At 24.6% G+C, this 72,089-nt stretch overlaps 3 protein-coding genes and 2 long non-coding RNA genes across 6 annotated transcripts in view; 2 read left to right on the top strand and 3 right to left on the bottom strand.

Annotated features, from left to right (window-relative positions):
* LOC145829601 (uncharacterized) overlaps positions 1 to 10,277 on the top strand; it is an 18,679-nt gene extending 8,402 nt beyond the window's left edge. Inside the window, exons 3-12 of one of the 2 annotated variants that reach the window (XM_082937442.1) lie at positions 731 to 828; positions 1,237 to 1,359; positions 1,903 to 2,114; positions 2,263 to 2,340; positions 4,174 to 4,233; positions 5,676 to 5,953; positions 7,241 to 7,355; positions 8,408 to 8,477; positions 8,727 to 9,238; positions 10,080 to 10,277. In XM_082937442.1, the coding sequence (XP_082793568.1) occupies positions 731 to 828; positions 1,237 to 1,359; positions 1,903 to 2,114; positions 2,263 to 2,340; positions 4,174 to 4,233; positions 5,676 to 5,953; positions 7,241 to 7,355; positions 8,408 to 8,477; positions 8,727 to 9,238; positions 10,080 to 10,096 (1,563 nt within the window). In that variant the 3' untranslated portion in view covers positions 10,097 to 10,277. Of the gene's footprint in view, positions 1 to 730; positions 829 to 1,236; positions 1,360 to 1,902; positions 2,115 to 2,262; positions 2,341 to 4,173; positions 4,234 to 5,675; positions 5,954 to 7,240; positions 7,356 to 8,407; positions 8,478 to 8,723; positions 9,239 to 10,079 lie in introns of both variants that reach the window. The other variant, XM_082937441.1, reaches the window with a different exon arrangement.
* A 16,645-nt stretch (positions 10,278 to 26,922) lies between these two features.
* On the bottom strand, positions 26,923 to 32,453 carry LOC145829727 (uncharacterized). Its single transcript, XR_014369569.1, has 3 exons — positions 32,396 to 32,453; positions 32,201 to 32,333; positions 26,923 to 27,918 (listed from the first exon to the last, which is right to left on the bottom strand). It is a non-coding gene; the product is annotated as an uncharacterized LOC145829727 (long non-coding RNA).
* Positions 32,454 to 33,183: 730 nt separating this feature from the next.
* On the bottom strand, positions 33,184 to 35,108 carry LOC145829536 (uncharacterized). The gene has a single exon (XM_082937367.1). It carries the CDS (start codon positions 35,098 to 35,100, stop codon positions 33,793 to 33,795), a length of 1,308 nt encoding a protein of 435 aa, XP_082793493.1. The 5' UTR covers positions 35,101 to 35,108; the 3' UTR covers positions 33,184 to 33,792.
* Positions 35,109 to 54,558: 19,450 nt separating this feature from the next.
* Positions 54,559 to 56,408, top strand: LOC145829854 (uncharacterized). Its single transcript, XR_014369586.1, has 5 exons — positions 54,559 to 54,659; positions 54,828 to 54,954; positions 55,126 to 55,169; positions 55,478 to 55,678; positions 56,131 to 56,408. It is a non-coding gene; the product is annotated as an uncharacterized LOC145829854 (long non-coding RNA).
* Positions 56,409 to 62,267: 5,859 nt separating this feature from the next.
* Positions 62,268 to 64,859, bottom strand: LOC145849628 (cornifelin homolog B-like). Its single transcript, XM_082954616.1, has 3 exons — positions 64,694 to 64,859; positions 63,094 to 63,233; positions 62,268 to 62,777 (listed from the first exon to the last, which is right to left on the bottom strand). Exons 1-3 carry the CDS (start codon positions 64,821 to 64,823, stop codon positions 62,664 to 62,666), a joined length of 384 nt encoding a protein of 127 aa, XP_082810742.1. The 5' UTR covers positions 64,824 to 64,859; the 3' UTR covers positions 62,268 to 62,663.
* Between the last annotated feature and the right edge of the window lie 7,230 nt (positions 64,860 to 72,089).

Genomic DNA, 72,089 nt, shown 5'->3' with positions numbered 1-72,089 from the left:
AGTTGCAGCTGATTTTTGGTAGCTCTGCTTGAACTTAACAATTAAATGCATTATTGGGTTTAACGGTTTTGAGGAATTTACACAAAAAAAAAACTAAAAAAACCTGGAAAAAAATTTCAAAAAACCTTTGTAAACACTGTCCTATGTTTTTGCTAAATTTATTTTAATATTTCTCTATGCAAAATGAATGTTAATGTTAGAAGTTTTAATAAATGTTTGTCTTTTACTTTTCCTCACCAAGCCTTAATTTTTTATAAAGATCAGGTTTTCTCAAAATGTGTATATGTACAATAAATTTGTTTACTTCGCACAGGATAATTGATGAGCACTGAATATAATTTTTAATCAATTAATATTTTATATTATCTCGTTTTCATAGGCTTTTATGTAAAAGATCTACTATGTAATATTTGATTGCAGTCGTGTTTTGTTAATTACCAAGAGAACACAATTTATGATTTAGTTATTTTTTGTGATGTATTGTGCACATCTTTTCCAAATTATTAACTACTGATGTAGATATATCTATTTTTGTTTTATTTATGTAAGCATAAAATTAAATTTTATCAAAGAATAAAGATAATAAAGTACTGTAGAACTATTATAACAAGTGAAATAGAAAACTTATCTTTTTTTGAAATAAGTTTTATCAAATAAACAATTATCAGAAACTATTCATTAGTTTTTTACCGAAAAATACAAAATCATTATATAAAATAAAAACTAAAAGGTTTATGGAGCATATAGGAAGAAAACAAACAAATTAGCTTCTGAAAATCTAAAAATACAAAACATTGTCAAAAATAAAGTCAATCAAGAAGTAGAAAGGTATGATTAATGTCTTACTTTTTTTTGTTTTTCAACAAACTTTTTAAAAACTATTAGCTTGTTTAATAATTTGAATTATTTTCAATTAGCTAGAGAGTTTAGCATTTTAGTTATCTACGAGGGTTGGCAGCCTGTATAATTAGTCGTTTATGGGACATTCTATTAAACAAAAGATTAAAATAATAAAAAACTATTTTTCTACGGAAAGTTTGTAATAATTTTTTTTAAACTTAGGTTGCCGGTTCCTGTGTAGTTTATTGATTTTTAAAGTATTTTTAAAACTATGTTTAAAAAACTACATAATTTTTATTTTTGAAATTTTCATGTAAAAGCGTAAAAAAGTCATAAATTTCATTGTCTGTTGTTGTTTTGTAGAAACAGAGCTTCTTTTAGGCCTTATAATTTCAGACCATCACAGACGGTTGAAATGTACTCATACGAAGATCAAATATTTTATCAGTCTAATTGGGAAGATGGCGACCAACTGTACCCTCCTCCAAGGAAAATGGCTAAAATTAGAAGACCTTTAAAGTACAAACAAACTGATTTTTAGTTTTAAGAATACTATTATTAAAAAGTATAATTAGCCGTTGATTAGTTAAAAATCAACAAAGTTATTACCAAGCAAAATTGTTTTGATTTATATAACTTTGATAGATAAATATAGTTGTTTTCTGTGTATTTTATGTATTGTTTATACACACTTGTTTTTGTGCATTTAAAAATGTTGATTTTTTTTTGACTTTTATATGACATCTTTTTTAATGAAAATTCTCCTACAAGTTAAATTAGTAAATAAATTTTTCTTAAATTATTGAAAGTTTTTGTATGACCAGCTAAAATAATAATATCCAAAAAAAAGGGATTAGTGTTTATTTCAATGATATGTTTTAATTCAAGTACAATAACTAGCATTCTTTAAATTAAAGGTGTTTTTAAGTTTTGTATGTTTTAGTGTTTCTTATATTAAAACTTCTATTTAAAGTAGTCATCTTAATACTTAAAATTTTCATTCAAACATAAATTTGAATTCTTTCGATTATTAAAAACTAAAATAGAATAAAAATACTTTAGTAGGAATCCGTTTGATGTAGGTCAACCATCTGTGTTTCAAACTGAAAGTTATTCTAACTACCACCCACAAAGTTCCGTGCTTCCAACTCACATGTCAAACTATCACCCTTCAGCTTCCCTACCTTGTCAATCACAACCTCTAGAATTTCAACCGCAGCAGACCAGCTTTGATTTCAACCTACATAGTGTACCGACAGTTTCCAGCAGTGCAAGTTCGATTTTTAAAAATAACTATAAATTAAAGCATATCAATCTTGAGTTGTTGTTTTAGATATCCATAATTAATTACAAAACGTTAGATTATAGTTATACCTGTATTAAATCATAGTTTTCAAATTATGAAATAACTTATTTTTTTAGCGCACATAGAAGGGGTTAAACATAGCTTTACATTTGGAAATTCTTCAGAAGACCCTTTTGGCAGCTCTAACAAAGAGGGTTAGAGAGTTTATTTTCTTAAAATAGAAATATTTTAAAAGCTTTGTAGTTTTATAGTCAGTTTAGCAGAAATTCATAGTTTGTTTTTTATCTTCAAGCACTAATTGTTGATTATTACTGTAGTATTGTGGTAAAACGTATGTTAAGTATAGGAGTCAGCACTTTACTTGAGTATTAAACAACTACTTATTTCGATAAAAGTAAAAAGGTAAACTTTGTTAAAATTCCACGTTTTAAAACTGAAAAAAAGTTCTGTAAAAAGTAAAATGACCTGACATTGATTTTTATAAAAATTTATTTGACCTACTTAGTTTAAAAAAAAATACAAAAAGCTGTTATTTGACAAATTTTGTTAGTTTAAAAAATCTAAATTTTCCGTTTTTGGTTATTAGAATTTATTATTAGAGTTATAAACTCTAAAGATTGAGACAAACAATGTTTTTTTTTGGAAAATAAAGTAAACTTTATTTGAAGACATATCTACTACTTCTAGTTTTTATTTAACAATTAAACTTTATTTTTAGAGCTGTTGTCATCCGGATTTTGAGCACATTTTGTTCAAAAATAGTTTTATGGTCATTTTTTCTATAAAATTTCACATAATTTTATACGATTTGGTATAAGCTATAGTCTGCTGATTAAATAAATTAAGTTATCTCTTCTATATAGTTAGAATCAAAAGTATATGATTTACAAATATGAGCAAGTATAAAATTGCTAACTTACTAGGATAAAAAACTAAAGCTGAAAAATGTTGGTTATTGCTGCACTTCAAACTTCTTCAATATTGTTAAATCTTACTACACCAAGGCAACTGTCCAATATGTTTGTAGTGTTTCTAATACCAGCACTTTTTTTATGCACTTTCAGCTGTAAACGCTTCAATGTAGTTAAAAAAAAACTACTAAGTTTCTTAATAATAAAGTTGATGTTGAAAAAGCAAAGCGTGTAGTCAATTTAAATGAAACTGTAAGCTAAGCCTGTACCAAAACTTACTGGCTGTACTAATTTCTTTGTCGGTCGGTCAGGGTTTGTAAAATACTTACATATTTTTAGTGCTATGGTTAGTAACGGAGTCAGTGAGATTGAAGGACTAGTGATAATACAGTAATTTTTTTTTGTTCTGTTATAATCTTAAAAATTACTCAAATTCTAGGGGTTTAATTTTTAGTTATACTTAAGAAACACTTTTTTAAATAAATGATTATTTAGAATTATTACTTTACACACAATGTAACATGGAATATTTGTAGCTGGAATGAAGGATGTATTACTTATATCCTTAAGTAGACCATTGAAATAATTAAGTGACTGAAGACATACTTCTATGTTTTATTTTATTTTCTCAGTGTTTAAGTTACATTTTTTTAAATTAATTCGAGCTTTGTTGCTTGATTTTTAGTTTGAGAAACACTTGAAAAAGGAAACCTATTGATGATTTTGTTTTTTAAGTACATATATCATTAAAATGTCTTAAGTTATTCAGTCGTAACTTGTAAGATAAAAAATCTTTACGAGTTGATAAATGTTGTTCTAAAATTACTAATTTTTACAAACTTACCTAATATAGTTTTGGTAAATTGAAATTTTGTTAATTATCATTTAATTACGTTTAAGTTCAAGTTAGTTTTAGTCGCTTTAGTTGTAACGATTGAGTAATGGTGTCAAACATTAATTGGTAAGTAAATTTATTCTTAAAATTTGTAAATTAAAAGTAGGTTTTTGTAATTTTTTTAGTGTTTTAACTTATCCATATTTAAAAGTTTTTTTTTACTTACTTAAAGTTTAGGAGAACTTTTCTAAAATTTATTCTATGTTATTTTATCTATACAGAAAAGATATTAAACAGTTGCGACTTAAAAAAGGATGGAATTGAAGACTCAATAGATAAGAGTAAGAAATGTTAAATTTTTGTAATAAATAACCTTAAATTTTGTGTTAGTTCATTTTAAATGTTTAAAAAAGGTTTCAATGAAATAATATTTCAATTCAAACTAAGATTATATTTAGATAAATAAAAAATCCACCGGTTAGTTTAAGAAAATTTGTTCAAATGGTTGTGTAAAATTCCATTTAATTATACTTATATTTTTGTTATATGATTTAAAAACTTTCTTTGAAATAGAATAAAATTTTGAAAAAGTAAAACTTGACTTATAAACCACAAAAGTGTTGCTAATAAAGTAGTTTTTTGTTGTGAAACAGACTTGTAAGACTTATCGTATATATCACTTTAATAAAAAAGCAACATTTAAGATTATAATATGAACCTTATATTTTATGGACTTTGTTAGTAGTAGATGAAATTAAATGCTAGTAGTTGGGAAATTATCACAAAAGATGATGATAATTAAGGCCATGGGGGGGGGTCCGACATTTTTTTACAAAAATTAACTTTGGCTTTTATATGAAAGCTTTAAATACAAACTGCAAGCCTGTTTTTATAGAATCCAAAAATATCATTTAACTTTTGAGATATTTTATGTTTTGTAAAAAGTTTCCGATACAAATGTATTGACCGCAAATTTTTTGGGGTCAATTTTCTCGGAAATTAAAAAATCACTAAAAATCTATCTTCTCCTTAATTTTTCAAGCAATCTTCTTTAAATTTTCAGGAAATGTTCCTTATATTAAAAAGAAAAAACGTTACTTTAGAATTTTAATAATGTATAAAAATAAAAATTTTATCACAAAAAAAAAAAAAAAAGTGTTATTTTTTCCAAAAAATAATATTTTTACAATTTTTTTTTCTAAATTCCATAATATCGTTTTTTTGTTATTGTATACAGATTAGACTGTGAAAGTTTGAAGACGATTGCTTGAAAAATGTAGGAGGAGATATATTTTAAATAAAATAGATTTTTTTGGCTGTTTTAGTTTTCCCTTTCCATAGGGAACCTATTATGCGGCCCGACTTTGACTAGTGTTATCTCAAAAAATAATTTGAGTTTTTTAAAACGATAAAAAGCATCTTCAAGCTTAGAAAAAAATTTTTTAAATAAGATCAGCTTGTAAAAAACTTGGTTTAACCGCCCACCTATGGCCTTAAATATTAAATATAATGTTTTGTGTTAATAATACAAAAGGCAGTAGTTTCAAAATTCAAAAATTGTGTACATAAAACTGTTAAAGAAAAACTCTGTAAAACCAAATAGTTAAGTAATTTTTTTATATAATTCTACTGATAACATGGTCGAGTTATATTTTCCACTACACTAGATACTACTACATCATAGAAATAAGTAATCAAGGGAAAGTTTAAAGTTATTTTCTTCAAAAAACAAGTTTTTTTATTTTTTTGTTATATTGGTTTCATACTAAGAATTATACTTTAGGTGCAACGACTACTAAGTCCAAAATGACACTATTGAATTTTGAAGCAAACCCTTTTGAAAATTCACATGATCTACAACCACCTTTAGTTGTCACTGGCCAGCAACTTGTTAGTCACGATCTGCATGATAACAATATCCTTGGCAACCAAGCTAATGACAATCAAAAGAACGTTTTCATGGGTAATCATTTCAGCAATGAGATAGGATCAAGCTTTGATTTCGACTTTGACAATCCTCTTTATATTGATGAGGATCATGACTCTCTCGCTAATAATCTCGTAAGTCTTTTTATTATACTCTAGTTATCAAGTTTTTAATAACCTTTTATTTAGCTTATATAGTAAATAAATAACTTTGTACTTAAAGGTTATTTTTAACTTGATAAGTTTTACTTTAAAAAAAACTATGTTTTATTAAATTAGACTATAGTTTAATAAATATTTTGCATTTTACTATGAGTTTTATTATCTTTAAACATTACCTCTTTTCTTTAGACTTCATTTAAAGTTTGTTAGTGACTAAAAATTAGTCAAACAAGTAAAGTGCAAACTTTATGCTGTTCTACCTTATGAAGGTTTAATTAGTTTGATACATAGTTTATTAAATAATATCTCAGCATCAAGTTGTTGTTTTGTAGTTCTTATTTAGTTTTAATTGGTATATTGTGCCAAATTGATTATCATTGATAGAAATAGAAGTCAAAGACATTTTATTTTGATTATTTAATTAATCCCAGCTTTCTGTAAGAATTGGTACTTAAGAAAATTACTTAAACTATGTCGAAATTCATGAAAATTTTAAAGCCTGTTTAAAAAACAGTTGTATAATTTATTAAAATATCTGACACATTTTTAGCACCTTAAGGTTAACACTGATCAGATAATTTTTAGATGTAGTAAGATTATATAACATTTTTATAATGAAAAGTTTTTATTTCGGTTAGATGACTCACCTGTTAATAATGTACTATACGAAACAAACCTATATATATAAGCTATAAGTTTTACACGATTCAATGATAATAACTTTTTATCTGTTAATCAATAATTTATCATTTTAACTAAAGCATAGAACCTTATATTTTTATTAAAAAATAGAATTATAACATTTAAAAAGTATCAAAAAATAAATAGTCTACTAAATTTAAGTTGTTCATTTTATTATAAAGTATACTAACTATAATGATTTTAGTTCTATATTTTGAAGGCGTTTTATTGAAACTAGGTATAACAATCTGTTTAAAAATACAAAAATTTTAAATAAAAGTCGACGTTCAAAAGCTCCTAATGCTATTTTCCCCACTTGTGTTCTTACTTTTCGAACATATAATCAAATTTTTTATCTTTTTATAAAATGAAACTGATATAGTGATATATTAAGTTACATCTTTTTTAATTTTTTTTTAATTTGAAGATAAGATAATATGGCAAAAAAAAAGGTTTTTAACACCTTTTACAAGTTGATAACTTTTATTAGAAATTTTAATAACTGTAATTCTTTTTGTTGCATGTATCAGAGCTGACTTTTTAAATTCAAAGTGTAGGCTAACTCTTTGCCATTTTTAGGATTTAAACGAAGATAAGTTAATGATTGGTACAGCTCAAGATGCTGAAATGCTTAGTTTTTCCGAACTTCCTCAACAAAAACCTGACTTATTTCATAGCAACAGTTTGATTAAAGGTAAAATAATCGTCAGCTAGTCATATAATAAAAAAAAATTAGCTTAATTTTTGGTTAAAAAAAGTTTTAAAGTGTAGTTTAATAATTTTAACTGAAAAAAAAAATTATGTACATATTACTCTAAAAATATAGTTAATCAAATTTCAGTATAGTGTTTTAAATTTTTTTGTCTCAAATTTGTTTGATTAAAAAAAAGCAATTTTTATTAGTAATTGTACAAATTCATTTGTCTGATTCAAAATTTTTACTTGCAATATTGTTATTATTTTTTAGTTATTCATATTATATTGTTTGTTGTGCAATGTTGGACTCAGGCATCAAAACCTGAGAAACTTAAACAGCACAAGAAGAAAAAGAGTAAAATAAAGTAAACTCATATTCAACAGTTTATTTTAAAAAAATTAACATAAACAAAAATTTAACAAAATTTAGTTTATCAAGAGCTAAATTAAAAAGTTTAAACTTGATTGTTTAAAATATAAAGCAAAAACTTAGTACAAAAGTTTTCAACTTCATAGTAAAAACATATTTATAAGAAAGTAAAACTATATTGGTGATTTTTTAAAGTCATCGTTTATACAGGGTTGCCACAAAACCTGGAATCCTGAAAAAAACTAGAAATTTGAACATAAATCACTCAAAAACCTGGAAAAACCTAGAATTTTAAACAATTTTTTCATGTTTGGTAGTATAATTTTGAAACGAAAATAATATTATGTAGATAATTTTTTTTGTCATAATCAAAAATTTTTTTATCAAAAAAACACTTTCAAAATAGATTTACAGTATCTTTTCAATGTTGTTATATCATTTAGCACAGTTTTTTACCTTAGACTTAACTTAAAACTAAAAATAGACCGAAAAAATACTTTCAAAAACCTGGAAGAAATTTTTCAAAAACCAGTGGCAACCCTGTTTATATAGACATATTAGTACGAAACTAATAAAAGTAAATACTTTTAACATTAATACTTAAACTCAGTTAAAGTAGCTAGACTAAATCAACATTTTACAAAATAACGTATATTTGCAATTAATTTTTTTTTGAACAGGAATTAGCCCTATAACGCCAGAAGATGAATCTTTGAAGGACTCAGTAAACATATTTTCCAACTTTTCAAGGTTTATTAAAATTATTCAAAATCTACGCTTCTGGATAATAAAAGCTTTATGTCAGAGTATTAAACCTACAATAACTATTTTTTACATAATTTATTTTTAATAGCTTTCGTTAAATACCAAATATTTTTTATTTTTCAGTTTGAATATAAATCTCAGCTTCTAATTAATAAAAGGAAAAAAGACATTTTCATACTCTTTCGGCCATAAAGTAGTTGTAATTATTTCCCAAACAAATATAAATTTTAGCAGCAATCAAACTTCGGATACAGAACTTCTTCCCTTTGACACTTCTTTAATCCCTTTCAGTGCTTCCTTTCTGCATGAAACAAGACAAACCAACGCTCTATCGCCTTTCAATACCAACACAAAAAGACCTTCTAGCAGCCAGGGATTTGCACAAAGTAGCCATTTTAAATGCTCTAAAATCGAAAAGCGCCCATCGTCAAGCTTAAAAATAGAAGATAGTTTGAATAGCCTCAATTACAGCAGTAGTAGTAGAGATGGAACTTCCCTAAAATCAAATGTTGTAAAAGTAGAAGAACCAGCTGATAGCTCTAATATCAATTTTAGCTTTAAATCTCTATGTGATAAAACTGTTGTAGATAACAAAGAGAAAACTGGTAGCAAACCAGGGTCAGATTTGAAAAATGAAAACAAAAATAATACTTTCACGTTTACTTCATTAAATAATAAAAGCAATACTGATTGTACAAAAAATTCTGACAATTTAAAATTGAGTTCCTTGGACAAAAATATTTCAGGTACTTTAATTTTTAATTTAGTTTAGTTTTATTTGTTTAATTAAATTTTTCAAACATTTTAAAATATGAACTGTTTCTAAGTTAAAATTAAAAAGCTTAAATATAATATTATATATAATTTTACAAATTACTCTGAAGTAGTTGTACAATTTTTTTAAATTTTAATTTCAATCTAGTTTTAATATAGGTACAAATTGTAAAAAAATAAATGATACTTTATTTAAATATAAAATAGACTACTTATGTGACTTTAACATTTAACTAATTTATTTCCAATTTTAAATAAAATATTTATTTAAAACTTTGAAGTATAGTTATTTTTAATATTTTATAGTTTTTTAGATATAGTTTAGTTTTAATATTTTTAGAGAAAAAGGTTTATTATCGTTTTGATAAACTTTTTATATACAAACTCGAAAACTTAAGACTGTTTAATTTATATCTAAAGTAATATAATTTAAATCACTTTGTTTAATTTTATTAATTTAATATTTAACGTTTTTTTTTAAAATCTTTACTTCAAAAAAAGTTTTACATAATAAAGTATGAAAAAACTAGTTTTTCAAAAGGGTATTACATAATGAACTACGTTATTTAACAAAAATGTTTTAGTTTGGACCACATAACTGTTTTGAATAATTTTAGTTAAACATCTAAAGTATAACACTCCAAAAAGTTATTCTATAAGCTTTTTTTAAATTGTTCTCCTAAAAATTTTTAGACTAAGTTGCATATTTTAGTACGGTTTTTTATATTGTTAGTTGGCAGTTGTTTGATGTATGCAATTATCTGTCTATTTGAAGTATTTAGTTTCAACGCTTTTTGTACTTTTGTTTAACAGGTGAAAAGCCATCATAACAAAATTGTTTCAGCAATTTAATTCTTCAAGATAATGTTGACTCAGTTTTGTAATTGTATAGAAAATTGCCATATTTTTTGTTAATCATTCCTTAGTTTTAGTTATCAGGTACAATTTTTTATTTGTGTACAATATATTTTGTTAGCTGCTTCCTCTGAATGCAATTTTTGTTGTTTTTGTTGCTCCTTAGTAAACTGTTTATTCTGTATGTGATGTAAAATATGATCTATCTATTTGGTTTATTTTGTTTATCGTTTACTTTAATTTTTTATGTAAGCTTAATTTATTTTGTGTTGTTTTTATTTCAACACTAAATTTTATATTAGAAAATAAACTATTGTAAATTTGGCGAAATAACTATAGCTCAGTGTTATTCTAAGTTGTTTTCAAACTTGAAAAATGGTTTGATTAGTTTTGTTTTTTAAAATAGGAAATAAATTGCGTTTATCATTTAGCTTTGTGCTGAACAAAACACTACAAAAAGTAATCATTAAGTAAAGATTAACTAAGTCACTCAGAATGATTTGAACATAGTTTTTTTTCTAACAACTCAAATTTTAAAAAGTATGTGATAAATGTTTACATCATTTAAAATAATGAAACTTAATTTGTACTTAGTTTAGTTATAATGACTGTATTTATTTTACGACAATTAAGTTTTACGACAATTAATTATTTTCAATTTTATTTAAATTAATTAGATCTCACCAAAACGCGTGACCTCACCCATGGACCCTACCTTAAACAGTTTTACCAAAAGTATTATCCAGTGTGTTGATAAAATCTGTATGTATGAAGCATTTCTACAAATTCGGCCAACACTTTAAAACCTACCTAAAATACAATTACTAACATATTTTTGTTGAATTTTCATTAATAATTTACATGATAAACTGTGGGTGAGAAAATTTTTAAATCAGCGAGTCAGATTTGCTGGAAAAATTATTTTGCAAGCAGGTTAAGTTAAATCTTCGGGTAAATTTTAAAAATTTTACTCCAAAAACTGCAATAAATCTTTAAGTAAAAGAGTAGTGCAATAGTGGGCATTAATTTGTTTTAAAAATCAAAATAAGATAAGAAATTAACTTTTTTTTTAAAGTTTTAGTTTTTTCATAAGTTTCAAGCGAAAAATTTACGTTGCCACCCCTGTGATAAATACATTACAGTTAGTGATACTTCGCTTAACAGTTTAAACTCCGCTAATGTAAAAGTTTTAAGTAAACTTACCTACTTATAACTATTTATACTCTGTTAAATTAATGAAAAAAAAAATTACTTACAAACCCTGTAACCGCATCCATTTAAAACTATCAAATTTTAATTATTTTTGACAATTCTAGGTTTAATATGTCTTATATAAATATATTTGCATACAGTCAGCCTACAATTAGCTATACAAAAATATGTTTTGTTAATAGTCTCTCTAGCTAGTTACTCAAGATAGTTTTGATTAAAGTTTTCTTATAAAAACTCAATAATTAAAGTTAATTATTTGCTAATACAGATCCTAGCGAAGCAAGTTCACTGAAATATATGATTTTATATTATTACTTTATAAATGCTATTCATTTTAACAGAATGTTAAATAGACAAATGCATACATTTATATTCATATTTAACATGTAGATTTAATTTAGTTTAGAACTACTGAGTTAAACAAAATTTCCCTTGAAGTTTTGTAATTTTTTTAATAAGAGTCTGTTGTTTGTATAAAATAAAAGCTTGTATATTTTAAAGTTGAAAAATGACTTTTAAGTTAACATTTAGCTTAAAATGTTTAATTAAGTTTTAATAAGCTTAAGAGGTTTAAACCATAGATTTTATGTTTAAAGTGAACTAACTTTATGAAAATTGTTAGTTAGAAAATTAAGATTTTTTGACATATATTCAGGAAACTAATAAGTTAAAGGTAAAACTTGCAAAAACTGTGTTCTTAATTATTTAACTCGTTATGCAAGGAAACAGATTCAGCAAAGTTTAAAACATATCTGTGAAGTTTAGCTAAAAGTTCGTTTTGTATTAAGGATCCCAAAGTTAATTTTATTCGTTTCTTTTGCAAGTATTCAGCTGAGATAGATTAGATTAAAATTTTCAATTACATACTAGTGATCTACCGGATCTTTGCAAAGATCCAATCCTAATTTCAAAAGTAGATCTGTATCTCGGTTTTAGAAATAGATTATGATCCAATTTAATGAAAAGGTCGGTGAACTCTTTAGTAAAAACAAAACGTGCTTATTTCTTGAAACAATCACACTAAGTTTGTAATAAAACAGTTCTTCGAAAATACACAAGCTCACCACCAAACTAATAAAAATCTTCAGTGTTGGATACTTTTACAAATTATACTGGTGTTGAAGGTTTGAAAACATTTATTATTCTTATAACACTACTATGGGAGTTAGAAAAATGTTTAATGAACAACCCAAAGGTAAATTTAAAAACTGCTCTACGTTTGATTTTTCTGTACTGCTTTAATTTAATTGAACTTCCTAAATAAATAGGTCTTTGTAGACTTCTTTGATGTTCGACAATAAGGTTTGGTAACTTTTCTAGTTGTTGTGCCATATTTACAGCCTTTTGTACATAACGGATGGATTATTTAACATGGCTTTCAAGGGCCGCTTTACTTTTATAAAGTTTTCTAAATAATATTCTTTAAGTTATCTTTAAACCAAATTGATTAAATTAGAACCACAGTTTGATATAGATTCAACTTATACCACAGTTATTAATGTTTGTTTAAAATTTTTCAAATTCTTTGTTTAGTACATATTTTTGTCATTAAGTTTAGTTGCGGGCTAGAACCTACACGCAGGTCTTATGTTGTCTACCTTCAAACGATCAAGAAGTTGGTTGAAATACTAATTGATAAACGAAAAACTGTTACCTAACTTCATTCATTTATGAGCTAAGATATGGTTATAAGTTAATATTTTGAGGTTTAAAACCAATAAAGTTGAGTTTTTTATAGCAAACATTTTTAATTAGGTATTAAGTTGATTTTCCTTACACAGTAGTGCTTAAAGAATTCTTCTTTCAATAAAATTTGTATTTATCTTATATTTATTTTTTTAATATGAACTTTTTTAATTGCGTTACTCACCAAAATATATTTTTAATATTTTCGACCCGCAAAAGAATTTTCTGTCAAATCTGGCTCGTCGCCTAAAATAAAAACTGTTAATTCCTTGTTATAGTTTACAAATAAATAAAATCCTTTATTGTTTTTTTTTCAGTTATCTGGATTTTAAATTGAAAAACAAAAGGTTCTTGCGGATCCTAATTTTAAAAAGTCTGGATTCAATAGACTTAAATGACATACAAATTATGTATTCAAAGTTTCTATTGCATGCACAAAAAATACTTGGTTCCTTTTATAAACTAAAAACTTTTTGTTTATAGCTTGTATTAGGTTATGATGACATATAAAGTCTGTAATTAAAAGTTTATTTAAAAGCTTCAAAAAGTTATTAGCTATTCTGATTAAATTAAAATTTTACTCAGAATAGCTAATATGGTATAATATTAACCATTTAACTTTTTTGGATGTTAAGGTTTAGAATATTTTTTATTAAACTCTACAGCATAATTGTTTTTTTTTAATATTTAACTATGAAAGTAAAATGCACAATCTTTTTTTAAGCTTGTAAATCAAAGTTCGTAATTGATAAAGCTATTTGCTAAACCGATATATATTTTTAAGCATTGTTTTTATTAGATTAATTGTTAGTCTGAGCGAATCTTTTGAGAACAAGTTATTTATTAACTTTTTTTATTATTTTAGTTTAAGAATATGTACACACATGAAAAAAAATTCAAAGCTTGTGATAGATGCATAGCATCGAAAACAAACAAATGTTTGATACTTCACAGCGGCATCACTCTTTGAATATATTTCACAAATATATTTATTATTATAGTTTATTAGACGACAAAATAGACGCTCAAAATATTTGGTCCTAGGACCTGGTGCACAAAGAACCTTTCGGTTATCGGTATATAGTTGTTAAAAACATCATAGCATATTAAAGCACTGAAAAACACAATAAATGGGTAATTTACTATTCTGTATTACAAAAATGTTTTTTACTTTTTGTTTTGCAGAAAGTTGTCATTAAAGACATTATTCTTCAAAAGCATAAGCTTTTCTACCGGAAATTAAGAAATGATCGTTTTATAAAGAACTATTACATCGTAGACTAAACTTACATAAAAACTTTCTAGACATAAGATTCCAAAAAATTCAATACACTACTTATTTTATAATCTTTTGCTTACTTAGTACAATTTGAAATAAAGATGCATATTCTTTTTTGCTTGGATACAAACTTAAACAAAAGTTTACAAAAAGAAACGTTAATACACGGGCTGCACTGTTTTTCTGCGGGCTTAAGTAATTTAAAGTATTTGTTTTAATCAGTAAAAAATACTGCTTTAAATTAAAAATATGATAACAGTTTTAACAATAAAACACTTGTTGTTACTAATAATTAAATAAGAGCTCAATAATCCATAGGGTTGTTTTTTGAAAACTACACCATGGACCGCATATTTTTGCTTTTCAGGCCGCAGTTTCCGTTATCCCTGCATTCTAGACACAATATATGCTTTATCTTTTTTAATGTTCAGTTATTTTAGTGTAAACTTTAGTAAGCAGCCAGATTTCAAACAGCTAGTTCTCTTTTTTTAAAACTAGCATCATTTTTTATCAACCAAAAGAGTGATTTATTAAGTGAGCTGGAAGTCTTAAGATATACTTCATTACTTCTTGTTTAACAATTAGTAGAAAATAAATTAAATTGGGATAATTAAAGTAAAAATAAGTTTTTAATCTGAATAACCAACTTGAAACCAACCTGCTGATTAATTTTAAGTTTTAAAAAAACTAACGTAATTGTTATCAATTAAAAACTTATAGTATTTTATCAAAATAATAGAAGACTTTATTAAACTGAGATTGTTTGAATAACTATATGAAATAAAGCTATGTGAATTTAGTCCTTAATCAAAAATGCGCAATCATGTACATACATATATTTTTAAGTAAATATTTTCCATAATTGAAAAATAAAGAAACTGAACTCAATTTTCAATGAAACATAGGCCTATTATTAAAAGTCAAGCTTAGGGTATTTGAAAAATTTTAGTTTTTTTTTTTGCATTTTAAAAGTATTAAACGTAATACTTTGAAAAAAAAGCATTATCTAACTAAAACTTTAGTTAGACTGTTTGGTTCTGAAGCAGTTAAATAAACAAGACTACTAACGTTACTTAGATAAAAGTAGTTTAAAATTCACTCTGCAGAAATAAACATTCTACTAAAAATGATTCTTGATTAACGATTTTTAAAACTTTTTCTATAATTTTGAAAATTAAAAATTAAGTAGCTAAGGTTATAAAACTAAATATTTATTAAATTAAACCCCTTGGTTGGGCCTCTTTTGTAAAAAGCCCACCAAGTTTTTATTCTAAAAATTAAAAAAAGTGGAATTTTGTTTAAAAAAAACATAAAAATAATTACTGACGCAAAAGAAAAAAAAAAACCTTACTAACTAGTGATAAACAAACAATTTTTTTTACAACACCGAATTTTACTTAAAAACATTAATCTGCTAAACACAATCACTTATTGATTATAAACCAAACAATAATAGTAAATCAACTCATTATACTTAAACGAAACAATTAGAAATAGTATATGCCTTGCTTTTTAAAACACAAAGATTTTAAATGGAAAAGGTTGTTTTTAAAGTTCGCAAAGTAAATAACTTTAGTATATTAGTAGCATTCAACCAAAACTAAAAACAATTAAAAAAATGTTTAAATACTTATTTTATATAAAAGAAAATATCTATGGTGATGAGGATATGTTATTAAAATGTTTTCTTTAATACACTAACTTATATACAAATTTAAAACATACTCGTTTAAGAGTATAAATTATCTAAATTTTTAGTTTGTTTTATAAATTGTGTGACGAACCGAAATGTTTTTTCGTGCACCAGGTCCTAAAAGCAAAATTTTTTATTTATTTTTCAGGTAACAACAATTTTATAGTTGAAAATAAAAATCTTAATTTAGCTTTTAAAAAAGTTATACAACAACTTTCTACATAAGAAGTATTATAAGTTACAGTTAGTGCTTTAGTAGTAACACCCAAACAGTTATACAATGCAGAGTTTGCTTGTAAAATAGTTAATAATTCACCGTTTTTAGATTAATCATGTATAAAAAGTGTCCTATTTTATTCAGGTCAACACAACTCTGTGAAAAATTTTACATACTTTGATTATAACTTTCAATTTAGTTGTTTATGCATATGTTTACAAGGCACAAAACAGGATTCATATATTAAAAAAGGTACATTACGACTTTGTTTTAAATAGATTTTAATATGTATGTTTGAATTGTATAGCTTATTAACTTGTATTCAAACCTTTTTTATACAACTTTTACTAAGTTAAAATTATTGTGATAAAACGATAGAGAAATGTTAAATTATTATCAATGTTTTACATACAAAGCATAAATTTTGTCCTTAATACATGTAAAAAACAACAACAGACGTAAATTGAAACCTGGGTTTTAATAAAAAGTTACTCTTACGAACAGTACTATTTATTTGAGTAGCTTAACTTTATCAAAATTATTTTTTTTTCAGTTCGGGAATGAGTTTTACAAATTTATTTGTTTTAGTTTTAATAAAAACAGTTTACAACTCACAGTTCAAACGTCCTTGCGATATTTTAAATTTAAGCAGGATCTTAGTCAGATTAAAACAAATCATCGGTATTTAAAATAATTAAGTTATTATGTTTTGAAAAAAAAATTACATTTTATGAACTGTACAAATAAATATTGTAAAGTATACCAATTAAAAAAACATTTTTCGAGAAAATAATTTTAGAAATATGAGATTTAATAAAACACTTATGGTTGTTAACTTTGTTTTTAACACATTTGAACATCGACACCAATCTAGTATACAAAAAGTGCTTAGGAAAATTATAACAATTATACAGTCAATTAATATGAAAGTTGATTAAGTATAAGAAAAACACAAAACGAAAAAGTTAAGCTATTAGTTTTTATATTTGCTTAATTGTCTATGAATAAAGAACGCTTTTAAGACTCAAAAAACATTTAAGAAACAGAATAAATGTTATCGGTTATATTGTTATATAATTTTTTTCTTCATTGTAACCAGTCGTTTTTTTGTTTATTTGTCAAAAATAAACGTATTATTTTTATGTGACTTATGTTTTAGATTAACTAGTGTTATATCACACCAACAATTTAGAATGATAAAAAAATTTGTAACAAAATACTTTTTATAAACTTTTAAAACTATTTTACGATAGTTCTTATAACAGAGTTTTATTTTTATAGGTTTATAAAACATAAAAAATAACCGAATTTCATAAATATCGTTCAAGGAACTTGTTTATAAAAAAACAACAGTTAAGTCTCTTACTTTTAGCAGATAATATTTTTTTAAAGTTTGTATTTTATGACAAATTATGTTTTTTTACTCAATGATTGTAAGTATTAAAGAATTTAAAGTTCAAGTTATATGATATCGTTTATATAAAATAATATTAATTTTATTTAGTGTTTTATCAAGTTTAAAATAGTGTACAACTTATTTTATTTACAGAAATATCTCTCATAATTTAAAAGTTTCAAAGTTCATTGTAATGCGGCCTGCGAAAGTAAACATTACTAGTCCGCCAATTTTTACAAAACTTAATTGGAATCCGGCTCGCAAAAGGTAAAAATGCGGCCTTCAGGTATCTAAATATTGCCGGCTAAATAAAATTTTGAAGCTCATACTAGATATTCAGAGTTTATAAATAAAGTGCGAAAAAAAATATATGTCTTAGGTTTAACATACGGGAGGTTTAAAACTTACACTAGACATAATAAAAAAAAGTCACATAGAATTAGTGTTTTGTCGAAATTAATTGAATAGTTTAGTAATTTTTAATAAATATGAAATTGAAACGTTCCGATCTGCCAAAAACTAAACTTTCCATATCTTGCCCGCCGACTAAAATCGTTGCCCACCCTTATATTAGATAGGTAGTTTATAGAGGGTAGGTGTCAAATACGGGTGCACGACTATTCAAATTCGGACAATTCAAATTCTTAAAAAAAAATTGAAACAGCCACAAATAAAAAAATGATGCATATTTGTCAAATATAAAAAATACATACGTAGGTCATATTGATATCTACAAGCCATTTAATATCTGCAAAACATTAATTTTTTTTTAAATATGGCTGAAATAAAGTAAAAAACATAGTTATTTTTAGTAGTTTTAAAATATCTAAAAAAATATTTTAGATTTTGAAAAAAATAAAAAAGTGGCTTGTAGATATTAATAAGATTTACATATGTATTTTTTTTCAAATATAAATTAGCTATTGGGATATAGTTTTTTAAATATTTTTTAATAATTTGAGTTGTCCGAATTTGAATTGTCATGTAACCGTCAAATATGCACGAAGGGACACTTTTGCAAGAAAGGACATTTTTGCATAATGACACTTTTGTACGGCGTCAATTTTTGCATAAAGAATTTTTGTACGGCGTCAATTTTTCACGAGGGGCCACTTTTGCACAAAGGGTCAGTTGGGCACGAAGACACTTTTGCACGGATTGAAAATTTTTTTTTTTTAATTTTTTCATTAGTTTTAATTTTAATTTATTTTTAATATCACTGTTACCCCTAACACTACCCTCGGTCAGTAACTTTTTTTTGTTCTTCTTTGTTATTTATTTATTAATTTTTTGTTTTGTTTGTTTTTTACTTTTTTTTAGCTGTTTATTCTTTTTTATTTTTACTATCACTGTTATCCCTAATCCTTACCTTAGTCCTTATTTTTCCTATTTTTTGGTTTTTTTATTAGTTTATCTTTTTGTGTTTTTTTTGTCGTTTTTTTTAATAATTTTTATTATTTTTATTTATTTTTTTACTCTCGTGCAAAAATGACCCTCCGTGCAAGAGTGACTTCGTGCATATTTGACCCGTTCTCGTTTATAGAACACATATAAATGTTTAAAGATGTGGTCTATGACCTGGTGCACGAAAATTCGGACCTTACGGTCATTGAGCCATACTTTAAATATTTACACTATTCTTTTGAGCTTTATTTTAAAACTCATATTAAATACTTCACTGTTTGCTGTTAAAACTTAACTTCTAGGGAACTATAAGGCTTATAAAACTCTGCTATGTTAACTTTTTAACCTTTTTTTAAATAGAATAGATTGTAACAGTTGAAAACAATGCGTTTATAACAAATAAATACTATATTTTACCCTTTTTAAACAGTAAATTCATACAGTAATAAACAACAATCTTTACATTAAACTATAACTTATAATGAGCTAATTAATGTTAAGAGACATAAAAAAAAACTTAAAATTTTTATTGACTATTTTCAAAACATAAGGAAATAAATTTTTCTAACTTTAGATTTTGTCATTAGTTTCAGCTTATGAATTATCTATTTAACTTAATGAACTAATAATTTTACAAGAAAAGAGATATTTAAATGGTAAATATTATCATGTCTAAAAATGTAAACTCAATCATATTATCTTAATTTTATTAGAAAAAATAAACAGAATTATACGGTTAAAAATGATGCGTTTTCGAAGTTTTTATTTTTTTAAGCTATTTATTTTTACAATTGAAAATAAACATTAAATCCTAGAAGTATAACCATTAAAAAATAAAAAAAACACAAAAATAACTTAAAATGTATATTAATTTCTTTGTAAGAAATCTACTTACTTTTTGTTTGCATTTTATCAGTAATATTAGTTATTGAGTTAACAAACAATTTTTTTGATAACTGTTATATCTAAAACTTAGTAAACTCAATTAAACAAAAAAAACTATATTATAAAAACTACAATCTTGACTAGACAAACCCAAAACTATATTATTTTTGTTACGAACGACAAAATGCATTTAGTCGTAGGACCTGGTGCACGAGGAACCTTTTGTTTATTGGTTCGCACACCACAGATACCTTTTAACGTCTTATCTAGAACATGATTGTCCAGGACAAACAATAGATAAAGTTTATTGTTAGATTTGAAGTACTTATAACAAGCTTTTAAAATATATGAATACAGTATCTTTATAAAACATGTTTAGTTTTAATTTATTCAGTTGGTCTTTTAATAAAATATCGTTCCGGTCAACCTGGAACTTTTTAAGATGACTGAGGATTTTTAAACTGATAGGTAGCTCTGTCAAAAACTTACTAACTTGAAAAACTAGTTATTTATCACTAAACTTTTGATTTTATTTGTTTTTAAAGTTTTTGTCAGATGGGTATGTACTTTATCTTTAAATTCAAAACTTAGTTTGATGTTTACTGAAAAAAAAACTTACTTTTAATTTAAACATATAAGCACCCAACTCATATTTGAACAAAATTATAAATATTTAAATACTATTTTTATTGAAAAGCAACTTACAGTTTCTTATTTTCTACAACAAATAAATCTAAGTGCTCTTGTAATGAGAAAATTGACTTCAGTAATTTTAGTTCATTTTTGTTTATTCCAACACAACAAGCTATAACTTATAAAGTCATGAAGAGTAATAAAAAATTGAGTATAAAGATTTTTATTTAAAGAGCAGCTTGATTAAATTAGATTTCAGTATAATAATAAAATTCATAACTATAGTTTTAAAGTTTTGTATTACATGCTGGTAAGTTTTAACTTATTTTCATGATCATTATCCTTACATTTTTATTTTTCAAAGGTTAATGTATAATTTTTTTAACAAAATTTGTTAATTTTAAAAACTATAAAAAATTTCAACAATGCTTTAAAATCACTTTGTTATACAAATCATTGTGACTTATAGTTTTAAATTTAATGTTTAAAAATGCTAAAGAAACATGATTATTTTGTTTCTAATATAGATGAAATCATTACCGCCGAATTAATTTAATAACAAAAAAAGTAAAAGTCACTACAATAAACAAAAGTACTTAAAGTAAAACTTAAAATAGTCTATTGCAAAATGTATATCTCAATGATAAAAAACTTACAACTAGGTAGGCGTCACTTTTGAAAATAAAAATCTTTTCTGGAAAAAAAATGAAGTTCTTATTTATATAGTAAACAACTTTAGTGCAACTTTATATTTTAACTTTTGTTTTAATTTTTTTTGTATTTTTTTATAAATTTTTTACATGATCGTATACAACTGTTTTATTAAAATATCTCGTACTTAATTGTTTTATCCGTAACTTACAACATGTTTATACTTAAATATACTGATGCTAACAAAAATATTATTTGTGTTAGTCTTTATTTTTACAGAAAAATTTTAAATCATTTGCTTTTGAAATAACTTCCACTTTCTTAGAAAACTCAAGAGAGGTTCAAGTTTTCATAACGAGAAATGTTTTGTATATAAACTTAAAAATACAAGTAGCTAACATTTTGTTGATAGCAACCAAGTGTAAAATTTTTTTATTTTTTAAATCGGTTGTTTAACTCTTGTGATTGCATGTATCTTATCTTTTGAATTATCCAGTATAGGCCGTAACATGACTGCCTAACAAGTCACATGATTATATTCGAACTAGTTTGTGTTAAAAATACTTCATAAAGAAAGATTACATAAAATAAGAGTAATCTCTATTGTCATAAATAGCTTTAAAGTTACGACTTAAGTAATTTAATCAAATCATAAATCTAAAATTCAATGTATAAAAAGAAAGTTAATGACACTATTAGACTAAATTCACAAGATATTTTAAGTTTATATTTAAACTTAGTATGTACTAATAGATTAAAGTTTACATGTACTTATTAAAAAAATATGACCACAAATATCAACAGTTCTAATTTCTTCAATCATTATGACTTTAAACAAGCATTGCGATATTTTTTTCTTAAGAATAAAGTTTTTCGCTTGTGTATATTAAAGATATATTTTATGTAGAAAATACTGGTAATGACGGTAAGCTAGGTTTTAAAAAACTTCAAAAGAATAATTATAGTTGCCAGTTTTTGTACTAAAATTTCTGTTCTTTTAACAACTGATTTTTTCATATAGTTGAAAACATATAATAAAAATTTTAACGCAGAAGTGATTGTTACCGTAGTAGGTTTGCCTTTTCTACGTTTCTAAATGAGCAATAAAAATAGTTAAAGTTGATAAAAAACTAAAATCAGACTGCTAAAAACATATTTCTAAACAGACTGCTAATTCCCGGGCGTTTTGTTTAGAATACTTATTTGTAAAAACGTATTATTGTTTTTGCAAATGGTTACTCTTAAATAAGTTTTTAGTCATGTTAAAAAAAAACAAGACGAAAACTGAAGTAAGCATGAAATTATTTTTTTAAATACATATAGTACATTTTTCTACAACAGCCTAGAATTGAATTTATTTCGCAGCAGTTTTTTATTTTAAAAAGTGTATTATTTAAAATAAACTATTATCATCCCAGAGTCATAAAACATTTTCTGAAAATAAGCAATTGTTTTTTTTACTTTACCGAAAAATTAAATTTAAGTTTAACTAATATGTGATTTATACTAAAGTTTTCAAACTGTTAAACAACATTAATAGTAAAACTTATACTAAACTATTTATCAAAGCTCATACATGTTTTTTTAAAAACTAAAATGCTTAAAACACAAGTTTTAATGCGAAAGTTAAACATAAAAATACACAAAAATTTAATTATTATGTTGTTACTTGACTAAATAATCACAAAACAGTCTTATATATAAAACTTATTTGGTTTCATCTAGAACTTATTTTAATAATAAACTTGTACTTTTCATTGTCACAGTGTTGAAATTATATACAGAGCTACCAAAGGTTTTAGAGAAAAAAAATCAGGTTTTTTTTTTTTTTTTGAAACTACAAGTCTTTTTTGTCCATTTTTTGTACAATATAAATTTATGGTAAAAACTGTCTGACCAAAAAAGTAGAAAGATACTGCTACGTTAAACGTGTTTTATACGAAATAGAATTTAAAATGACACAAAAAATGTTTGTGATAGATTTTTGCATTTAATCAAAATTTCAACAGTTTTTATTTAGTTAAATTTAAATTTTTCGTGTTTTTTAATATTATTAAGGTTCTTGTATAAGTCTATTAGTGCACGACAAATTCTAACAGTCCTGAAATGTAGTTAATCTTTTTTATAAATAAAAATAAAATTTTACCATCATAATCTTTATAAATAGATATCTATCAAAGTTGTTTTTTTAAATTTAACTGTTTTTTGAATTAAGGCTACAAAATAATTTTTAAAACTTACTAAAGTTAGTAATTAATAGTTTTCTATTTTTATAGATGTTGCTTTACAATCTTGATTTTACTAATTACACCTACATGATATTTTTTTTTTTCAAATACTTATTAATTTTTGAAATGTGGCTTCCTAGTATTTTTTCGAACATAAACTATCAAAATTTGAATTGTTTTATTACCTTAATTTTTTATCTACATATTAGCTTAAAATAAAAAACTGGCAGAATATGACTGAATTTGAAAAATATTTAACATTGTTAAAAACAAAAATATTTTCAAAGGCCCAACATTTATTTTAAGTGCTGTTAATGGTTATATACACGGAATTAAAAATCATAGCAAACATGTTATAGACATAGAGTGGTACGACTTAAAACCACAGCAAAAAAAAAACTCAACGTTATTTAAATTAAACTCGAGATTTACAAAATAAAACCAGCCCAAGTTTTGCATAAAATTAAAACCTGAGTTAATTTTCATACAGTCTAAGTCTTTCTAATGCCAAACATTCCGCCTAGTTTAAATTTGAAAAAAACCGAAGACAGATTCAGGGTAGTTTGTTTATTTATGTTTTTGAAAAACTCAGGCTTGTTTAAAGTTTTTTCACAAATTTAAAGCTAGCTTAGATTTTTTTTTCAGACTCATGATTTTAATATAGACTTTTTTAACTATGTTTCTTTTCATTTAATATATGAAGTTTTGTTCGATGTTTTTATAACCAACATTATGGTTTCAAGTTTCTAGCTGTGCCTAATGTCTATAAAATTTTCTAACAAACTTAAGCTGACTTAAGGTTAGCTTTAATAAAGGCGGCCTTGAGTAAGTCATTTAATTTATAAGTATAGCAATTTTTGGTATTTAAACCCATTGTAAATAAATACCTATAAACGAAGAAAAGAGTTAACAATTACCAGTGTTGCCTTTGTTGAGTCGCCTCAGCTCGAATTGCCTCTGCTCTGCTTAGTGTTTATTTTTTGTTTACAATAGCTTGTGGAATGGTACTTAAGCCTGTACTGTTTTAGGGAATTTTCAACTTAATTACTTACCGCAAGATATTGATTTTGTGGTAATTCTTGAAGAAACTTAGCTTTTTTGATTTCATTTGTGGCAGGCAGCTAAGAGTTTGCGGCAGTGTAGTAAGCAAAATGATCATTATCTAAACTGGAGTTTTATAAGAGATTTTGTTTTAAAAAATACATAATGCGTTTTAGATACTTAATTTTTTCTTACAAAATTTTAAGATAGTGCAATTGCGGCAGTGCAACACCCCACACGACGCCCCTGGTAGTTACTCTTCCAAACAGATAAGCCAACCGGAATGACTAAAACTAGCCTATTTTGAAAATTAAAAAAGTAATTCAAGACAAAAACTGGTAGTTTTCACTTTCAATCAAGCTAAAAAGTACTTAACAAAAGGATAAATTATATAGAAAAGTAAGGGTCAGGTCGTAAGGTTTTGGATATGTTTCATTCATAACATTATGCAATTAAGGTAAAGTAAAATTACATTAGTATAATAATAGCATCTCAACCCCTATCCCTAACCAATTTTACCCATTTTTTAAATTTATACCTTAGTTGCTAACCCACCTGACCCAAACATATAAAAAACAAATCGAAAATAAAAAATACTAATTAAAATTTATAACAAAAGTATGTAAAATATTAGCCGATCAAGAAGCGTTTTAGATTTGCAGCTGACAGGGAAAAAAACATAAGATTTTAAGATGTCTTTAAGTCATAAAAACTATCCTGAGTTTTTCAAAAAAAAATTCAAACGAAACGGAATTTTTCTTAAAATTTAAACTAGTAGCAACCCTGTAGGGTTACAATGTAGTGTACAGCAACACTAAAAACCATAACTAAATTTATACTTAACTTATACTAAATGCTGATAAACAATAATACTTAAGGCTACTTTATATAAAACTAGGCATGACATGAATGAACATATTGTAATAAGAAAAATTGCAAACACTAACAAATATATAAAAAAACATCATACTTTGAAACAGTGGTATTTAAGATGTGCACCAGTGCACACGAATTTTATTTTGGAATGCACGAAATTTATTTTGTGGTGCATGAATTTTAACTTTAAAAATTACCCTAAATTTTGAAACTTACATAAGATATTCTGGAGTTGATGGTAGGTTTTCAGTGGTAGGTTTAAAACTTATATTACTTATTGTAAAAAATAAGGAAATTTAGGGGCTATAAGCCGAGAAATCCTGTTGGAGGGTGAAAGAAAGTTTGGGAAACCCTGTACTAGGTATTACAGGAAACTTGAACTAGATATTAGCACGTTGGGGTATACAGAATTTTAATTTTGAATTTTAGGGTGCACAGATTTTGATTAGCTTGAAGACCACTGCTTTAGAAAATACTTTAAATTTGTTAAAAACTTTTACACAAGATTTAATCGAATAGGAATATACTTTAAGAATGTATAAAACAAAATAAGATTTAAGTACTAAAAAAAAAAAACTTATAAAATGTACGATTACTAAAAAAAATTATATAACACAAGAAAACAATATAAATGTCTTTTCTGGAATATCATGTTTACTGCAGCAGGCTGTGGCTAGAATGCATCACCCTCCAACTGTTGAGAGTTAATATATATATATATATATTAGTTAGAAGGTAGATCGATTTTTGTACTGAATATTTGTAATGTACAATATTACGTCATACTGTTTTTTGTTTTTTTGCATAACTTTTGTATCTTTGTTTAGTACAGTGCTTTGTATTTTGAATTTAACTGGCTGATGATCAAAGCTTTATGAAAAATTAAAGCTTTGTGAAACATATGTTCCAGAATTTTTAAAATCGCCATTTGAATAAATTATTTAAAAGCCCTTCAAGTGGGCTCAGTTGAAAGTGTTTACGTTTAAACATTAACCTTATTTTATATATATATATATATACATATGGCTGTAATATAGGAATGTAAACTTGCATCAGTACACTCGTGACTGCTCTTTATTTTCTCCTTATATAAACTTGCATCAGTAAAACACGTAGCCTTGCGAGCTTTCTCATAAACGCTGAGATGAACAAGAAATTTAATTAAAAACTTTCTCAAAACTTAAATTTAACCAGTTATCAAGTGCAGTTTGATGTGATGTTACTGTCTTATACCGAGTTTTGTCAAAAAATATACATGATAGATTATCAAATTAACTGACTAAGTATACAACAAATATAGCTTATGACTTAAAATATTCAAATGTAAACTGAAAACCTTATATAATACATATAGAAGGTGTTTTATGAACAAGTGTATGGAGTTTTACATCAAAAATCGTTATTTTTAGTCAAAACTAATTTAATTCGAAAGTTTTAAAACATATTAAGTTCAAACGTAACTTATTTAAAATTGTAAACATAAACAAGAACATTTGTAGTCAGAAATTGTTTTTTTGATAGTAAAAAAACAAGTTGTGAGAAAAATTAAAAAACATTTTATTATTATTTATGTCAACAAATTTACATGGTTTCTAAAACTAAATTGCTAACAAAAAGATAATTTTAGGAGAGTACTTATAGTATGATCTGGTTTATTACATAGATTTTCATGTTTTTATGTCAGTAAAAAATTGAACAAATAAACTACATCATGAAAATTCAATAGATCAGTCAATGTTAATTTAAAATACGTACTTTATTATTTAATTTGTTAGATTTTTATACAAACTTAAAAGATGCACAGTAAATAAGAATCAGAAACTGGTTTAACAAATTAACTGTGAGAAAAATGCGACTGATTTGAGACTACAACGTAACATACGGGACTTTCAAAAGTTACTCGTTTGGTGTCAATAGAGAGCATTAGAGCCTACTGAAGCGTAAAATTTTATCCTTGAAAATAATTAATAAAATCTTTAATAAACTTAAAACTTATTGATTTTAATTAAAAAATAATTTTTACTTTTATACATTAAGATCAGTCAGCTATGAATTATAATAATCGTTATTATTAAAAAACATCTATACTTCAAATAATTTGAATATTATTAAACAAATCATCATGCGCATAAAATTTTTAACAGTTAACACAACACTTTTAGCGCTAAAGAGCTCTGAATGCTGCTTTATACGTCATTGATTTTGTATTTATTTGGTAGAAATCTTTTAATAAATGGTTTGAGATAATGGTACATAGATTTATTAAAAAAAAACTCAATTATTTATTAATCATACTATTTAATAAAATTTAAACGCTATTAATCATGAACTTTTATAAAGGTATAAAACACTAATTTTGCTGATGCAAAAAATCAATTATTTTTTTATTTGCTTTTGGATATTAAACATGATTATAAACTTATAAACATCTATCAAAAAATAAAAAGAATATCAAAGCTTTTTAAATAGCAGTTTTAAATTACTGAAGTAAAATGAACTAAATAAAACATTTCTTGCCACAAAACTGGAACTAACTATTGAGTTATTGGTACGAAAATATTATTGGCTCGTCTCAAGCATTTTCTATACAGCAAACCTGTTTATAAAAATCAAAATTAATTGACTGATGGGCTGTGTAAAAACTATATTTTTTTAAACCAGTTTTTGATGTAATTTGAGTCTTTCAACAAAAGCTTAAACTTGAACTTGACTATTTAAGCAAAAATTATAAAAATGTATTTTTAATCATAAGAAACTAAGTAACTTGTAAAAAAGCTTAAACAAGTAAATAATTTGATGGGAAAAAATAAGAATATTTTAATACTTTAATAAATATACATAATTAAAGCACTGTAAGGTATACGTTATGCTTTATAACAAAACCTACCTAATTAAAATCAATATAAAATATTTTAGACAAATGAAAAAAAAATTGATACATATAACAGGGCTGCCACTCGTTTTTTCAAATTTTTTTCCAGGTTTTCCAAATTTCTACCCGGTTTTTAAAAGTACACATTTTTGGGTCTATTTTTAGTTTTAAGTTAATTTCTATTTAAGAAACTGTGTTAAATAGTATTAAAATATTGAAAAGATACTGTTAAGTTACTTTAAATGTGTTTTTTAATAAAAATTTTTTTGATGATGACAAAAAATCTTAATTATATGATAGATTTTTTGTGTCAAATCAAAATTTTACAACTGAAAAAGTTAAAATTATTAAAAATTCCAGGTTTTTCCAGTTTTTTTTTTCAAAATTTCTCAAATTCCAGGTTTTTCCAGGTTATTTTAGCCTAAAATGTCAAATTCAAGGTTTTTCCAGGTTTCCAGGTAACGTGGCAACCCTGACATAACCAAGACAAAAATGGTCATTGCACTGTGCATAAAAATGAGCTCATACTTTAGTCTGAAGACTCTAGATCTAACACTGTTGTAGACAAAACCATATACAATAATAAAACCTTTAGTTGGTTGTAATCTTAATTTTTTAAATGATAAGTGTATTGCTTAAAAAAAACAAGCAGCTAACAGTAGTAATTTTATTAAAAAAAAAGGTATAATAAATAATTTATGTTTAAGAGTAAAATAATTAGAATTAAATATAGTATATTATAAAACGGTAAATTTTAATAAATTACTTGTATTTTTACCTTAAATGACAATTATCAAAAGTTTATATTGATATAGATGATGGGATGGATACAAAAGAAAAGTATAACAAAGGATATGTATATTTCTAAGTATCAAATTAAAGAAAAACTTTTTTTGTACTTTACAAGTTTACAAACTATTTTTTGTTCTTAACAATCTTAAACGATTAAAAAAAAATTAAGCCAGATAAAAATCAATGTAGTATAATAATGAGATAAATATGAAGAATTGGCTGCACAGTGCGCAGTAGAAACTAAGTTTTTATTTAGTAAACTTATTTAGTAAAAACTATCTGTGCATCTCAGTATCTTAAAATGAATTGAAATTGATATACAGAAACATTTTAACAGGAGTTGCAAAATGATTCGTTTTTTTTAAAGTAATGACAAAAAAGTTGGACATAAAAATATATAAATTAGTAGAGATTTAGCTTATTTTAAACCTGTAAAGAGCAAGACAACATCGAAATTTATTGAAGTTATTTATTAGAGTTTTGCTTCAGCACATAAGTTATTCAAAACAAAAAATATATATCTTGTTTTTGTTTATTAACTAGAAAAGTATAAATTCAACAGTCAACAAAGAGTTTTTGAAAATTAATGTAAATATTGGCAATTGAAAAAGAAATACTATTTTTAAAATACTTTTCAAAATTTATTTTTCCAGAAAGCCTTAAGTTACAGAAAAGGAATATTAATAAATCATACTAAACAAAACTTATCAGATTTTAAGTAAAAGGATACCAAAATGTTTTTTAATGACATTTGTGATTTAAAAAAATGATTTGTACTATATAAAAAATATGTTTAAGTTAAATTTTGCTTATCTTTGTGTTAATAGTTTGTAAAATCAGAAAATAAAATAAGTATACACTGTTACTAAAACTGCTAAAGCACCCAAATGACTGCTTTTAAGTAAAATATATTGTTTATAAATACATCAAATGTGTGTTCTAGAGAATTATTTTTTCTTTTTTTTTTGGTAAAACAAGGAAAAAATAATCGGTTTATTTTCTATTTCCCATATTAAAGTCTTTCAAAGAGAAAAATTACTTATCAACACAATATAAACTTTAGTATTTAAAATCAAAAAATAATAACTCTAAGAGATAAATATCATGTTGCACAAAAAAGCAAAGTCTGATAACTTTACTCTAACATGAATTTTTTTTCAATATCATTTTCTTGATAGTTTTTTAATATAAAGGTGATTTGACAATTTTTTCTCGAACTAGCTTGAAGACTTCATCTCAATAATACTTATAATCAAATTTATCAGTTTACCAATTCAAAGCTGACCCTGGCCCATTGTGAAAGTTTTGACGACAAGATAAATAATTAGATATTAATAAAACTAGAGCTAAAAATGTTATTAGTAGAATTGAAACCTATTTGCCTACTCTAGTAACACAAAACAATCAATCTACAGTAGACATTATATTACTTTATTAAGTACAGGTATGCCCAGCGTCCTAAAAACTAAGAGGCCGAAGGTATTTCAGAAGTTTTTTACGATGTTACTCAAGGTTTTCTTAATTCATTCCTAGATTACTGATTTTTTTAATTATTTCAGAACTTCTAGTTTTTTTGTCCCTTTCTGGGTAAATCTAAGATAAAGGGGTAGTTTAAGTCATTTTAAAATAATTTTTGAAAAATTTAAGTTTATTATTTTTGTATAAGAAAATATTTACTTGACATTAGTGTATGCACACTTTTTTTAGTTACTTACTGAGCACATGCTCAGTATTTTTTGGTTGTAATACTTTTACTTTTCAATTTCTTAAAAATTTGCTTTAACAGAATTCTCTAAAATTTTACATAACATTTCCTAAAAACTTGTGGTATTTATCTCAAAATAAGTAATATTTTATTTCTATTTATTCATCGCTTTCGTTTCCTCCTCCTATAAGGAATTTATTGCACTCTTTAACTTTAAATACCTCAAAACTAGTTAAAAGTATAAAATTTTATGAAATATAATTTGTAGCTTAATTTAATTTTTTCAAATTCACACTCCAATGGCCTTAATATACTACATCACACAGTATAAAACTTAATTACTGACAACAGAGTTGTCAAAGGTGATTTAAATCTTTTTGCAAGCTTCAGAATTTCTTTCACGTTTTTTAGTAACAAGTTTTTTGGTCTATTTTTAGAACAAAGTTAAGTTAAAGATAAAATTGTCATAAATAGTAAAACAACTTTGATAAGATACTGTAAAGCTACTTTAAATGTGGTTTTCAATATATAAAACTGTAAATGATACAATAAAAATAATCTTTTTGATAGATTTTTTGTGTCAAATTAAAATTTCATCACTTTAAATTTGTAGTTTTAAATCATAGATTTGTTAGTGATTTGTGTTCAAAATTTTTTGAATTCCATGTGTTTTTTTCCCTAAATTGTCAAAATTAAGGTTTTTTTTCAGGATTCCAAGTATTTTTTTTTTGCAATCCTGTAATATTTTTAAACTAAGCCAACACAGCAAATTCTGTGTTTTTTAGGATTTAAAATATATATCAAAACCTTTCTTGTAAGTTAAAGTTTTTCTAGATTAGTGGGAAACCTGAAAATAGTGTTAAAACCTAGCTGCAATATAACATGACTTTTATATATTTATTTTGTAAACAATTCCTGTTGAGTATTTATCAACAAATTAGTATACTGCATCAGAAACTTTATATGTTGGTATTTTTATTTTCTTTAATAACACATAATACTTTTTAAACTTGATCTTATTAGATTTTTCAAATAATTTTCATGTACTTTATCCACCACAGATTTTCACAGCAATATAAAAATAAATAGTATTAAAATTTAGCTTTTAGAAAACTTTAACAGTTAAAGCAAAAACACTAAAGCAGTTAAAAAACTTTGAAAATATTTCAAGATGATAAAGTGTTGATAATGTCAAGATTTTTTTTTCAAAAATATACCCCTTCTGCTAACAAAAAGTTTTAAGTACGAAGTATAAGAAACTTTTTATAGGACAATATAATTTTATTTAACTTTAAAGATATATAAACAGTTTTGTATACAAACTTAAACCCCATAATTTTTTGTTGAGTAATTTTTTTGAAAGGTATAAATTCATTGGAAGACTTTTACACTTTTGTATTCTGAAATTTTGTTTTCAATTTTTTTTTTCTCTATAACCTAGTTTATATTAAGTATACAGTTCTAATACATTTAAAAATATATTACTGAGTTTATATACATGAAACGTACCTTTGCTAAACTCATATTACAGGTATAATTTTCATGTGGTAATTTTGATATTGGAAGGCAAATTAGAGATATTATTACGCAGATGATATGCAGTTCAGCTCTTCACAACTTCTTAATAAACATCACTAGAAACCTAATAAAAACTTTAATTATTTCTTAATATAAACATTTCATAAATTAAACTTAAAAACAAACCTTTAACTTATACTGGAGTAAATGAAATTTTTTTCGTTATAAATTAGTTTAGAGTCCTGCAATAAACAAAAGTAATGAAAACAACCACACTAGTAATAAAAGGTACAATGATTTTACTTAAAAATTCGTTTTTAAACATTGAAAAGAAAACCTGTTGTGTTTTTTTAATAACAAAAATTAAAACAGATTTACTAATATTTAGAAGAGTATAATTGTCTATAATAACTTTGTAACTTAGATAGACGTTTTAACATTTTTAATACATATTTTAAAGATTATAATTAAAACCTTTAATCTACAGTTAGTTTTGAGTAAAACGAGTTTTATTTAATATTGTTTTACAAACAAAAACATAACTTTCGTTTTGCTACTTTGATAATATAAAATTTACAAATAAAACTAGTGATAAACAAATTACTACTTTCGAATTTTCCTTTTTTCAATTAGTTGAAACATTTCAGTTTATTACCAAAACTAAGTATACAAAATATAAAACTGTTTTCAAAATTTAAATTTGTAAAGTCATGCAAAAAAAAAATTAAAAAGTTAATAAGCTATATCAAAACCCTAATTAAATAATTAACTTTTTTAAATTGTCTTTTTTTTATAAATAACTAAATACCTGTTTTTCATTATAATTATTGTAAATATTTTTCAAATAGTTAATATTTAACAATAACTTGTTTATTTTATAAATATTTAAAACCATTTATTTTTACAACTACTATACAGGACAAAACTTTCATAAAAAATAAACTGTAGTACCCAAAACAATTAAAAGCTTCTATTTCTTTTACTTTTAAGAAATAATTTCGAAGTTATATAGACTTGACAAAAAACATTTAGTATTTACTAGTTCAGATTTGCACTAAACAAACTACTACATTTTATAAAAAATAAATGTACTTAAAAAACTCGAGTTAAAGCACTCAGAAAATAATAAATTACCTAGTACAATGAAATAAGAGTATTAAATTTTCAAAATAATTAAACTAAATTAATGTGGTGCCTTTTATTTGTGAAAATTTAGTATAAACAGCTTATTTAAATGTAATCTTTTTAAACTATTTAAATTTGATTTGTTTTGCTACTTTAATTAAAACAAATGTTCATCAACTTAAGTTATAAAACTACTTTATGGTACTAGCACTACTGAATCATATAAACAACTTTTTATCAATTAACAGGGGAAAATAAACATAAATGAAAATTGTTTTAAGTACTTAGAAAATTGTTTGTATTGTAGCAGCTCCAAGTTATAACATTTAGCTGTTTAAATGGCATCAAACAGATATGTCCCTATGTACTTGAAAAACCAATAAACATATTGTGTAAAAAGTAAAATATTATGGCACTTTACTTTCAAGGTCAAATTTTTACACAAAAACGAGGACAAATCAACGAAGCTTGTTAAAATAGGGATACTTTTCCTGATATTCAGTAATTACACCTTTACTTATTAATCCACAGTCTTCTAAAAGTCCCTTCTTTTTTGGATCCCCTTTGATATCTGCCTGAATTAGTAAAGCAAGTTCATTTTGTCTATTTTTAGGTGGAGTTTTGTTTTTTGATTGCAAGCATATTGGGTTTAGAAGAGGTCTCTTTTCAACTATCTCGCTTTTCACACTTATAGTTTCAGTACTATCAGTTTCTTCTTCTTCTTCCTCTTCTACATCATCATCATCTTCTAACAAACTGATGACTTCATCTGTTCTAGCAGAGGAGTTTCTTTGAGCAGGCCTTACTTCTCTTCTCTCTCTTTCCTCTTTCTTTTTTGTTTCCAGTTCCACCCTTGCTTTTTTCACTTCTTGAAGTTGGGGCGTAGATGATAAGGCACTTCGTTTTTTACTGTCCTCCTTCTTTTGAGTATTAGGGAGTACTGGAAGTGGCTGCTTAGCTAGAGAGCTTCTTATGTTTGCAGAAGTAGAAAATGGAATTTTTTGAATTGGAAATCTTGGTTGAATAGGTTGTTTGACTGAAGCAGTAACTGCTGGTCCAATAGGAATGGCGAACCGTTGTTGGTTACTAGCACCTCGAACACTTAAAAATCTACTCCTGTCATTCATTGGCACTTGGTGAACTTTTGTGGTTTGAGGTATAATAAGAGGACTATAGCTTGGCCTTATGCTTGGACTTCTAACAGGTTGCATGTTTTGCTTATTAGCCTCTTGTTGATTACTTAAATACAAATTATCTAATATCTTTGTATACACAGCTTCAACAACAACCTCAAGAGACTTTTTTACCTGCCAATCCATTGTGAATTGTGTAGAGTTGTTTGACTCTACTGAGCTTGGTGGATCTTGTTTTGATGAACTCATTAGAAGCTCTTCAATAGCATCACTGACAGATTTGTATCTACCATCCTTAGCATACTTGTGCAGCTTAAGAATAGCATTTTTTAAAACTTGTGTGTCATCTTTTACTGTTGGACGGGCCAACATTTGATATGTCACACTTGAAGTCAAAAACCTGTATTTGTACTTTAAATTTTTATCCATAAGAAGAAGATTATGAATTGCTGCAGTTAGGGTTGGATAGTTGATGCAAAATGATTGGAATTTTTCAATAACTTCCTTGGGTGCATAACCAAAGTTGTAAAGAGTCACAGAAGCTTTAGAACTGTCATTGTCAATAGTAGTTGTAACTGTTGGGGTTGAAGGTAACTCCTCTTGTGAGGAAGAATTTTTCTTTGTTGGTGACATGTATTATTTAAAAAGTATTCTGTTTTATTGAAAGCATAATTAGGTATCTTTTTAATTTAACATATTCAAAAATTCCAACTAAATAGTAACTAGGTTACAAAAACAAATATTTAGGGTTTTAAAATAATAATTAGTTCAAATATAACTTATCTGCTAATTATTAAAAAACGCCTTATAGTTACTAAAGCTGTATTAAAACTTTAAAGAATTAGGTTTATAGAAAATATACAACAAACTTTAAAACAACATTTTATAAATTATAGTTAATCTACACATATATTGTGCTATCATGAAACACAAATAACTATATTTAGAAGGTTGACAATTTCAATTATTAAAAATTGACTATAATTTAGTTTTTCTTATTACTTGTATCTAAAACTCTAGAATCAAGAGAAGTATATATACTGCAGTGCTTACAAAAGTTGACTTTTACCTTGAATAAACTTTACATTTAGCAAATATTAAAAACACTCTGAATCTTTTTTGATGTTTTGAGGTAGATAGAGGCCAAATTAATTTTTCTGAAAACAACTTAAGTGTAAACTGTATGGGACCTTAAAGTTTGACCTTCAAGTTTTTGGCTGAAAATTATTTCTGAATTTAGCATTTATCACAACAACACATTCTGCTGTGTTAGAACCAATTTTAAGAAAGTTTTGCAAATTTTGTTGTTTCTTTTAGTAACATTTTATTATTTTTCACTAGTTTCAAGTTTTTATTTTGAAGAAAATAAAAGTGCTTCCATTTAATTTTCTTCAAATTGTCATAAACTCCGCAGGGTGTGTTTTTATGATAATGTTTTTATCATTCAAAAGCTTTAGGGTAAAAATTTTGTTTTCAGAAAAAAATAATATATAAATAATATATATAAATATAACTAACATCATACTTAAGAAACTACTTTAAATGTAGTCAAAACTTTACACACAAATCAACCTAATAGGAATATACTTTAAGAATGTATAAAACAAAATAAGATTAAGGGCATAGGGGGGGGGGGGGGTAAACACCCTTTTTTGGTTTTTGATCTTATTTTATATAGTTTTTACTAAGCTACAAGGTGCTTTTTACAGATTTAAAAAAATCAAAATAGTTTTTGAGATATAGCTGGTCAAAGTCGAAGCCGACAATAGGATCCTTATGGGAGGCGCAAACTAAAACGGCAAAAATAGACTATTTCACTAAAAATCTATCTTCTCCTACGTTTTTTGAGATAACTACCTCAAACTTTCAGGAAATGTTCCTTGATATATTTAGAAAATTCTGTCGGAAGGAATTTTTTTAAAAATAAAAAATAAAATTTTTATATAAAAAAAAAACAAAAAAAACAGTTTTTTTTTTGTTTTTTTGTTATAAAATTTTTATTTTTTAATTTTTTTAAATTCTGTTCCGACAGAATTTTCTAAATACTGCAAGGAACATTTCCTGAAAATTTGAGGTAGTTATCTCAAAAAACGTAGGAGGAGATAGATTTTTAGTGATTTCTAGTTATTTGACATTTTAGTTTGCACCTCCCATAAGGATCCTATTGTTGCCTCTGACTTTGACCGGCTATATCTCAAAAATTATTTTGAATTTTTTTAATATGTAAAAAGCATCTTGTAGCTTAGTAAAAACTATATAAAATAAGATCAAAAACCAAAAAAGGGTGTTTACCCCCCCCTATGCCCTTAAACTACTTATGATTTAAATAAAAAATAATATAAAAAGTAACATTGTTAAACAAATACTTTAAATAATACAAAAAACAATATAAGTGTCTATTCAACATGAACAACATCTTTACTGCAGCACGCTGTGGCTAGGATCCCACTGCTTTCTGTGGCTGATTTATATAGCAGCGTTCTTATTTTTTTGCAACATTACATCAGTAATTTCTTGTCTGCACTTTATTTTCTCCTTTTGTTAACTGTATTAAACTTGCATCAGTATAAAACTTGACCTAGCAAGCGTTCTCTTAACCGCTTGAATGAGCAATGATTTTAGCTCAAAACTTTCATTCAACTCTAAACAGTTATCAAGTGCAACTTGATATCCTGATACAAATTGACTAAGTCTCTATCTATGTTTCTTTAAATCATATAAAATGTTTTTTTTTAAACTTTCCTGCTGAAAATTCAAAGGATGTCATTTTTTTAACAACCTTAATATACACATTTACAAAAACAGCTGACTAATGGATTTAAGTTATAGGTAGTTTTAAACCTTGTTTTTTAAAACAACATGTTCAATTTTGTACATTTTTATGTTTTTTTACTGTTTTACACTTTTATTAAATTTAAAGTAATAATTTTGAATACGGGATAAATGACAAAAACTAAAAAAAAATAAATATTTGACAGTGTAACAACTTAAATTGTGGAAGTTAGTAGAAGATAAACAATTGATAAAAAACTTTTTTTTTTCATATTTCCAGTTTGCAATCTCTTTAAAATACTTTTTTAATTTTATAATTGTTACTTTTTTTTGTAAAAAATCTAGCATAAGTAAGTTAAAAAAAAGTATCTATATACCAGTATCAAAAAACTATAAAACTTAACTTTCAATTGTATTTGATTTAATTTGTATAAATAAAATTTAATAATTTAATTTGATTGAAAATATAACACATTAAAAATTATGCTTGAAAAAGAGTTGAATTAACTTTTTGTTACTGCTGAAATATTTTTTTAATTTGCTGTATAATTTTAAATCTTTTTACAAGGACTTACTATAAGTATACCGAACAAAAAAGAAGCAACAAAAATCAAAATTTTTAAATAAACACTTTTTTTTTAGCTGAGCAGAAAAATATAAATTAAACCTTAAAATATAATAAAAATCAGCAAATGAAGCAAGTAAATTTGTCATTAAAACTTGTTTAAAACCAGGGTTTTCCAAGCTTATTATAAAATCACACTTATATTTTAAATAATGGCCCCTTTACTAATCAATTAATCATATACTTTTCGGATTCATCATTAATTACTGCCCATGATGGACAATATATATAAAATTACCTCTAAAAGAGTTATATTTCCTATTTTAAGAAATTATATTTCCAACTATATTTTGATTAAATTACAGCTTAACTTAAATTAAAAAACAAATTGATAGGAAAATGTACCATAAAAATCTGAACAACCAACCAATAGGATAGTTAGCAAATTAATTTAATTTTAGACCTGATTGTAGATTTAGATCTTCCTATTACTATGAATATGTAAGTGAAGACAAATTTAGACATGGTATCTAATTTCTGGACTAATGAACCTTAACACAGGGGCTAGGTTTGAAAAGTTGCATCCTATTATATGCATTATTGATGCATCTAAAATTTACTTATTAATGTTTAAATTGTAAAAAATGGTAAGAACTTTTTAGGACAACAACCCTAAAACAAAATTACCTCAACAACTACAGGGTGTGTGAATTAGAATAACATATGTATATATCATATTGCATATGATACCATATAAATGTATCAAATGCAACCATCTACTAGCAGGGTTGCCACTGTTTAGGGCAAAAAAGCCACCCTGAGTGGACATTATAATTTACATCAAGCTACCTTGAACACATGAAACACTTTTTTTTTTGAGCAAAAGATTAGATAATAAACTGTTAATAAAGCTTAAATAAGTAAATAATAACAAAATTATTTACTAATAGCACAGTTTTTTAGAGAAACATTTTAAATCAAAAAAAATAGACTGAGATTAATAAAAAGTTTAAATTGGCCTGAGTTTTGCAGAAAAAAAAAATTAACAAATATTTTTTTGTAAACATTAAACAAACATTTATTTAATGATAAAAACAATGTTTCAATAAAAATTAATGTTTAATAATTGCTTAAATTTTAAACAAGTAATATAACATATATAAAAGTTATAAATTATTGCAAAAATAATGAAGAAATTATTGTATATTCTAGTATATTACTATAATATTTATTTCAATGAAACTTAAATCTAGTATTCTTAAAATAAATACATTTTTCAAACCATGATGTTAAAATTTTCTCCATTTGAATGAGTTGTATAGCCACAATGTGTTAATACCAACATATTCTAATAACTACATGACATCACAAGTATTGAAACATAGAGAAATCTCTATAATTATATCATTTTATCGTATTTTATTAAATAATATGTTATATGACGTCACTATAGGTAGGCATTAGTTTGGAGCTAAATGTAGTCTGTATGAATTTACTTTTCAAAACATGCTGAACAATGATATTTTGTCTTGAAAGCAAAATGAATTTCAAAGTTGAGGGAAAGACTTACTTATTTATCAATAAAACACAAATCAAATTAATTTTTTAACATAGTTACATTCTTTCTGCGAACGCGACTTGCTAAACATAAAACTTAATATATATTTAAACTAAAATTAAATACTTTGATAACTTTAGTCTTAGTTTAACTTAATTAATGTTTTATTGAATACTGAATCTCACTTTTTAGCTAACAAGGACGTCAAAATTTGAATTATTACGGCTTTAGCAACGTTGTGGTTAAAATAAAATAATAATCACTACATTTCATTTAGTTTTACTTATTTTTCGTTTTATTTAGTTAATTAACGTTCATGTAATCTCATTCTCGACAAATGATATTATTAATATATAGTATATACCACTTTTATATAAAAAAGTCTGTTGATTAAAAATTATCTTTTTTTTAAGTTAAATTATTGTCTTTAGTAAGGTTGTATTGTTTTTTTTTTTACTTGTAATTGTCAATATTAGACAGTTTTTGCAATGCAATTGTTTAAAAATATATTTTTCTCATACTTTCTTTGAAGATTTTTCTAGGTTGTTAAATGAAAAAGTACGAAATTACTTGTAATAATTTAATAATTTTTAAACAATATAACTTTCATTATCAATAAACAAAGAGAAGTATACTAATTTATTGATAATTATATCTCTTGAAACCGTTTTAAAAATTTAATATTTGAAATAAGACAAAAGTATAATCTAGGATATTTTTGCAAAGAAACTGAATTTAACAGAAGGAGTCCCATAAAATTAGTTGTAACTGAGATAGCCAGGACTTTTATATCTTAAATTTTAACTCCTGGCCCAGGAGTTGAAATTTAAGATATAAAACTGAGTTTGAATAAAAAAGTTGTACAATTTAATATTGAAAATAGTTTATTGTACGACAAATAAATGCTTAAAATTTTTGGTTCTAGGACCTGGTGCACGAAAAACCTTTCGGTTATCGAGTCGCACATCACTTGGATACTCCTTAATGTATTGTCCAGGACAGGTTCTTCAAGTTTTTAGTCGAATTGTTATGAAAAACTTAAATAAAAATGATATAAGTCTACAACTTTATTAGGTATTAATTAGCTAACTTCATAGTACCACAAGTTCTGTTTGCTGTATGTATTTATTTTATCTAATTTTGTAGTATTAACTTCATATTTTTCTAATTTTGTTGTACTTTTGCTAAACCTGTTGGGAAAGATCTCAAGGTAAATATAAGAGCTCAGTGGCATAAACAGTCATAATTTTTATTTTTACCATTTGAATTTTTTGCTTTGATAGTTTTTAAAATTTTTCAAATAATATTTTTCTAATTCATGTGTTAGAATAAGTCAAATGTATGTATTTTAACTTATTTTAAAATTTTAGTAAAACTCAGACATGATTGCGGTTTTTTTTTTTGCAAAGCTTATGTTTTTTTTTTTCAAAATCTCAAAATTTGGACAAATATTTTGTTTTTTGGTCAGTAGAAGATCATCGGCTTTTGCTTACACACATTTTTAAGTTAAAAAATTAACGGAATAGTTTATCTTGCGTGTGGAAACTGTGAAATTGGCTCGATTGGGTTTAAACAAAATTCAGTATGAGCGTTGCTTTATTGCACTAAAATGAGTAAAAAAGCTAATAAAAGTTATTTTTTAAACATTTTTTATAGATATCGCATGTTTGTAAAACATGTTAAGATACTTTTTATATGGCCTTAAAAAAGAACTTTAAAATAAATTTAAACTTTTTAAATAAACTTTATATTCGAAATGTTTAATTTTTTTTTAAAACATTATTATAATGCAAATCAAACTATCTTTATGCATAGTTTATGTTGAACTGATTGTTTGCAATTATTATTAAGTTTTTTAAATTTTACGCGCTTTTCCATCGGGCCCACAGCGGATCAAAATCTCGTTGAGCTGAGAATAATTACGAAATTTTGTAGACAATTTTTTTAATTTAAAGTCTTTTACAAATTAAGGCTATCAAACGAATTTTATTGATATAGAAATTATTATATTATATGTAAAATTAAATTTTAACTGAAAGCTTTCTAATTTTTATTTTATATTTTTGTTAATAGTTGGAAAATATTGATTTAGCATAATAAAAAAATAATAATTTAAGCTCATGTTTTAGTTATTTTTGTAGCAAATTGAAAGTATTAAGTAGATTTAAAACACAAAGTTTTTATATATAAAAAAATGCACGATCTACTTTACTTTTTAGATATAAAGCTTTAAAAAAATTGTAAAAGGTAGTTTCGTTGACTATTGAACATGGTATAAAAAACTTATTAAAAAAACAGAATAGTGAACCTTTTTGTCTTAGTTTTATTACCATATAGTTAATCAAAGGTTTTAATTTAATTTCAATTATATATGTATGCTTTTTCACAACCTTTAAGGATTGATCAAGTTGAAGACCTAAAAAGTTTTGGTCTGCAAAGTATTTTTTAGCTTGATACTAACGTGGTCAGAACAATCCATTTAAGTTTATTATCATGAATGTTTAAAATGCGTTCTTACTTTCAATAAAGATAAACAGTTAGACATTATTAAAACAATTCTAAAACAAGTTTACTTCTAATAACTTTTTTTATTTTTTTCTGTAAAATTTTGCATAAACGTTAGCTTCTGTGAAACTTTATCTTAGGTACGCTGTTTTCCTAGAATTAAAGCAGATGTAACCTCATATGTTTTGTCTGATCAATTGTTTACTCTACTACACAGCCTTTTTAGCCAACTAACTCTTTTAACTAAAACTATCTTTAAAAATGACAGATTTTTTGTTTTGTAAGATTTTGTTTTATAGCTATAATAGATTAAATAAAATATTTTTACTGGTTTATTCATTTATGTTTAATAAGTTCATTCGTTGTTTTAATTTAAGCAAAAATCTAAACAAGAATAAATCATTAGTTTATATTAGAAATAGTTTTAAATAAACAGGCAATACCTGATACATAAATTTAAGACCAATTTTGATTAAATTTTATATAACTCGTTGCTTTGTTAGTATAAAAACTACAAGAAGAATTAAACAAATCAGTTTAATAAGAAAAGATCGTAATATATCTTAGCTCAACTTTATTAAAACTTTCATAATTAAGTTAGAAAATGATTACCTTTTGGTTAAAATATATAACAATATAATGCGTCAGTGTCGCAAGATTATGCTAATTAACTTGATAAAAGTATTGCACATTTGATGTAACCAAGGGATGTTGGTATACTTTACTGATTGTTACTACTAGTCATAGTTAAAAAATAACTTATTTTATTAATACCTTATAAACATTAGATACCACTACTTACTAGACTACTACAAATAGGACAACACAGTTAAGCAAGTAAGAACAATCTACAACCAGAAACTACTGAGAAAATAACCTATAAGTAATTAATTTTATCCAGCTTTGTTCCACAATGAAGTCTCTAATAAAACTTTAAAAGCAATTATTATACTATTTTCTTGGGTTGTAATTTCATTAAATGTTGTTTTTGCATATTTGATCTGCTATTATGTGTCCTTTAATTATTATGTGTCCTTCTAAAAACATTTATACCTTAGTCGAATTTAAATTACATGCACTAAGTTAAAATTCTCTTCAAAAAATTTAAACTTTTTTTTTTGAAAAACAGCTTAGCTTAACAACTCTAAAATATTTAAAACTATAAAAGGACAACTAAATTTGTTTTATTTTATTTAGGTTTTTAACTTATCTTTTTTTAAACATTAGCAGGTGGTTTAAAAAAAAAATTATATATGAAAAAGTTTATTTTTCTGAATCTGAGATATATTATAGTAGTAAATATGTCAGTATAAATTTGTAGACGAACTACTCAGATAAATTCAATGTAAAAAAAACATATTTCCAACTTACTAGTTGCACATTAGCAAAATTTATACGGTCTATATACATTAATTTAAATATACAGTTACACATACCAACAAAACATACCATTAACTGTTAAAGGATAAAACTGATTGAAAACAAAATATTTTTATTGAATATTTCTAAGTTTACTATTAAACTTTGCATTGTTTATTCTTAATGAAAAAATTGAGTTCTATATTTATAATATTTATAAATTTTGGTAACTGAACTTGTTATAAAAGCAATCATTATAATTTAGTTTTTTATTTAATAGAACATAAAAGGGTATTTAGGATCAATGTACAAATTTACAAAAAAAAAAAAAGCACAACATTAAAACTCTTATGAACACAACTGTATTATGTTTATAAAAGTGTTTTTTATTTTATCTTTTTTTTAGCATGCCAATGTAAAAAAATAGTTATAGAGCATATAGTTTTTCAGAAAGTTAAGTATTTAAATAGTAAAATGAGATAACTGTTTCAAGCAAACTTATGTTAAAAAGTTTCTTTATCTAATTAAAATTTAAAAACAAAAAAATCTTCTTTTTTATGTTTGTAAATATTGTTTGCTTTCTATTATAAAAATTTAAGACTCATTCAAATTATAAAAAAATTAAATAAAAAAGTATTCTATTTGAATAAGATTTATTTAAGCACTGACGAGGTCTTTGACCGAAACTTAGTTTGTAAAATAAATTTTTGAAAGAATTAATATATTACTTCCCCTCCAGCAGTTGAGATCTCTCTATTTGTTTTCTTAAAACCAAAACATATAATAAAAAAGTATATTTAAAAATAGAAGCAAGTTTGTTGTTGTTATTATTGTTGTTCATTGTTATTGTTTTTTCTTCTCATTAAGTGCATAAATGTTACAGTACTTATCTTTATATTTTAATTTATAAAAGTTGAGTTCAGTTGTGGTAGAATTCACTTCTTTAAAACTATTAAAACATTACACGATAGTTTAATTATCTATTCAAATATAAAATTAATTTTACTGTTTAAGTACTATTACTAAATGAAAAGGGAAATTATACGTTTAGCACAAAATACTGAGAAGATTTAACGTAAACATATTTCAGCGTATTATATTTTTACCTTCTTTAAAGAAGTTGTAATTTAATCTATCATTAAAGTATTCACATCTTTGCTATTAGCATTGTTTATCTCTATTTAAAAGTTATTTTAAAGTTGTAGATATATTTTTTGGTTGTTATGTTCTTAGATAAGTTTTTAAGTACATTTTTACACACACAATTCTATTGAATTTCTTTTGATGTTCTTTTCTTTCATTTCGTTTAATTGGTTGTTTTATCACTAAAGATTTAAATATTTAGATGATAAAAAAGTATGTATAAAAGCTCGTAAAAAATTGTAAAAGCATGTGGTGTACGACTCGATAACCGAAAGGTTCCTTTGTACACCAAGTTCTTAGACCAAACTTTTTGAGCGCTTTTTTTATCTTTCAATAAAAAATAATATAACTGTTTAGTTCAACCTTAATTAAAGTAATAAACACTGTTAAAAATAAAATTTGTTTAGGTAGACATTGTTTTTACTAAAAAACTAATTTTTTTTAGTATTTGAGTATATTTAGCTTTATTTGTTTAACTATAAAGAGCTGTTTCGAAAGAAACTTAGTTAATACTAAGTAATTATAGTTTTACTACACAATACTGATTAAATTAAGCTTACTTGTTTTTGTTGGTCAGTTTATGCTAAAACAAAGCGCTTTGTTCAAGGATGTGTTTTTTTTTTACATATCAAGTTAAATTTAGTCCGTTAAAGAAAGAATTACCACTAAAGTATAATATTAATTTTAAAAATAATATATGTTTTAAATAGATGAAAAAGCAAGACTATCCATTTACTGTAATACTTTTATTAAAATATACGCTGGTTCAGTATTTTAAGTTTTAATTGTTGTAGTAAAACTTTGGGGAGCGGGTCAGAATAGCACGGCGTCATTTTAGCACCGTGCGTAACTTTAGCACAATGGGTCACTTGTTTACCAAAGGTCACTTTTGCACAGCATTTTAGCATAGAGGGTCACTTTTGCACGTTGGGTCTCATTAGCACGGAGGGTCACTTTTGCAAAGCGTTCCTTTGCACGGGAGTCACTTTCGCACGGCGTCATTTTAGCACGGCGTCATTTTTGCACCTTTTTTTTTCTTCTCTATTTGCTTGAAGCGCCTGTTTTACAGTTTTCTTTTGGACTTATTGTTATTTTGCACAAACCAAAAATTTTTAAACCTTTATGTGATAACTTTTCGATAATACGTTTTAATTATAGATATTTGGAGCTTAGTAATATATAAAACACGTGTTTGAAAAATAAATTGAAAAATTAAAAGTAAACACGCATTAGATTCGTAAAAACTTCAAATTTAATTTACAACTTTATTTTGGAAGTACTTTAATAATTTTAAAAATATAGTACAAAGTATTTTAGAAATTATTAAAACTTAAGGATATTCTTTTTTTTTTGCTATAATTCATACAAAGTTAGTCCTATATTATTAAAAACTTACTTCTTTTTATTAAAAAACTATTGTTAAATACTTGGAAATGGCTTTTCTAATTATTACAAAGCTAATTTAATTGAAGTCAACATAAAACCTGACAAATTCAGTTGTTATTAGAATAAGAAAGCTTAAAAAGCTATACATTTTTTTATTATGACTTTATAAATCTTATTAAATGAGTTTTTATTTTATAAAAAGTTAGAATCATTAATGTAATAAACTTCTATAAATTAAAATGTTATTTTTTTACGAAGTTACTTAAAAATTTAAGTTTAAACATTTATTGTCACGTTGAAAAACACAGACTACATCTAATCTAAAACAAGTTTAAGTTGTATAAAATTAAATTCAATACTTGAATACATTCGGTTGTTTCAAAAAACATAGTATAAAACTTTTAAGGTTTCTGTTCATTTTAATTAAGTTTATGAGGTTTGATTTAACTAAATAGGGTTAATACTTGAAGGCTTTTATTAGTTTTGCTAAAGTTTCTAGCCTAAAAAAATAAAATAAAAACTATTTTAAATAGTTGAATAAATTAAATAAATAAAAAATATTTGAAACAGCATATTACAAATGGTATAAAGAATTAAAAAACATTAATTACAAAATCAGTAAATAGGTATACACTAAAAGTCTCTAAAAGCAGACTTTAATTAGTTTTTAAACAATTTTGCTATTTTGTTTTGTTGAGTTTTTTTACAAAGTTTTAAATATCTCAGCTTTCTTTTAGTTTTTCAAAAGTATATTATCATATTGATTGTTTATTATGTTTACTATATTATCGTATGATTTATTTAGTTTGAAATGTATATGATTATTAAGTAACAAATTTTAATACTTTTAGGTTTGATTTTAAATAATAAAAATAATTAAAATTTTTATGACTACAAAGTACTACAAAATATAAGATTAAAGTTTCTTTAAAAACTAATAGACAAATTGAAGAAAAAATGTTTTAATTCAAGCTTAAAATTTATGCAAACTTAGAGTATTAACATTTATTTTTTATCAGTTGAATAAAAAGATTTTCAATCCTCCTATTGTAAAGTTTTAGTTCGTGTAAAAACAACGCTCCATGCAAAATTGACCCGCCATGCTAAAGTAACGCCGTGCTAAAATGACGCCATGCAAAAGTGACCCACCGTTCAAAAGTGAACCACAGCGCCAAACAGACGCATCGTGCTTAAATGACGCCGTGCTAAAGTGACCCCCGTGCAAAAGTGAACCACTGCGCTAAATAGACGCATCGTGCTAAAATGACGCCGTGCTAAAGTGACCCAACATGCTAAAGTGTCGCTGTGCCATTCTGACATTCACCCAAACTTTGAGCCATATAAAGTTTAATGAACGACAAAAAAAGACGCTGAAAATGTTTGGTCCAAAGACCTGGTGCTCAAAAAACTTTTCGGTTATCTAGTCGCACTTTACTAGTTTAAAGTATCTTATACCTTTTAACGTCTTGTACGGGACATGCAATACAAAGTTTTTATAAACATTATAAATATATCATTTTATTTAAACTAACTGGTATAAGATAGTTTGATCGGTAAGTAAATAAACTAAGTTGTAGCTACTATATTAATGCTGTTTGTTGTCGTGAGTGTTAATAAGGTTTTTGAATAACCTATGCAGCAGATTACTTCTGGTTTGCTTGACTTTTACTACAATTTTATCAGATTTGAGGCATATAAATTCATAGTACTAAATTCTAGTTTAATGTATAACTATTCACAATTATTTGCTTTAGTAAAAGTTCTTATTCAAATAAACTATCTGGTTAATTTCACTAACAAACTTCAACTTTAATGAGTAATAGCATATATAAAAAATCTAGAAGCTTCTTTTAGTTTAAAATTAAATAAAAGAAATTAAAATAATTTTAATTCTGATATTTAAGAAACTAAATAATTAAATATTTCAACTATAAACAGACTTCATTGTCTAAAAAATGCTAAACTTAGACTAAAAAATTGCGTCTAATTTAGTTTTTAAGGTTAATCAATTCTTGCTTTTCGATTCTTATAAAAAGCATATAACCAGTGCATCAACAAACAAAAAACCACTATAAATTATTTAAAATAAAAGTTAGGTGTGTTATTTTGAAGACATTTTAAAATTTGAAATTTTTATATCACTAAAGCGTTTTTTAGTGTAAGTAAAAACAAAACCTGTAATTTTATAAACCCAAGTTCTTTATTAACAAAAATTCGATATAAAAAATCATTTTATAAAAAGATGTTTATATTTTAAGTCTTGAAAATGTAAATTTGTTTATAAAAGATAATTAAAAAATAAATTAAGTCAATAGAACTTAAAACTATAATTAAACTTTCTTTAAATTTCATTTGACCTGCTTTTTATTTTCTATTTTTAGAACCTATGTTCAGTGAGATTAAATATTTTTTCTTTTAATATATATGATTTTTTTAATTAATTTTCTTATTTTTATGATTAAACAACATCTCAAACAGCTTCTACAAAATTGTATTTTTCAAAATCCCACTTATGGCAACTTTTATTTTTTTAAATGAAATCATTTCAGAAAAATGGGAACGGGTCAAATATGCACGAAGACGCTTTTTCACGAAGGGTCAAATATGCACGAAGGGACGTTTTTGCACGAAGGGTCATTTTTGCGCGAGAGTAAAAAATGAATAACACTTTAGAAAATAATCAAGAAAAGTATAAGTTAATTTTTAAAAGAATGAAAAAACAAGTTACCGACCGAGGGTAAGGGTTAAGGGTAACAGACAAAATAACTAACAAAATTGTTATATAAAAAACGAGTAAAAAATAAATTCAAAGTAAATTAAAAAGAAAAAAGGCCGACTGAGGGTAAGGGTTAGGGGTAAGAATAATAGTAAGAAATAAAATGATAAATAACTAATTAAAATTATCTATTGAAAAAAAGCAAGAAATTGAAAAGTATAAACATAAATTAATTAATAAAAAACAAAAAAGAAGAAATATAATTACCGACCGAGGGTAAGGGTTAGGGTTAACAGTGATATTAAAAATAAAGATAATAGAAAATAAAAACTAATAAAAAATAAAATAAATTTAAAAAAATTTCAACCTGTGCAAAAGTGTCTTCGTGCAAAAGTGACTCTTCGTGCAAAAGTGTCTTTGTGCATATTTGACTCCTACCCCAGAAAATTTGCTTAAATACTTTTCTGGTAAGCAGATAGTAACTTTTAACTATAAGTTTAGTATATTACTTATTTTGATTTAAATTACAACTTATTACATACATTGTAATAGCTTGAACTTACAAAACTATGTAAGTACAGAGAAAATTATGTTTATATATTTGAACAATGTTTCTAATAGTACGAATAACACTGCAATGTAAGTTCATTTTATTACTATTATTAAAGTTTATTGTCAAACGAAGGACCTAGGCATTAAAACCTAAGCCTCTTAAACTGAAAGACACTAGAAAAAAAGAAAAAAAAACAAATTACAGTGTTAAAACAAACATAAAACCCATACAGGCACAAACTGAAAAATCTAAAACTTTCACAACCAAAATATTCAACAATTCCAAAGTCACCAATCTCCAATTATACGTTCCAAAACAATAAATCTTTGAAACAACTCTTGTCAAAATTCTTCAGAACCTGGCTCGAAATTCTAGAAACCATCTTGAAGACCACTCTTCATTAAACAAGAACTTTCAAAACAACATTTATTTTCAACTTTAGACAGAAATCTTCATCTTGCAGAACATTGATCTCAACAACTATTCGCCATTCATCATTTTTTCAAAGTTTCACCACGGCAGATTCAGTCAAAAATCACTTCAAACATTTGGCAGCAACAATTCACAAATCTAACTTACGAATCAACTGAGCATCCAATAATTTTAGAATCTAAAGCCCCAAGCACATTAACAATAGACCGGCCAAAAACTCAAAATTTAAAAGTATTTAACATCTGTAAGGGGAAGGTGTTGCTTACAAATTAAATTACCAATAAACTACATACCACACACCAAATCAATTGTTAAAGAGATAAAACAAAACTAATTACTTATAAATTTTACTGGTAAATATTTTATTCAAATCAAATTTTTTTAAGTTTAATCGAAAATTTTTAAGATTTTTGCACGATACTAGTTCACTTGGAAGTTCGTTCCACATTTTTACCGAACGATAAAAAAAAAGATTTTTGCCAACCAACATTGTTGAAATGATATTTGCATGTACATTTTTTATTGTTATCTCTGAGTAAGTAACTATTTTTATAAGATTTAAAGTTTGGAAATCAATAGTAGTTTAATTGCTAATCAGTTTAAAAAAAAATCAAATTCAAGTCTTCTGTACTCTAAAGTTTTTATATTAAGCTTTGTTAGTCTGTCTATGTAAGACGTATATGAAATGTTGCACCGATTAAAGATTGACCTCGTAAATTATCTTTGAATAGATTCTAGTTGGTTGATGTCTTTTTTAGAACATGGAGACCATAAAGGTGTGTTGTATTCCATCTTAGGACGGATGTAAACTAGGCACAATTTTTTAAGAATTTCCAAACCTGTAGATATAAAGCTTCTTAGAATTTGAAAAGATAAAATTGATGCAGTACGGTAAATATAGTTAATTTGATGGTTACATTTTAAATTGCCTAAAATAAAAATTCCAATGTCTTTAAATACTTCAGTTTTAGGTAAGATTACATTGTTTATTTTAAAATCAAACGTAGGAATAGGTGTACTTCTGTGAATATTGAAAACATGACATTTGCTGGGATTTAGGTTTAATTTCCTTTCTTTTAACCAATGGTATATTTTATCTAAAGATTTTTGTAAAACTAAGTTAGATTGGCTAAATATTTTTGTGTCGTCTGCAAAAAGCTTAATGTTGCTATTAGAATCAACTTCTGAGGCTATATCATTTATGTAAATTATAAATAAAAATGGGCAAATAACCACTCCTTGCGGAACTCCACTAAAAATTGGTAAGGATTATGATTAGTGATGTACAGGACTCACAATTTCGGGTCCGGCCGGACCCGGATCCGGACTTTTTTTTTCAAATTAGGATCCGGCCGGAACCGGATCCGGACTTTTTTTTCATATCAAGATCCGGCCGGATCCGGATATCAGACAAAAATGGCAATATCCGGCCGGATCCGGACCAGGATAGTGAGTACGGTACATCACTAATTATGATAACGTGTTACCGATAACTACTCTTTGTGTTCTATCCTGAAGAAATTCTTTAAACCATTCAACTAGATTTCTATTAATTTTGTGTTGAGATAAAGTTTTAATAACTTAAAATGAGAGACAGAGTCAAGCGCTTTCTATATGTCTGAATAAATTACATTGATAGATTCATTGGTAAAAAAAGATACTAACCATGAATGAAAGCAATCCAATAATTGAATACAGAAAGTTCGTTTAGTAGGAAAACCAAATTGTTTCTGAAAAATAAGATTATTTAAAAAAAGGTGTTGAAGTGTTTTAAATGAAATTATATGTTCAGCAGATCTGCAAAAGCTACTAATTAGTGAAATTGGTCTGTAGTTTAATGAACTATTTCTGTTTCCTTTTTTGTATATTGGTATAATATAAGATACTTTCCATTGTCTTGGTATGAAAGATATAGCTAAAAAGCAATTACAAATTAACGAGATTGGAAAAATAAGAGAGCAAATAGTTCGTTTTAAAAATATGAAGGTATATTTTCTGCTGTTCTAAGTATTTTATCTTTTAAATGATTTACAGACTCAATTATTTCATTATTACTAATAAAAAAATCCTGCATTTCAGGACAATTTTATCAATAAGTTTAAAATGTTTATCTTTATAATCTTTACTAAATACTTTTTGGAATGATTTGTTAAAACAAGAGGTTTTACCAAAGTAATAAGTTAATGGTAAATTATTTTCATTAAGTAAAAGAGGAAAAGAAGGTGATAGATTTAGCTTTGATTTTACAAAAGAGTAAAAAAATATTAATTTTTATTTTGACAAAAGCTTTTTCATGTTGTATGTCGAACTTTTTTACAGCTTTTTCGTATGCTTTTGAAACTAGCTTGTATTTTTTAGTAATCTGCTGATCTAACTAGAATTTTTTGTATAGCTTTTGCTTTTCTTTTAGTAGCTTTATTAAATTAGAAAGATATCTTTTTCTTTTTCTATGTTTCTTCTTCAAGGGTACAAATTATTTGATTGTAAGATTAATATTATTAAGAAATTTATCATAAAACTCCTGTAAATTTTCTGATTTATAATAGATAAATTTCCAATCTATACTTGACAAATATTCGTTAATACACTTAAAATCCGCTCTGGAAAAATCTGGGTAAAGTGTCACAGTAGCTGATTTCATGCTCTTATTAACATTAATACCAAAAGATATAAGGGAATGGTCTTTAGTATTAGTTAAAGGTGAATCCACTGAATGAAATTTAATTCCATCCAACCCAATGCAATTACAAAGCACTAAATCAAGAATACCACCGTCTTTATGTGTAGGTGAATCAATAATTTGAGTTAAATAATTCTCTGAACAAAACTTAATAAAACTTTTATTACATTCATTAAAAGTTGAGCTGGGAATACTCCAATCAATATTGGGAAAATTAAAGTCACCAATAATATAGAAAGAAACATTTTTTGGTGTGAAATGTTTAATTAGGTCAATCATGTTTGATAAAATTTCTATAGATTTAGAAAGATTTGGAGGGATATAAATACATAGAAATCTTAACTTTAATCCGTTGAGAATTTAATTAAAGCATATAAATTCAAAACCGTCAAAAGTAATAAATTCACTTTTAACTCAATAATTTTAAACAATTTTTAACAAAAACAGCAACGCCTCCCCCCTGCTCAATCTATCATTGCGAATAACATTATACCCAGATGGATAAAAATTAGAATTGATAATGTTAGGATTTAACCAAGTTTCAGTTAAGAAAAATAAATCTATGTTGTTTGTGCACATATAAAACTCCACAAAACTTATTTTGTTTAAGATTGATATTTGTATATGAAACTTTTATTAGAAAATTTTAAATAGACTTTTTAAAAACAAGTTTGTTTTAACTGTATTTTAACTACTTTAAAAAAAAATTCATACAAACCTGATCAGTAAAACTGCACTTAGGTACACAAAAAATAGCTTTGTATTAAATCAAAAATTAAATAAAGTCAAATATGTCCACATTTTACCAAACACTATTATTAAAAATAACGAAAATAAACGATAAATTCAAGAAAAACAACAAATATATTTTGAAATAGGTATAATTTTACAATCCAAAACTATAACTATAATTAATCTATATTTCAATTATATATTATTTAAAAAACATTTAAAATAGGACTATCTAACAAGAAGTTTGTTAGAATCATATATAATACAAAACTTTATGTGTTGAAGTCTTTGTATACTATCAAGCTTTAATAAATTTTAGTTTTTATTAAAAAAAACATACAAGATCAGTCTCTATGTAAATTGTAGACTACGAGTTTATCCAGAAAGTAGTTATATTAAAATTATTTTTTACGTTTCATGTGATGTTTAAAAGTATCAAATAAATTCTAATCTAAAATTTGTAATATACATATATTAAAACTTATCATGTTTCTTTAGAAAAAAACTTTATGATATAGTTTTTTAAAATTTTACAACCTAACCTTAAATTTACTTTCTTTCTTACTTAAAACTTTTTAAAGCTTATTAGTTTATGTATATTTCTCTCAATTCAAAACTATTGTGGCTTGTTTTTACACAATATTAATGCTAAACTTTTTTTTTATTGCTGTTTATTATTTTGAATAACAGCTTTTTTGATATAAAAAAGGTGTTGATCAACGAAACGTTGTCATATAAACAATGCTAAACAAAATTTGCTGTGAAGTATTAAATTGCTTTAGCTGAAAACCTACAGTAACCACAAATATTTGTAATATTTCATTTATGTTTAAAAGTTTTATGATTTGTGTTGGTCTACACTAGAATTCGGAACTTTTAATTTTTTTTGCTAAAAAACAATTTAGTTAAGCAAGTTCAAGACTTTTTGTACTAAAAGTTTATATAGATGTTATTTTTTGACTCTGAGTAAACAGCTGCCTAGTATATATTTATTTTATTGCACTTTTCCTTTTAAATGTATGTTTATTTAGATATGTATACATATATATTCTAAACATAAAATCAAAGAGTAGTTTGGACTGAAAATTACGTTTTTCAGTATATCTGACCCGTTTTTCATAAAAAGTTGTTGATCCCTAGTCTACACTCTACTGACATCACTTGATTTGCTGAACACCAATAAATGAAAATAATATGCCCTGTTTCCTTTTTATGATAAAACTTCTTCAACTAAAAATCAATGCCAATAAAAAAGCGTTGAAACTAGTTTATAAATTTTAAAACCATGAAATTAAGCTATTTCAGATAACTTGCTTCAGATAAGCCTTTTTACTTATTTTTACTACTTGAAATCTTAAAAACTTAGTTGTTTTAAATACAACTCTTTATAGAACTGCTAAGACGTTTCATAAAAACTTTTATTTTGAAAGTGTATATCAGAACGTTTTTAATTTGTAAAAACTGAAACAGACACTGAATTAAAAAGTTTAAACACTATTTTTTAAAGCTACTACAGGTATGGCGATGATTTTTTTCTGTTATTAAAACGAAGCTACTTAGTAACAACATGTACAATGTTTAAAGTTTATACAAGCAATAAAAACTATGACTATGCTGATTAGTAACAACATTAAACGTTTACAGCTAAATCTTTTGTTGCTTTAGCTGCTTTGTGTTGTTAGTATACATGTTAGTATATAAAGTACAAACTTAAAAGTTCGAAACATTTACAGAAGTTAAAAGTGATAAAAATTTCCAAAAGGCTAAGAGAAGCTAAAAATTATCAAACATGTAAGTAGTTTAAAAGTTGTCTATTTAGTTTTTACTTACTTTTATGATGAATTCAATTCCTTTAATTTGATAGAGAATGAAAATTAAACCAGCTACTCTGATAAGTAAAGTAGAAAACTACAAACTTGCTTGGTATATAAAATATTTTTTAAAGAATATAATTTACAGGTTTGAATATTTCAAATTAATTACTAAATTTACCGACTAAAACTGGAAACGTTATTAATAATGGAAAATAAATGTAACTGAAAAAAAGCAAACTTTCAATTATTAAAAACGAAACCATCACTAAAAAGTTAGTTTAAATTTTGAAGAACCTTCGAACAGTTTAATTTGTAAATTTTTACTGATGTTAAACTTAGCTTGAACCTAAATGAAAGTTTTAAAGATCGATAGGACTGAAAAAACAGTTTACTTAATAACTTTTTCTCTAAAAAAAACTTAAGTTATTAATTTTGTTTTACAGATGAATGGGTATGGAAAAACTAGAAAAGATAAAAGTGATTCAGTGTGAGTCTTAAGATAAAACTTTATATAGAGCATCTGTTAAACTTTATCTTTTTTAAGTTTTAAATGTAAAATCGAAAAACTTTTATTACATAGTAAAATTTATTTATATAAATTTAAAAAGGCTGAAATTATAATTTGCTTAAATCCTAGATGCTCTGTTGTTCTAAAACTTATATGATGTTTATCATTTCCATCAAGAATTGATTCTACAAAATGAAATTCAATAAGTTTTTCTGAAACAAGTTTAACTAAAAATACCCACAAAAAAACGTTTAGAAGTTGTTTCTATAACTTATTAATTTTTGCAGAAACGATGCCACTAGATTATCGGAAACCCTGAAACCGATTAATAAATGAAATAAAAATACTTGCAGTCAATTTTTGACACATTTCAGAGATGACTTTTACAGGAAACCAATTGGAAAGAATTTTTTTGACTTTGTAGCCACCACAAACATTATTTGTCAGCGCGATATTTTGGATACATTGAAAACACAATCCTTAAACAAGTACGCTTGTGTTTTAAATTATTTGAATAATAAAATTTAACAAACCTGAATATTTATAAGTACTTAAAAGTTACAACAAAATCTATTCTTACATAAAAATAAGTTAGTTTAGATAAAATATTTTGTATAAATATGTTTTAACAAGTTTGTGAGCATTGCAACTTAAAATGTTTTTTGACTTAGTTGTATCAAAATTTATTTTAAGAATTTCTGGATCATTTTATAATTAAACTAAGTAAAACAGTTAAAAAAAGAGTTGAATTTGTTGTAAAAGTTTACTTTCAATTATTTACGGTTGTTTAGAAAACATACTAAATAAATGATGACAACATTCTGCCTTCCTTATGAAAAATAATGATTATTATTTTTTCAATGATAGGTCTGATTTCTAGGTTTATTAAAGAAAATACAAGTAAATTCTTACCTCAGCTAACTTTAATATTTTAAAACAGAAAAAGAAAAAGATGCCAGCAGTACACACAAAAATAAATTATGTTTTGGTGGTATGGTATATACTTTAAATTTGCTTTAATGTTGCTCGTTGCTTAAGTAATAAAGAAAATAATTACATAACGTACATTTAAGCTTTATGTTTAGTCATCAAACTGTCTAATAAACTGTCAAACAAATTAAACTAGATCTCTTTTTATTGTTCAATTTATTTTTACGAACTAATAAAATAAGATTTTAGTAAAATAAAAGAGTCGTATAGTTTGCTGAAATTTGAATATTAAAGTATTTTTGTAGTTTTGGTTGTAAGTAAAGAAATCATATATACACTTAAACAATATGTTTTTAAATTCCGTGTTAAAACTGTATAACACACAAGAAAAATTAAAATAAAATGTAGCTTTATAAATAAAATAAAGTTATAAAGTAGTTTAAAAGTACTAACAAATAATTTTAAAAGACTAACAGTTTTTTTGTATTTAAATAATTTTTGCTTTTTTAAACAGTATTTCAAAAGTTTTCGTTTCAAAGTATGTATCATTTTGTATTTGACGTCTTTAATTACCTTTCATAAAATCAAGTTTAACTTTTTTTAAAGTTAAAGTTCTAAAATCAACAAAAACTCTTCCAAAAACTTATAATTTTCCAATTAACAAAGTGTACTTAAAATTGTATTTAGATTGAGATGTTTTGTACACTTGAAATCGAACTGATAATAAGCCTATCTATATAAAAAAGTATAAGTTATCTAAACTTGGAGCAATTTATTAAAATATTAAACATGTACTTATTTGTCATAAATAATAGAAAAAGTATCAAAAAAACTTTGCTTGTCTAGTTTATTAATTATTATAATAAACTTATCTTGTTGATCGGGAATAGGTATGCTTTTGATCAAGTCGTTGTCATCTAGATATGTTTAAATAATTTAGATATTCAAGTAATTTACACTATTGTTGTTTATTGAACGACAACAAATACGCTCATAAGGTTTGGTCAAAAGACCTTGTGCACAAAAAATCTTTCGGTTATCTAGTCATACACCAGAAAAGTTTAACGTCATACCCAGGACAGAATATGGTTCATAAAGATTTTTATTCTAAAAATCTAAAAACAAATTACTTTTATTTGTTTGGACTTTTTACATCTAAGTATAAGCCTTTTTTATTATAAGTTTTGAGAAAAAAAGGTGTTGATTTTATAAACTCTGGTTCAAATTTAACAGTTTAAAATTAAAACCGATTGGTTTTGAAGTTTATAATAATTATATTTTTAAGTATTTGAATTCAAACTGCAAGATTGAAAAGCAGTACTTAATGATAACATATAAATATTTTATAAAACTATTATTATTAAGTTAAACACTTTTGACATTTCAATATAATATTTTCCTAATCACTGTTTTCAAAAGTTAAGACTTATTAAAGTAGTTTGCATGCAAAAATTTTAAAAGTCAAATGGTGTTAGTTGACATTTTCATAGTATTTAAAATTTACTTCTATATTTCTAAACTACGTTTGTGTTAACTTATTTTTAAACACAAAACTTTATTATATTAAAGAGTCTAGATTGAAGTTGTATAAACTTATATAGGTTAGTCTATTCAATCTGTAACATACTTTTTAAAACTTTTTTTGTGATAAAGTTTTTAAAGTTTTCAAAATTTTTAAAAACCATGTTTAAGTACAGTAAAAAATTCACAATTTAACACAAATAATATATATATTAACATTTTTTAAATCCTAAATACAACAGTGGTTTAACAGTTTTTAGTAAAAGGCGATCAAAAACTAAAAAGATAAACTAAATATTTTGATCAAAGTGCATAAATTTAATATTCTTAAAATACTAGTATGTTCTTAGTTTTGATTACTAAGTATATTATATAAAATTAAATTACATCATCTTTTACAACTTTTTGATTTCGATACATATTAGTGTTGCTAAGTGAAGCGTTATATAAAAAAAAGGGCAAACATTTTTAGAAAATTTTAAGTATCAATTGTGGTTTGTTAAGTTTAAAAACAATAGTGTGTTTTTTATAAAAAAAATTAAAAATTTCTTAGACAACGGTTTTAAATTTACCTGTTTTTATGTGTAACAAAACTAATACTAACAAATACCGTAATAAAGTGCTTTAGTATTTATTATATAGTTGAGTTTTACCCTATTTAAACTTGCTGCTTATAAAAAATAATAAACTGTATTTTTCCGTTTTATGTAAATTTGTTAATACTTATTTTGTTTTTTTATTGGAGTAAATGCTGCGTTAAACTTAATTAGCTTTTAAGTTTAATGTTACTAATTTATATTAACTGGAAATTAATTAAAGGAGATATTTGAAAAAAGATGATTGAAGTAATTTTGTACTGATTTAACAACTGTTCAGTTTTTATATCACATCGTTGACTGTTTGATAATGTCGTATATAACCGATCAGTTTGTTACATATGAATAAAACTTATGCAAAATACAATAAAGTTTTTTTTTATTAAATAGCTTTCTTATTTATTTTACTCAACAAAGTCTTTTACAGTTATAGTTTTTAATTAAACTTTAAAAAAAAGTTTCACTCTACGTTTTAATTTAAGGTTCTACGACTACACTTTTCAGAGTAAACGTGTAGAGGTAATTAAGAAAAGCTATTGTGGTTTTGTGAACAGTTAAATTTTGATAGACCTTTTTTATTTAGTCTAAGTAGTTCACAATTAAAATTTACTTACAACAATAATTCAAAGCTTTTTTATTTAAAAATCTATTTTCATATTACAATTCAAAATTAAATTTATAGTTTTGCTAGCGAAACAAGTTCACTGGAATATATAATAAGAACAAACTTAAACAGTACTCTTTTTTTATTAAACTAACACATGATTCTGTGTGTTAACACACTTCAATGGATCTCGGTAAAAAAAAAATACTGTAAGGAAATAATAGAAGCTAAAGTAGGTGTATATAAGTCTTTACTAAAAATGAGAAAAAATACTGTACGTTATTGTAGATTAATGCTTAATAATAGATACAATATACAATACCAAATCCGACTGTTATAAAACTATATAATATGATGTGATAATTAAAAATAATTATGTATAAATTTGTTTTTTTTTTATATTATGCATTTTTTTGTTTTTACAACTTTTAATCTTTAGTTATAAATTCAATCTTTTAACTTTTTAATAAAAGTAATTAACAATTTCAGTAAATTTTAAATAAATTATATATTGTAAAAACCAATTACTTGTTGATTTAACTTTGTGTTGAAATCTTAAAGAAAAATTTTCAGAGCTACTTGTAAAAGTTTGATGTTTATCATTTCATACCAACAAATTTTACGAAACAGTTTGAATTAAAAACACATAAGATCTATTTGCAGAAAATGTATGTTCTAATAACCAAAAATTAGGTGTAGCATTATATTTAAGAAGTTACATACTGCTGACATGAAAGATCTTGTACTTCGTTATTTTGTGCAATACAACGTTAAAAATACCGTTGATTTACATTGCATTTTTCATTTGAGAATTTGAAAACAATCAGAACTCTCTTATTCTATGCAAAAAAACATAAAAAGTTAGATTTGTTAATAACATTGAATCAATAGTTGTACTTTTATTCATTAACCTTATAATAATTAGATAGAAAAGTTTTACTAAAATTAAGAATTATTTAATACTTTAATTTAAAGAGTTTATGACTTCTTCTATTTTATTTAAGCAGCTTGCTTTTTTTTTTTTTTGGATTTGTTGTGAAATATGTCGGTCTAAAACAATAACCTAAAAATTAGTTGGTTTTATTGAAACTTTAAATGTAATTAAGGTATGAGAAAACAATAATTATATTTTACAACTCTAATCTTAAGTTTATAATATATCTTTCAATTAAAAACTTTTGAAAAATTTATTTTAAATCACTTAGTACACAAGATATAGCAGTTATAAAAGTCTAGAACGAAATTTAAACAGTACATACATTATTCAAAATATTTTTTAAACTTACAACCTCTGAGCTTGCTACTACATAGCTGCTAATACTAGCAAAAATTAAAGTAAATATCATTTTACATATATTTACTAAACTTAAATATCCTCTTCAATCTAAAATTCACGTATTAAGTTCAATAAAGTTTTAAAGATTTATGTATATCTAGTATTTTAACAGGGTGTTAAAGCAAGGGTTATAAACAGAAAATCAAAATAATTATATCTAACAGTGTTTCTTTTTTTGAATATTTAACTTTAGTCAGGTTTTTCTATCAAAAAGTATTTATTTTAACAAAACAAAAACTTAATCAAAAAAAAAGTGTTTCAATATTTTTTAGTTTTTACTACTGAATAATGAATTAGCAATTTTTTGTAATATAACTGCTGATTAACTAAAATAAGTTATTCATACAAAGCACCCTAAATGTTTTAAAAAGGTTATAATTTCAAAGTACTAACATTTTACTTTAAACTTTTTCCGATCTAAAACATATATTTTTATAAAATATAACACTTTTTAGCTAATTTATTGCTACTTTAGTTTAATTTTTTTGACCTTTTTATGTGTATTAATTAACAGAGTTTATACTATAGAGTTTCGACCGTAATACTTTTTATAAATTGTTATACAGTCAGAGTTTATGTTATCTACAACTAGTTGAAATATTATATTGTCGTGATTTCTTAAAAACATTTATAATATAACCATAATTTTTGACTATTTCAGACTTGAATGTTTTAAAATATTATGATTTTTTAGTTTTTCTAATCAAAGTAGATGAAATGTATAACATTTTAGTACAACTTAATACTTAGGCTTCATACCTAATATACTCTAATACTGTTGCTTAGCATTAGTAGCTCTGTTTTATTTAAATCTATTTCTTTACCGAAACTACTTTAAAAGTGAAGTTCATGACTTAAAATATGCTAGTTAGCTTCTATTTACACAGACTAAACTAATTTTAAAAGATACTAAATATTTTTCTTAAGTATTAAGATGTTTTTAGTTTTGTTTTTTAAAGCTTAAAACATATTTATTTGACCAAAAATAAAAACTTTCCATAAGATGTGTGTAATAAAATATTTTAAATTTTTGCGACACTTAGTTTTAAAGTAGTTTTAAATTAATTATCTTTTTTAAATTTACTATGTCAGCTCATAAGAAAGTCTAGTTTGTTATCGAAAGTAACATTATTTAATTCTTTTTTGTTATCTTAGAGGAAAGCCGTTAATATGCATTTTTGTTTTAGACACTTAGTATAGTATATTTTTGATTTATTTTAAGCGCAACAATTAGAGTTCTCAACTTGAGTTCTTGGAGATAAATAAAATTACATTAATTCAAAGAATTCTTTCATGAATTAACTTTTTTCAAAAAAGATTTTTTTTAAGAAATGAATTTATACTTTAATAATTGACACTAGATACACAGATAAATTAATACTTTTTCTAACTGAATATACTATTATGAAGTAAGTAATACTTTTTTAGTAATTTCTAAAACTAAACTTGTTTTTTTTATGGTGATATGGCATTTTCTAATGTTTTTTAGTTAATAATCCTGTAATAGTTTTATACTTGCTAATAACCTCAAAACAATTTTTAATGTAAATTTTTTTATGCATTCTATAACTTTTGGTCAAAGTATTTTTAAGTCTTTGTGATGCTTTCAAAAGTCTGCGAAAAAACAAGTTTCTTTGGTACAACATAAAACATAAAAAGCTTTTGTTCAACTCTTTTTACTAAAGCTCTACAAGTACCTATTGTTGTCGTTGCGTTAACGAGTTACTTTGTCTGAAAAAACAACAAGTTTTTTTTGTTACTCAATTTGAATGTAAAATTTTTTGTGTAATACAAAAATACTATTTAGTTTCTAATCTCCTTATTTAATTTTTTTGTAGACAAAAACAGCTTATTAGCATATAAAAAACAATAAGAAATACAAATTTGCTGTGCGTCAAGTTGTGGTTAATTATGGAATTTTAAAATACTTTGCGGTATATTTGTAAATCACATTACTGACTGGTTGTTTTTTCGGCTTTGATCAAACTGTTTTATTTTTGTTTTAAATATAATGTAATATTTTAAATACTTTTTATATCGAAATTCAAAATATTTCTTTTATCAACATAAAAAATATAAAACAATAAAAACAGTTTCAACTACTTTATTTTTTTGCAATTTTATAATCAGTAAAAAATTTAAGCTGCTTTTAAAGTGTCTACAGTTTTGTTTACTTTAATGAATTATGCAAACTTAAACACGAATAAAATGTTGAGTAGTATTTAACTCAATTAATACTTGGAAAGTTTATTTTTCTACTTAGTAACTTTTTGATTGAAAAATTAGGTTAGCATGTTAAACTGCAAAAAAAAATTTTTAAGTCTTTGCAGACGTATATCTAATCATAAATGGTTACAACTTTTTCAAAATAAAGCTTCTTAAGGCTAGTTTACAAGTTAGAACAAGCAAAATAAAGGTAGAAGTTAGTCAGCCAAAATTTTTAACTTGTCGCTTTATAGTTGTCTGACAACTTTTTTTCTTATTGCTTAGCAACAGCTGTTTTTTTCCGGGTACTTGACCGCGTCCATCTCACGCGACATCTGGCACAAACTGCAAGGACCGCAGCAAGCCATCTCGCAACAATCGCCACAAATACTTCCCTGTATTAAAAAATTGTTGTTTTTTTTATATGTATTTTTTTTGTTAGTAGATTGAGTTATTAGTTTATTTACGACAGGTGTTGGTTAAAGTTTACTTGTTTTTTTTAACTGAATTTAGAAATTTAGAACCAATGCATTTAAAATAACTACGTTTTAAAATTTACGAGGAAACAAAGCCATGTTTATCGTAAATATCATTTAGAGAGTCTTTGCCTTTGTCATAGAAAACTTCAAAGCCTTAAACAACTGTTTAATCTAAAACTTTTTTTCCTTTACCAGCAACTTCAAAAAAATACTTTTGTGTAGACAAACTCACCCTGATTGCGTGTTTAGTCCTCAAAACAGCTCTCATGGCGATCAGACCTCCGGGTACCGAACTGGCAACGCAGCAGCTCTCGCCCATCCTAGCTGCCAAGCAACAAGCAAAACATGGCATGCAGAAGAAACCTAACAGGCCTGTGAAAATTATAACCTTAAGTATTTTTTTATGGATAAGTTATAGTTAATTTACTATAATATTATAATTTTTTTAAATCAAACAACTCAAATATCTTGACTTAAGTAGCTTTAAGGACATTTTAATCTATCATTTATTTTTACACTTTTTTAAACCACAAGTTCAATACTTTGTTTTTCGTTTTGTTTTATGCCAATATAGGATTGAACATTGTTTTGTTGATAGTAAACTGTAAAAATTAATAATAGGTAATCTAATATACTAAACTAGAGTAGAAAACTTAAATTAGCTAACTGTACTCTACTATTTTACAGAAAAAGTTTACAGGACAACACTTAAAACATTCCTTGTGTTATTTTTTTGTTGTTGTAGGTTGTGCATTTATGCATACGATGACTTAAAATAAGATAGTTTCTTTAGTTTAGTATGTTCAAAAATAATTTCATTCAACGTAATCTTAAATACTATGTTTTGTTACAGACCATTTTTTCAATTTACGATGGGGAAGCATTAAAAGATCTAAGTTTTCAGAATATTTAGTTTAGAATTTTGAGCTTATTAATGGTCAACTGTAGTAAAATTTCTTTTTATCAAACTGCACAAACTTTTGTATTACTCTAAGCGTTTGCAGAACTATGTAATAGTATAAAGCGCAACAGTTTTCCCCCAGGCAATCGATAAATGAATTATTCAAATATGAAACTAATAAATTTCTACTTATTTTTCTGGACCGTAAATTTATACCAAAAGCTTAAATTTTTGTATGAGTTACTTTTACTACTTAAAAACAACACAATTTTATAAAACATTGAAATATCATTTTAAACAGCGTAAAGAAAAACTACAATTAACTTTGTTTAAATCGGTACATTATTTAAAAAACTATATCTCTTAAAAATGTAAAAATTTGTTAATTTTTTACAATAATTTACTTATACTACAAAAGTAGTAACAAGTAAAGTAATCATAATAAGTAAAAAACACAATTATCAAAATTAAAGGATGTACTAAAAAGTAATTTATAAATTTAAATAATTTATAAATAAATGAATAGTTTATAAATAATTTTTCTAACAACTTTAGAAAAATGACTTAACAATCAAAATCATATTTTTAAAGGATCTTATTTTTAAGTTTTTAACAGACTATAACTTATATAGCTTTTATTAGTTTCCGGTTATTATTCGAACTTTACGTTTGACAACTTTTCTATTTAAACGTTTACACATTAGCAGTTTTTAATGCGTTTTTCTGATACCTGCATGAAAATAAAAATGTTTTTGTAGCATTCAATCTAACTTCAGTTTGATAGTTTTAACATTTTTTAAAGTAATTTGAGTCCTTTATTACTGATAAAGTATAAATACGTATAAATTTGTTTTCAAAGATTGTTTTCTATCTACTTATATCTTTGCTTATGTTTGTAGTTTCAAATTCGTCATGATAAAAGCAAACTTACAGCTCTTAATTTCCTTGTGACACTCAAATATTCCACTCGACCATTCCCTCTCTTGCTGAACAACAACTTGCTGGCTGACAACAAAAGACTGTTGCACTCCGGGCTGCTGAACTACTACTTGCTGTGCCATTACTTCTTTTTAAATAACTACAACAAATAACACAGTTTTATTTGTTCAATATAGTAGTTGTCATATTGATTATGTATACGTTTGTGTAACAGTAGTAGTTATAACAAGAGTAAATTTGAGCTTTAACATTTTTAACTATGAAAATTGGTTAGTATAAAATAAGAGTCAAGCTTCTATTATAATCTTAGCTTTTATACATTTCAAACATTTTCTATTTAGACTTTTATATTATGTATGAAAGATTTGATTTCTCAATTTAAATTTAGTATCTTATTTTAGCAAAACTTGTTAGTTTTATTGTAGTAAAATTAAAAAACTAAACCTAAAAACTGACAGCATATATTTTCTTAAAAGCTAACCAACATAAAAATAATTTCTATAACATTTATGTAATTTTTATAACTTCTATACATTAAACCCTTTATCATTTTCTTTTCAAAGAAGACTAAAAGTACTTAATAAATACGTGTCGAGCTATTTTTAAACATTAAGTAAGTTTTCGAAGTTATCTATAGCTGTTTTTTACATGTATATCTAATATTTATCATTTATAAATTTGTTAAACAGCAGTTATGCTTCATAAATAGCTATAAAAACAATTTTTGTAACGTTTTTCAACCACGTATTTTTTGGAAAGTCGCTGAACTTTACCTATTAAATGAGTCATTAAAGTTTAGCTGCTTAAATAATTTATAAAATGTTTGGTTAAAATAGCACATTTTTAGAAATTTAAGCTGAGCATTAACCTGCACGTATAATCAAACTAAATCGACTTTATAATTTAATAACTTACAAATTGCTAAAACAAAGTAGACACAAGGACAGAACTAAACTTTATAATATTGACTTAAATGATATGTATAATAACTTTTCACGACAATATTTAGTTATAAGTTAATAATGAAATATTTATGAGTATGAGTGGAGTTTTTCTTATAGATTTAAAACGACTAAGCTTACATATACACATATATTACATATTGTTGTGATGGCTATTATTCTTAACGCAAACATAAAATAATAAAAATTAAGTACATAATAAAAAACTCCAAAAACAAATAAATTTAAAAAAATACTATTTTTTAAATCACTAATTTCAATATTAAAGCTGTTTAATTGCAAAATGATAATCACTAGCTTCTATTTTGATATAATATAAATATTGTTAATCCCACTGTCTTTTTTTCATTGAAAGATTATATGTTACCCAATTGGTAATTTTTTAACGTTTAGTGTGTGTCCGCATATTACCATTTTAAGCTTTAAATAATTTACTTACATGTATAATTAATGCGTAAACTGTTGAACTATCTAATTTGTTCTTTTTCGCAACAAAATAGTGAAAGCACAACTAATAAATCAAAATTATATGAATAAAGAAATCGAGCAACTTGTAAATATATAGGTTTCTCGTTTCAGGGTGGGGTTTTTGTTTTTTCGAGTCTCTCTAACAACACCGTGTGACCAAATTCCAACTATTTTTGATTTAAATTTTGTAAAAAAATTTAAAAAAGCTTAAGCCAACGCCGAATTACTTCAGGCTACAAAACGGCACGATTGTGTGTTTCTCATAAATCTAAATGTTATGTAAAGTATTTTTACTTCAATGAAATTTCCTGATTAAATACAAATTTATTTTACAACTAAGAAACTGTATAGAGTAGATCAGGTAAGAATATTTACAACTTTGCTGAATAATAGCAGACAAGATTACAATAATAAAAACTTTGAAGCTAAATTTATATAACATAAGCAAAAACAATAACTTTCATATAGTAAATGTAAAGAAAAATCTACATCTATTAGACAAAAACAATTTCTTTCTAACACGAATGAAGTATGCCTCACCAAACATGTATAGCTTATTTCAAAAACGCTTTCATATACAAAAGCTTACTTTGTTTAAACTGGAATTGATATAGTTAAGTTGTAGTCTTGTGGTAAATAGTGCTTACTTATATTTTCTAAATAAAAATTTCAAAATGATTTACTTTAATTTTGTTCGTTAGATTTAGCTGAAATCAAGTGTTAGCCTTAAAAGGACTCATTAAGTTTAAGTAAAATCTAGGTTATCTAGGTATTTGACTATCGAAACAAAGAAAAAAATATCTGAAGAGCAGTATACTAAGAGCTGTTAAAGTAGTAAGAAATCTGCACTTTGTCAATTGATCATCTAGTATTTTAACAAGTATGCAAAGTAAGCTGCTACGTCAGAATAGTTTAATTGTGTCTATCATGTTGATACGTGAAGTTCAAGATAAGAATGTAGTTTACTTTATAGTAGCTCTTGAATTCTATTTTAAAAAGTGACATAAAACATGTTCATTGTTACATATTTAAGACAAGTTGAAACAATTAACAATCTTCAAATGTCATAAAATTAATTTATCAAATAAAATACGCTTGCTAAAACAAAACTTACTAGAATATTTGGTACAAAAACTACTAGTAGGTTTAAAATACAATAACTAGTTCTAAAAGAAATAAAAACATAATTAAAGTATCAATAAACTTATCTTAACCATCATGTTTATATCGCATATTTGACTTTTAAAGCCAATGGTTCAGTAATATGTATTTTAGGTATTAAAGGCTAAAAATATTATCAAATTTTAGAAAAAAATATTTTTTATAATATTGTGAAAATTTTTAAACACATAACATTTAAGGCCTTTTTTAAGAAATTATTGTTAAGTAAAATTTTGTATACTAAACTAATAAGACTAGAACAAACAAAAAGGTTTTATACATTATTAACAAACGGCCTAACAACAAAACTTTAAAGTATTTTCAGAAACTAAGCTAGATATTGTGTAATAGTTTATAAACAAAAAAAATAACTTAAAATGTACTTAATCCATATTTAAAACTCTAAAATAACTAAATAATGCTTTATGTATTCTGTATTTAATTTTATGATAAATAAAACTCGTGTTTTTTACTATATTTCATATTTTTATTGCAAGGAAAAACTATTTAGTTACATAATAGATAAAAAATAATAAATCAATCAACTAAAAAATTGTCTGTGTTTAATCAATTAAAGTTTAATAATAAATCGCAAAATAATAAACGATAGTTTTTGATTAAATGTAATTTGGAATTTGTATTTGCTACTTTTATTTATTTTCTGAAAATTTATAAATTACCATAATAGTAATTTCTCTGACTTTTTATGTATACCAACGTATCACATATTACATGCAATTAATGCGTATACTATTGAAATATACAACTAGTTGTTTTTTTGCGGAAAAACTTAAAAAGTATAACTAATAAATTAAACACTTTATACAACTAACACAAGCTACAAAACAAATTTAAATAATAATAAAACTCCTCATAAATTCTGTTATATTTTACTTAAAACTTATGTAAGTTCGTAACAAATGTATTCTTTGTATTATATTTATAGTTTTTAAATTGTTTTATAACACAAAATAAACAAAGTAAATAGCTATCTTTACTTAAAACTTGTGTAAATTTGTAACAAAGGTACTCATTATACTGTATTCATTACATTTAGTTTGTTTTATAACACAAGATAGATAAATTAAATGGACAATGTGTAGCTCAATAACCGAAAGGTTTTTTTATGTACTAGGTCCTTTGACCGAAATACTTGATTGTTGAAATTTTGTCGTGGCCAATATTATTAATATTATATTTATTAAAGCTTTGTTGATACATAAGAAAATCTTTTAGGTTTTTAAAAATAACTACAAATATTTTCAAGTTAGTATAATTTAGGCAAAATTACAAAGAATCTACATGAAACTTATCTTTAATTTTAATACATTGCATGGCCTGTCAACCATAAACTTTCTTTGTGGTTTTCTTTGTCGTCGCTTCGTATTTTTGTTGATGAAAGAATTTATTCATTGAAAAACTGTTGATATTAATTTTAAGAAGTTTTTGAATATTTTTTAAACTAGTAATTTTTTGTTTCTTATGATTATTTTTTGATTTATAAGTTTTTAGCTTGACCCAGAAGTTTTATACTTCTACAATAAAACATTACCGAAAATTAATGAAGATTTTTTATTCTTATGCTTTTAGCTATTTAACTTCGACTCATGCATTTATAAAAATACTTTTTTATTAAATAGTTTACATTTAAGTACATTTTTTATTTTATAAAAAGGATATAAAAAGCATTTCATGCTTTTTTTTTAGTTTATACATTATTTAATACTTATTTTGTAATTACTTTGTCTTTTTTGAATAAAATTATGTTTTTAATGTTTACTTAATTTTTTTATAAAAAGTTATTTTAGTCTGTTTTAAAAACTTTAAAACTTTATATAAATCCATGCCTTAGATTATTTACTTATAAAATTATGCGTAGACCTTTTAAATAACATAATTTTTTCTTTTTAATTTTCATTTGATGTGTAAAATTATTATAATTTTTTTTTTTAGTTATTCATCATTGTTGGAAAAAAATAATTTACAAAAGTCTAAATAAAATATCAAAACGTTAATTAAGTGATAATATATTAGTAATGCAGGACTTCGAATTATTAAACTTGGCCACTCGACAAATATCCTTAAAAAAAATTACTTCACTATAAATCAAAGCAAAATAAAAAATACTTTAAAAGTAGTTTTTTGTCCATCAGATACAAATAATAAACTCTTTTTTTTTGAGAAAAACTTATTAAAAACACCTTGCCAAAATAGTTTTAAACAGCTTGACGAGTAATTTTTATTGTTTTGTAAGTTTAGATACAAATTAAAGACATAACGTATATCTTAAGACATTGTAAGAATACTTTACACTATTCTAAACAATAAAAGGTTTTTGGATAAATTATTTGAGTAGCTAAACACTTAAAAACATTTAACAAAGCTACAATTTATTGCTGTAGAACAAAACCACTTTTTAAAAGATGCTATATCAAAAAACAACATTTTATATTAGCAAATATTTTAAGGCTTACTGTATTCAACATGGTCGTGTAAGGGTTACATGACAATTGAAATTTATAGAAAAATGTTTAAAGGGTCACAATTCAAAAAGTAATACATATTTTTTTAAATGCGGTTGTAGGTCTAATTAATAAAGTTATAATATTAAAAAATATATAAACAAATTATTAAGAGACGATTTTAAAAGATGCTAAAAACTGCTATATTTTAACACGTGTTTTAGCCATAGGTCAAAAAGTATAAAAAATTTTGGAAAAAAAATGTTGTAGGTATTAATTAGACCTCCAACCGTTTTTTTTTAATATGCATTATTTTTGAGTTGTGGTCCTTTTAACTTGTTTTTTAAAGAATTTGAGTTGTGGGAAGTTGAAAGAAAAATTTTGTTGCAAAACTGTTTGTAAAATGTATTGATGTTACAAAAAACAATTATACATAACTTTGATAATTATTATTTGTTTTTAAATAGTTTGTATGTTTTTTTTTTATAACTGTGAAATTAATTTACTTAATAACTTTTGTATTCGTTCACAAAATCTAGAATATTATATTTAAGCAATAATGTGCACCTTCTGATTAATCACAAATTTAGACAATTATAATATTCTTTTAAATTGTATTTTTTATGTTAAATATTATTTATACATCTTAAATCGAAAGTTTTAGTTCCTTTTTTGGTTTCATCAAATCATTACTGTGATAACTTTTAAATTACACATTTTATCAATAGTATAAGGTTGAATATAGTTTTGTACTTTATTTTGTACTGTTAATTTTTCACTTGCATGCTTTTTGTTAGTTTTGTAAAACCTTTTGAACCTATTAAATTAAATTATTCTGGAGTAAATTTTAGATATGCATTGTTTACTTTTATGAGAAATTTTAAAAAAACATAGCTCAAGTACCTTAAAGCTTTTATAATAACAGTTGTTTAAGTTCTAGCATTTGAAAGTAGTTTTGAATTTAAATTTCGAGAAATTGTTTGTTGTTTGTATATAGCTGACAAATTCATCTTTCTAATTGGTTTTTCTCAAAAAATTTTGTCAGACGAACAAATTTAAACAACTTTTTTACAAATGAACAAGTATTTGTTAGTATAAACCTTTAGTGATACTTGAGCTTAAAAGTGATACAGGGTGAATAGATTAGCAACCGTTGGCAACAAAAAATTGTTTTCAATAAAAAAACCTTAAGCTTTCAGCATCTCAAGAAGATGGAAAAATTTTGTACTGAACATTCAAAAACTTGATAAATACATTTTAGTGTCTACGAAAAATATTTTCTCAGTACTAAATATTAATTTGACCAACTAAACTTTCAAATTTTATTCTAATATTGTATTTTATATATTATAAATTATATTTTTTTTAATAAAAACAAATTTTAGAATTAAAAATTAAGTGTGAACCCGTACGAGAATAAAACCACAAATTAAAGTTTTGAAATACGTCTTTTAGTAATTTTAGGGTTAAAAAATTCTAATGCTTTTAATATTTTTTTTTTAATTTCTTCCACGATATTTTTATAACTTTATTTCATAAATCTTTTTTTTTTTTCTATTGAGATAAAAAATAAAAAACTTTTTTTAAAAACAGACTCTTAGATCAATAATTCTATAAATCTATAAAAGATAGGCAATCTCGAAAACTAGTTATATGTATATTGTTTATTGAACGAAAAAACGCGCTAAAAAAATTTTGTCCGAGCACCTGGTGTACGAAAAAAACTTTTTGGTTATCGAGTCATACACCAGGATACAGTTTAATGTCATTCCCAGGACAAATAAAATTTTTAAGTAGTAAAATTATTTTTTACAGTTAGTTTTTTTTTATCAACAGTATAATAAAACTAGATAAAAACCATCGAAAACTATCTGTTAAAACAAATTAAATTATACTACATATTTTTTGGAAATCTTTTTACTACTCGTCTATTTTTATGTGCAAAGTAAAGTACTTTCTATGCACACTACCAAACAGTAGCACATTTTTAAAACATTGCTTTACAATAAGAATTTTTTAACATGTTGTAGTTTTAGATAGTTAAGATATATAACACTTTCGATTGTTTAATATTAAAAACACTAGCTTAAAAGTTAGTCCAACAATGTTAAAAATATTCTACAAGATGACCTTTACAAAATTAAAGAGACGATAGTCGGCTGTGTCAAAATATTGAGTGGACCAATACAAGTTTGGTAGGCCCAGGTGTAACGTACTTGTTCTAGAAAAGTTTTGTAATCTTAAGTTTTGTAATCTTAAGTTTTACATGCTTTACAGTCTATTATACAGTTGAAAAAGTTGATCATAGATAGTCATATTCAAAAATAAAATTTTG

This window comes from Thalia democratica, chromosome 2 (assembly GCF_965202585.1).
Source record: "Thalia democratica chromosome 2, ktThaDemo2.hap1.1, whole genome shotgun sequence".
Lineage (NCBI taxonomy): Eukaryota > Metazoa > Chordata > Thaliacea > Salpida > Salpidae > Thalia > Thalia democratica.
This window is presented reverse-complemented; position numbering and strand designations above follow the sequence as displayed.

Excerpts from the sequence above, each read along its gene's own strand:
- LOC145829536 (XM_082937367.1), bottom strand. The coding sequence starts at position 35,100 with ATGTCACCAACAAAGAAAAATTCTTCCTCACAAGAGGAGTTACCTTCA.
- LOC145849628 (XM_082954616.1), bottom strand. The coding sequence starts at position 64,823 with ATGGCACAGCAAGTAGTAGTTCAGCAGCCCGGAGTGCAACAGTCTTTT. Across the intron at positions 63,234-64,693 it reads TCACAAGGAAATTAAGAGCT|GCCTGTTAGGTTTCTTCTGC; the intron begins GTAAGTTTGCTT and ends TAATTTTCACAG. Across the intron at positions 62,778-63,093 it reads GGACTAAACACGCAATCAGG|GGAAGTATTTGTGGCGATTG; the intron begins GTGAGTTTGTCT and ends TTTTTAATACAG.